Source organism: Mytilus edulis, chromosome 12 (assembly GCF_963676685.1).
Source record: "Mytilus edulis chromosome 12, xbMytEdul2.2, whole genome shotgun sequence".
NCBI classification, from domain to species: domain Eukaryota; kingdom Metazoa; phylum Mollusca; class Bivalvia; order Mytilida; family Mytilidae; genus Mytilus; species Mytilus edulis.
In genome coordinates this window covers 24085065-24157153 of record NC_092355.1, presented here as the reverse complement: position 1 = coordinate 24157153, position 72089 = coordinate 24085065, and the positions used below count along the sequence as shown (strand labels likewise).

Below are 72089 nucleotides of genomic sequence, written 5' to 3'. Positions count from 1 at the left end.
AAAAAAAGTATAATTGACCAAAAAATTATACAAAATTAATAAAATAAAACTGACTTGATGATAATGAAAATTGGTATAATATATTCACTGTACCGTTATTTCACATCAGAACGTACTTTGGATATACCATATCTGAGAAACAGTAAGGTGCGAGTTTTTTGCTCAGTGTTGAAGGCTACGTTGTGAATTTGAAGAAAACCGATATAAAATCTGTTCCTTGGCTTTTCTTGAGTTTTATTCTGTGTATGTTCTGATTTTGTGTCATTGACCGATACCCAATATTTTTTTGTTTTTCTATTGTAAAGGTCTGTAGATTATGAAAAAATTAACAATAAAAAGCTGGTTTATGCTTTATTGGATTTTAACATGTTTAATAACAATAAAGTAAATCATCAATAGAAAGTTTAGTGCAATAAAAACCACATGTCATTGATTTGTAGATTTCAATAGAAAGAATGTTTGATAATGTAAGAACATTTAAAAAAATGTCTTTTGTTTTACAAAAATGATTTCATATAATGTACTATATCATTTAATAATCTACAAATATAAATATACAGTTTATTCTCTTTATGTGATCGTTTTCGTTTCTTTATTTGGGTATTTGATCTAAGCAGATTATCTGGTAAGACTGGCACCCATTGAATGGGATCTCATACTGTTCAGTTAGTCTGTGTAGTCTTTTATTATGAACTGAAATCAGTTTAATGTAAGATAAGAGAGACATGTTAATTTTTGAAAAGATAACGACGAGAACGACGATGGACGCCAATAAATGAGAAGAGTTCACTTAGCTTTTTTGCCTTCTTTTACTTAAGGGGTCCCGACATTTTTTTATTCTACTTTCGGGATCCGGAAAATTTTGAATCACTTTCGGGTGCCATGTCCACAAAAGTGCTTTGCTGTCTTTTTATACTTTAGGGGTCCCACAACCTATATGTACAAGCCAATACTATTAACAAAAACTTTATACAACAGTATAAATATACATATTGTATCAGTATAGAGTACAGACATTATGTATAAGTATACAGGACAGACATTGTGTATAAGTATACAGTAAGGACATTATGTATCAGTATATGGGACAGACATTATCTATTAGTAATAAGGACGAACATTTTGTATCAGTATACAGGACAGACAGTATCAATCAGTAAACAGGACAGGCATTATTTTGATTATTTTCATATTAAGTTATGCATTATTTTATTTTAAAAGCTGATTCAGTTGTCTTTAATATTGCTTATTTGCTGTTGTGATAAAAAAATAAATGCCATAAACATTTGAATTCCAATAAAGTAGACGAAGAAGAGAAACTTAGCATATAGATAAAAAAAAAAGTTAAAGACTTCAGTTTGTAGCAAATCCATCAAAATACCCAAACAATGGCATCAATAATTATAATAAGTTTCTATGTGGAAAATAAAGGTGAATAGTTTAAGTTCGCAATAAGTTCTTTTTAATTATATTTCTTTTAAAAAAAATACAACAACAAAAAAATCAATCTCCAAGAAAAATTCTAAACGGAAAGTCCTAAAGCGAATGGCAAAAATAAAACCGCAAATTCATCAAATGAATGGATAATAACAGTTTAATGGATAAGCAACAAAAAAATCGGACAAAGATTATGGATCAAAATATAGACAGACATTTTGTATCAGTTTACAGGACAGGCATTATGTATCATAAGAAACGGAAAAAAATGCCCATCATAATCCAAACAAGATTTCATCTTTCTGACATGCAAAATAATTTTTAACTTTTATATAAACAGTATGTATCAGTATAAAGGACATACAGTATTTATCAGTATAGAGGACAGACCTAAAAAAAAATAAAAGGGTCATTCCAGATACCCAACCTACATACGCATTAGTAAATACGAGGGATGATAGTTTTTTCTGCATGTTCTAACAAAGTCATTCAAGATACCCAACCTCATTATGTATTAATAAATACGAAGGAAGATAGTTTCTTCTGTATGTTTTAACAAGGTCATTACAGATACCCAACCTTTATATATGTTAATGAATACGAGGGATGATAGTTTCTTCTGTAAGTTTTAACAAGGTCATTCCAGATACTCAACCTACATATATATATCAGTAAATGCGAGGGATGGTCGTTTCTTCTGCAAGTTCTAACAAAGTCATTCGTCTAAGCATGAAAATTCTCTTGTTTAAAAATTCATCCTTATGAAAAATAATCATTTTTAAGTTTTAAGCAGCATGCCCCTCTTTGTTTTTTCATTATGAACACATTTTTCGACTTTAATGTTCAATTTAAAATAATCAATAATTTGTAAAGAGAATTTAAACATATAAAGTTATAGCCTTGAAAAAAGAAACCAAGTTAACAAAATAATGCAAGGAGCACTGGTGGTAAGCGGATGGTCGTAACTAAAAGTTACGACCATCCGAAGATGGGAGACAACTCTAGGTATAAGTTTTTCTTTTCCGATTTTCGTGCACTAAAAGGTTCATTTGAACCAAACCGCTTGTCTCGTACATACTAGTCGGCAGTCCGGTGATATTAAAACCAAATTTGATGCCTTAAAACATTCCAATTTTCGTAAAATAGTCATTCAAAAATTCAAGCATGATGGTCGTAACTTTAAATGTGTGATGGTCGTAACTTCAAATATAACATTTTGGATGATGGTCGTAACCGACACAAGATGGTCGTAACTTTGAAAGATGACCGTAACTCGAGTATTTAGACAAACTTTTATTAATGTATTTTAATTGTAAAGGTAATAGACTCAGATGTAATATATGATTTGCTACAAACAATCTTATTTGTTACTCTGGTAATGATATGCAGAAATTAAGCGAGAGAATCACATTTCTGATGGATTTCAAACGCTCATCATTTAGGAGCAACAGTGAAAACTAATCAACTCGCATTAAGCCAAAAAGTATGTTAGGGTTGAGAATTATTTTTTTTTTCTCTGTACGTTAAGGCATGAAATTATTAAATGCACGTCTACTCCCTTATATTTGTTTTTAGTGTTTTTTTTATTTACGACTTTTTTTTTTATCTCCAATCATGTCGGCAGATAAAATAATTAAACGCACAATTCTGAACAATCATCTTTAAATCATCTATTGCAGCTCTTATAAGTCTTTGAGTCTTTGAGTTTTTTTTACTCCTTGACTTTAAATTGTTATTGTCTTATAAACTAATGGCCTTCAAATATTCGTTTTTTGATCGTTCATGAGGAAATAGAATCCACAAATGCACTTCTGAGTCAGGGTTGAGTTCAATATCGTAGCTGCTACGTAGTGCTACGTAGATTTTGACTTTTGAGCATGTAGCTATAGACTAGTTGTTAAATAGACATTGATAGCGGCTACGTAGCTGCTACGATTTCAGTTGAACTCAACCCAGGAATATTGTTGATATATACTTTACACTGCTACGTGCACTGAATTTAAGAGTAAAATAAAATACTAGTTTGTAGCCAGGCTTAAGCTTGTAGCCAGGATAATGTTACAAGGACTTAGGTCAAACTAAATGTACTGCGGCAACTATTACATACAAATCCTGGTATGCAGGTTGAAAATCATGTGTAAGTTATATGTTTACATGGTATGAATGGCTACAAGCTACTCATGGACTTCGTCATTGGACATTACTGTGCACCTGATTATCAGCTTGATTTCACCAACAACAATATGACGTCTAAGCATCCAGGCTAAAAATAAAGCGTATGTTCTTTAACTCAGGTACGGACCTGCAAATTCGCGGGTATGCTCTAGTCGCGATAACGACCTTCATAACCTATCAATATTTTAAGCTTATTTTGACTCCTTATTAATGCTCTTTCGACTTAATGTATCATTCTTAAATTGAAGATTTTAAAAAATCAACTAGTAGGTACATCCTCAACGTTTATATTTTCAATAGATGCGAATTCCAAACGAAAAAAACTTTCGTGCTTTTTATTTCTAACTAAGAATTACCATAACCAGAGCTGTGTTTCTTTTTTTAAAATGAATTCTCTACTTTTGAGAAATTTACATTGTGAATAAATTTAACCGTTTACATTAATTCAACTATTTGCCTCTTTGTTGATTTTATACATAATATTTTCAGAATATATGACTGTTCATTTCATTTTTTATTGTTTCGTTCGATTCGTTCCAATTTTTTTCTTTACAGGTATCCCTCTCTCCATTTAGTTTTTATTATTTGGTGAAAACAACTTCACAAATATATAATATGATATATGATATATTTATACAACAAAAGACACGTTTAGAACTCTTGAATGGTTCGGTACAAGACATTTGAAAAATTTGGAATTTCAAATCGAACTTTAATCAAAATTCCCCCAAAACTAATATTTGAAAACTTTTAAATTTTTTGATTTGATAAGTGTTACACGCATTGAAATTGCTTTATTTAGCATTGTATGTAAAAAAAGAAAAAAATTCTTCAGAAATACATCATATAAAATACTAGTATTCATATAGTAAAAGAAACGTTTAAAACTCTTGACTTGCCTTATTCGGTCTTATTTATCTTAGTTACGACCATCACAAATTTACGTTACGACCATCCTCAATATTTTTGTTTTTGTAGTTACGACCATCATGCTTGAATTTTTGAATGACTATTTTACGAAAATTGGAATGTTTTAAGGCATCAAATTTGGTTTTAATATCACCGGACTGCCGAATAGTATGTACGAGACAAGCGGTTTGGTTCAAATGAACCTTTTAGTGCACGAAAATCGGAAAAGAAAAACTTATCCCTAGAGTTGTCTCCCATCTCCGGATGGTCGTAACTTTTAGTTACGACCATCCGCTTACCACCAGTGAAGGAGGTATCACGTTGACAAATAAAGGCATCAACGAGCAAAGTATACATTATTTTTTATTTAATGTGGTTGTTATGTTTAGTGGTTGTTATAGGTTTTGTGCAGAAAGTATTGTGGGTCAATGTAACCTTTTTAAATGCAGTTGGAGCTTAAACTTAATCGTGGATTCAACATTTTACACGATATTGTACAGATATGTATTATCACTAAGGCCTGACATCGAGAATCGTCATTTATCAAAACTACATTTTCCGAGACTATGACTGAAATTGATAACCGGCCTTTAAGTGTGAAGTGGAAATTGTTTGTTTAACACGATGGGTGTGACACGTGATAACCCTTCCGCAGAACCTAAAGCCATCCTTGGGTTTGGAGGGGTTCGTGTTGCTTAGAATATATAGTTTTTATCATGTTTAGTATTCTATTGTTTGTCTTTTGGTTGTTTTTTCGTTTTTTGCTAACCTCAAGGCATTTTCAGTATTTGTCTACTAGTTTTAACTTATTTGATTTTAATATCACTGTGGATCAGCCATTTATTTCACAACTCTTTGAAACTCAGAAAAGAACCCTGCGTACGACTAGATACATCCGTCGCGAGTTTTGCCAAATCAATAATTTTCCATTAAAAACTTGAAAGCATGCTTACAGCTTCAATAAAGGAAACAGTAGATAATTATTGAATAACAATTGCTACAGTCGTATCATTTTTGTGTTGACATGTGTATTTTGTGAACAGATTTAGATTATGTCCATATTAGGTTAGGCATTATTTTAATTTGAAAGCTGATTCAGTTGTCTTTAATATTACCTATTTTCATTTATGATAAATTAAAAAAAAAACAATATTACCGTAAACATTTGAATTCATAGGAAGTAGAAGAAGAATAAACGCTAAGCATATCGATATTAAAAACAAGGTAAATACATTTTTTTATAAAATCCAATAGAAAATACCCAAACAATGGCATGGTAATTATATTTAGTTTCTACGTGAAAAATAAAGGTGAATAGTTTAAGTTTTTTTTAATTATATATCTGCAAAATGTACAATAACAAAAATATCAAACTCCTAGAAAAAATTCTAAACGTAAAGTCCTAAAGCGAATGGCAAAAATAAAACTTCAAACTCATCAAACAAATGGATGATAACAGTTTAATGGATAAGCAAACACAAAAAATTCGGTTAGAGATTATGGATCAAAATACATACACACATGTTGTATTAGTATTCAGGACAGACATGTTGTATGAGTATATAGGACAGGCATTGTGTATCATTAGACATTATGCATGAGTATACTGGACATACCGTATGTATCAGTATACAGGACAGACATTGTGTATAAGTATACAGGACATGCATTGTGTATCAATGGACATTATGTATGAGTATACTGCACAGACCTATGTATCAGTATACAGGACAGCCATTTGTTATCATTATACAGGACAGGCATTGTGTATCATAAGACCTTATGTATGAGTATACTCCACAGACGGTATGTATCACTATACATGTTTAGACATTGTGAATTTTTAAACATTAAGCATGAGTATATTGCACATACCGTATGTATCAGTATGCAGGATAGACAGTATGTATCAGTATACAAGACATACATTATCTATCGGTATATAGGACAGACACTATGTATCAGTATACAGGACAGACCTTATCTATCGGTATACAGGACAGACACTATGTATCAGTATACAGGACAGACCTTATCTATCGGTATACAGGACAGACAGTTTGTATCAGTATACAAGACGGATATTGTGTATCATTATACAGGACAGGCACTGTGTATCATAAGACATTATCCATGAGTATACTGCACATACCGGATGTATCAGTATACATGACATACAGTATATACCGGTATACTGAACATACAGTATTTATCAGTATAGAGGACGAATAATGTGTATCTGTATACAGGGCGGATATTATGTATCAGTATACAGGACGGTACATTAGTTTGTAGGATCCTTTACTATAGATAATTTAGCTGATCTGTAACAATAACATCTTCATGCCTTATATATCATGTACTGCAGTACGCCGCTAGATTAAAACTGACGTGGAAAGGTAACACACGGCCAGCGAAAGCTCTTTTTTTAAGAGCCCAGGTGGTCGTGTGGTCTAGCGGGACGGCTGCAGTGCAGGCGATTTGGTGTCACGATATGACAGTAGCATGGGTTCGAATCCCGGCGAGGGAAGAACCAAAAATTTGCGAAAGCAAATTTACAGATCTAACATTGTTGGGTTGATGTTTAGACGAGTTGTATATACATTATGTACACAGCCATGTATCACCATCATTGATGGGGATCCGATGGATACATCTGTTGTAGGGTTGTCACTGACTCAGACGTACTTATATATATATATATATATATATATATATATATATATACAACTCGTCTAAACATCAACCCAACAATGTTAGCTCTGTAAATTTGCTTTCGCAAATTTTTTGTTCTTCCCTCGTCGGGATTCGAACCCATGCTACTGTGATATCGTGACACCAAATCGCCTGCACTGCAGCAATCCCGCTAGACCACACGACCACCTGGGCTCTACAATAATAAAGCTTTCAGTAGCCGTGTGTTACCTTTCCTCGTCAGTTTTAATCTAGCGGCGTACTACAGTACATGATATATAAGGCATGGAGATGTTATTGTTACAGATCAGCAAAATTATTTATAGTACAGGATCCTACAAATTAATGTAAGATACAGCCACAGAAAATATTTATATTTATAAGTACGTCTGAGTCGGTGACAACTGTACAACAGATTTATATATATATACATTTATATCAATATTAAATGAGGGTCTGGATCGGTTATTGAGAGAATTGAACTGATATAACAGCAGTATAAAGTCAAAATAATAAAAAATAAAAAGAAATACGAAAAATTAATAAAGAATAGAGAATAATGAGGTGTTAAAACAAAAGTAAAATAAAGAATAATTGACCAAAACATGATACACAATTAAGAAAAAACAACCTTAAAAATAAAAAAATGCATAAATGAAGGAAGCATCTTTCCCCTTCTACACCTTAATAAATGTATAAAACTGACATACTTCATGATAATGAAAATTGGTATAAGATATTCAATATACCGTTATTTCACACCAAAACGTACTGGTTACCAGAACTCTGGCTATACCAAATTCATTACTTCTTATCTGACAAACAGTTAGGTGCGAGTTTTTTGCTCAGTGTTGAGGGTATCATTGTGAATTTGAGATGAAGAACACCGATATCAAATCTGTTCCGTGGCTTTTCGGGAGTTTTATGCTGTGCTTGTTCTGATTTTGTGTCATTGATGGATAACCATAGTCTTTGTTTTACTATTTTAAAGGTCCGTAGAACATAAAAAATTAACAATAAAAATATGGTTCATGCTTCATTGGATTTTAAGGTGGTACCCAACACTTTAACTAAAATTAATTTGGCTCGTTTAATTTTCTTAAAATTTTGACAAAGTATTTACTTTGACCTTTTTACAAAAATATAAAAAAAATCAAATGTTTTGAACCAACCGTTTTATCAGAAAAAATACACTGGTTATATAGCAGTTTGACAAACACTTATTTTGATCATTGACAAGCTTAATATTCCCTTAACAACACAACGTAATTAAAACGTTTAGCTGATTTTACAGAGTTATCTCCCTGTAGTGTTAGGTACCACCTTAATAATAATAAAGTAAATGATAAATAGAAAGTTAAGTGCAATAAAAATCATATGTCATTGATTTCTAGATTTCATTAGAAATAATGTTTCATATTGTACGAAAATTTTAAGAATTTTTTTATGTTCTGGATCATTTTATAATCTGCAAAGAAAAATGTACAGTTTATTCCCTTTTTTGTGATCGTTTTCGTTTCTTTATTTGCGTATTTGATTAAACAGATTATCTGATTAGACTGAACCCCATTGAATTGGATCTCATACGGTTCAATTGGTCTGTTTGGTCTTGTGAGATGAAATCAGTTTAATGTAGGATAGGAGACATGTTATTTGTTTTCAAAAGATAACGACGAGAACAACGACGGACGCCAATTAACTTGTACATCCTGCATAATCAAACGGACTATCTCCTATTTTGCAAAGGGTTTACTTCCAGTCGGAAGAAGACCTGTAGTCCCAATTTTTCTATTCTCCAGTCACTTTTTTGGGGTTAAACATAAGAAGAAGTGGTATGGTTGTTTATTCATTATTCACCACGAGAGGAACCGAAACACGTTGAAGTTAACAATTATACGTCATTGTAAGGCTTTCAACAATGAGCAAAACCCATACGGCCAGATTTATATACAAAACGATAAACGGAAAACCAATATGATATACAGTAACAAACGACAACTACTAAATTCCTTGCTCCCGACTAAGGACGTGCATATACAGAAGTTTGCGTAGTTTTACTGCTGGCAACACACATCATCCATTAGCCATGCTCATTGGTAAAACAAAGAAGATTATAGTTATCCGCTGTCAAGGCTTTATTCGACAGATCGATGAAAAAAAACATACTAATGATACTATAAACCCTGGACGAACATATCAATCAGTAAACTTATTGACTGTATTGGTTTTTTTTCTATTTTGGGGGAGGGGAGGGGTGTCTGTTTTGTAAGCATAAGCTTATGTATTTTTACTGATGGACTGTGATTAGGTGCAAGACCCATTCATAGTTCAGAACAATTTGAAATCCTACTTATCAACCACTAATTTATATTTTTTATATAGATATGAATCAAATTTGTAATTTGTATTTCATAGCATTGGAGTTATATAGGATAGCATTGATATTTGTCAAATAATAGATTCTTGTAGAGGGATTTTATCAATCACTTATCACAACACGACGATGATTATGAATTTGTGTTCTATGTCCAGTGGGAAATACTATACACATAACAGGAATAGAACATGTAAATAAGATACGAATATATACTCGGGTGTATACATGGCCGACAATTGGGTTGCCATTCTTCTTCCTCCGACCAAAGGGTAATTACTCATGAAAACTTTAAATTTGTGGTATTTCGAGTTATATCATTCATTTCTTTGAGATTTTTCAGATGTGTTGATGACCGATTTGCTATCTAATATGCTCTTTGTTTTGGGTTGTTGTCTCTTTGACACATTCCTCATTTCCATTGAAAGTACTACACACATAACAGGTATAGAGCATGCAAATACAAATATCTTGGCCGACAAACGAGTTACCATACGTTTTCATCTGATCAAAGAGAAATAACTCATTTAACTTTTAAGTTAGTTTTTGTTTTCTGAGTTATATCGTTTACTTGTTCGCGATTTTCATGAACTGGATATATGGAGTGATGATACAGATTGGATTCGTAACTTTTATTATAAAACTATGCTTAAAATCATTCTTAACTTCTTCCTTGTCAATTCTGCCGAATTTCAAAACATTTTAAAATGTTTCTATATGGCTAGTTTTAAGGGGCATTAGCTGTCAAGTTTGCGTTCACCGATTTGACTCTACTTCTAATTTGATTAATAACATGCCAAACTTCTATCCAAATTCAAACAATTAACAAATCGTGAACTCGAAAATATATAACATAAATTCGTATTTATTTTAATATACGCTTATGGTCCGATCGTACGCGTATGGTCGGGGTAATTAACACTCTGTTACCGTTTACTTTGAATACTTCTAAACTCTTCATATGGTATGACTGTTCCTTAAAAATACGCTATCATATAGGTTATTTTATTATTGATAATATAATAAAGATATTAACTGAATAAGAATAAGAAGTTTCACATAGCTAGTTTTACTATCTAGTCAAAACTATGATAACAAACACATTTTATACCGATGTCTATTAACGATTAGTTATTACGAGTGAATAGCAATATGTCGACTTGAAAAGATCACTTTCAAAAATTTCTCAATAAACTGTTACTCAGACGTCACTGGCAAGGAACATAGTCTATTTGGTCCGGCCCGTTAATAACCATTCAAGTATATACTCATATGGTCATGACCATACGCGTATGGTCCAAATACTCATATGGTCCGGAACATATACACCATCTAATAAACTATTAAGATGACATCCGAAGACTATCGACTGTCATATTACCCAATATAAACACGAACATTAATATTAAAAGATAGCGACCTCGTGGAATAGAATTAATCTAGGTCTCTTAAATTAAATGTTATAGGTTAAAAAAAAAACATAAGTTAATTGTTTTTTTTTACATGAATTAGAACTTTTTTTGTGGATCAAATCAGTCAATGAAATGGTTCACCTTCAATGTTGACATTTTTTCTTTTAATGTATGAACATGAATAAGTCATGAATTAACGATCTCTAGCTAAAGGGTTAAATTAAAGGCCACATAAAACATATTCAATGAGGGAAATTATTCATTTGCAAGTGAATAATTCAAGAGCGATGTTTCTTTGCTCGTTTTGACAAAATTGTACCAAATTGGTTACTTAAGGCGAATTATTATAACATTATTTAATTTCCATTAATAATTAAACTAATTAAACTCATTTTCTATTACCTTCTTCATATCTCGTAGTAAGGTACCCTTTAAAACGCAAGTCGAAAAAAAAAAATTGTTTTCTCGCAGTAACTTATCATTATCTGATTAGTTATTATAAATAAATGTATTTAATAAATTATGCAGAGTTATTTTGAAAACATAATAAGTGTGAAGCATTTTCTAACATCGAAATAATTTATTTTCCCATTTGACCAACTTTTCAACAATTGATTTATACAAATGCAGGCAGAGGTTTTTTCAATAACAATATTGTGTACTGTACCTGTGGTATATGTGTAGTTTATTTGGCCCGTTTAGATTAAGAATACCTGCTTTTATTATTAGCAGAGGTAAATAAGCTTACAGCGTTTGCAATCATTTTATCGTTTTGACTAATTTTTAGAAGTGATTCAATCCTTGAAGAAAGACGCACCTGTCATACGTAAACTGAGTATATTATTTTTGATCTTCCTAATAAAAAGTGTTGGGCACATGCACTATCTACTTTTATCTTCCTTTATATTTTTTTATTAGAGTGACAACGAACCCGTTAATGACCCTATAATTGGACTTGAAGCGTACATATTTTTTCGCGACTTCATTTAAATTAAAGATTTTTTTTTAAATTTAAGTTTGTTCAAATGTTTTGACATTGAAATAAAAGCTGGAAGTAAGATTATGTTGTGTTTTGATAAACGTTTCTGTTATTATATGTGTTTGTTTTGTGGTGATTACAGTCATTGGATGGTGTAAAATTCCCACTAAAACGTGTATGGTGAAATTGTGTATTGCATATGGTGCAATGGTGTAAGGTGTATGGTGCTATGGTGTTTGAGTAATGGTGTGATTGTGTAACGTGCAACCGAGAATGGTGTGAATGATGGTTTACGACATTTCATTTGTTGAATACGAAGTTCTTTTTATTTTATTTTTTCGAATTGTAAACATAAGCAATAATAATAATCTTAATATTTGAAATAAAATTGCATTATGGGTAATTTTGGATCGTGTAGATAGAATCGGGAATGGTGTATGGTGTAATGTGTAAGGTGTATGTTGCAAAGGTCTAACGTGTATGGTGTAATGGTACAAGGTGTATGGTGTCATGGTGTATGGTGTATGGTATAATGGTGTATGGTGTTAGTGGGAAGTTTACACCATCCAAGAACTGTAAGATAATAGCACAATGTTGACTGCTGTACCCCTATTATTGTTGACATTTATATATTTGTTCACACCTCGTTGTTAAAACAAAGGAATTTGATGCAACTGTCATACAAGTGAGAGGTTTATCTAGCATTGTGTGCATGCTAAAATGCATGCACCAAGTCAAGAATGTGACAGTTGTTATCTATTCGATTAATTGCTCAGTCCTTTAGTTAACTTTTGTTTTGTGAATCTGTTTTTGTGTTCATTTTTTTACAACAAATATGTTTAAAAATGTTGTACACTAATACATTAATGTTTAAAAATGCACACTATTGATTGTTATTATTAGCTTTTCTAGCTGCATCTTTTTTTATCAATATTTCATCGTGGTCGAATTTGTGAATTTAAGTGCAATGATAAAAATATTCCGCAGATACCTCATCTATTTTTTGTAAAATAATTGTATTTGATGCAATCCTTCTTTGGTCTGAAATCCAGTTGAATTAGAACAAAATAAATTGAACTCTTTATTAGAGCAGTTAAAAAAAGGTTAATTGGATAGATTGGGGTTGTTTACATCTGTTATTTTCTTTTTTGTCGGGTTGGGTGTCTTTGAACTATTCCCAATTTCCATTCTCAACTTTACTCAGTGGGGTTTTTGTTGTGTGCATTTTATAAGGATTTTCTTATTCCAGGCATAGATTACCTTAGCCGTATTTGGCACAACTTTTTTGGAATTTTGGATTCTCAATGCTCTTCAACTTTGTACTTGTTTGGCTTTATAAATATTTTGATATGAGCGTCACTGATGAGTTTAATGTAGACGAAACGCGCGTCGGCGTACTAAATTATAATCCTGGTACCTTTGATAACTATTATAGGACTTTTAGCATCTTCCATACATATTTTAATGTACATTATGGTATGACACTTCGAAATACTTGATCTGATCACCTGAGATCATCCCCAGTTTATGGTGGGGTTCGTGTTGCTTATTCTTTATTCTTGTGTTTGGTGTACTATATTTTATCTCTTTGTCTTTTTCTTTTGTTCGTTGTTAGTTTTTTTTTCGATTTATGAGTATCGTTTAAAATTAAAGACAAAGAACAGTCGATTGTTGTAGGTACAAATGTATGCTGATCTAATATGTGCATTGGCATGAATTGCACCGAAAAACATTCAGAGAAGATATAAAAAAAATCTTTATCAAGCAAAGACTTGTATATCTGCAACCGGCGACAGTAGTTTGTGAAGAATGATTAAAACCGACAAAAGTGTCATCGAAAAGAAAAATTCGAATACAAGTTTTTATGTAAAGACGTGTTTGGGTTGACTGTTTTGTCTTTAACATTAAAAAAAAACATATTTGATTTAACATCTCTCTTAAGATCTTATCAATTTTAAATATAAATATGACCTGATTGCCGTTTTTAATTTTCGTCATAAAAAAAAACTGTCGCCGGTTAAATAAAAGGGTTGACGTACTTGGGAGATACGTTTGACAAAGTAGAATCTGTTCTGCAGCTAAACTAAGTTTATATTTATTATTGATTTACTTTGTAGTCTTCATAATTGTCTTGCTCGTTTAAAATCAAGCTCCCTTTCGATTTAAAAGTATGGATTTCATTTTCCTCAATTATAGACCTTTTAACCGACAATTTTCTTCAGAATCATATACCACCTTCAAGCGTTATTCACTTTTATTGGTTTTTACAACAATTCGAATGCGTCGACGATAGCCGCGTCCTTTCGTGGTCTTTGGTGATCGTATATGTATCCCAATGCAATTTTAATATATTTAAACAAGATAGTGATGACACAATGATTTGTTTTTCAAAAAAGTCTGAATATATGTTTCAAACTTTGTGAAAATGAATATCTTACATCAGCTCCTGCAGGAGTTGACATTACGTCAAATTTATGAAAAGGTCAACATATTCAATAAACTAGTGTATAATTAAAAACTTTACTTTTATTGATTTTGTCATTATTCGTGTACATCTTAACAATCAAGCAAGATTTTAAAATGATGCCGATTTGTTTTTTGATATTAAATCAATACATTTACTATGACTTACAAACGGAAATCACTGTACTACAGGCTTAAGAGAGGCACATATAGAATGTGGCGGGGTTAAACCAGTTGCATTAAATCATGTACATGTATCTTTTGCCTATATTTATAAATTACTTCACACTGGTTCAAAGTAAAATCACAAAAATACTGAACTCAGAGGAAAATCTAATCGGAAAGTCCATAATCACTTCAACTATTATCAGTATAAATAGGGAAACGGTAAAGTTCGTGTAATGCGTAAAAATAAATAAGCGTGCTTTTGTTCTATTTTATTCTACATCAATACATGATGTTGGCCATTTTTATTAAAGACATAAAAACGCATATCTTTTGGGAGCATTCGCTCAATCTATTCTGATCCTTCCTATTCTTCCGATTCTTCTGATGATTCTGATTCCTCCGATTCTTCTGATTCTTCAGATTCTTCAGATTCTTCAGATTCTTCTGATTCTTCAGATTCTTCTGATTCTTCCGATTCATCTGATTCTTCTGATTCATCAGATTCTTCCGATTCATCTGATTCTTCTGATTCTTCTGATTCTTCCGATTCATCAGATTCTTCCGATTCATCAGATTCTTCCGATTCCTCCGATTCATCAGATTCTTCCGATTCATCTGATTCTTCCGATTCTTCTGAATTTTCACATTCTTCCTCGCCTGAAAGATAAGAAGACAAATCCGTTAGATGTATTGATTGATACTTTATTCTAGGAGAAAATGAATTATTTATAAGTTACAATTGTCTTTCAACAAGCTTTCAGTTACTGCAAATACTCTAATATCCGTGTTTTGTGTCTAATTATAATGCTAGTTGTGATGTGTTATTACTCTTTAAAGTAAGGTCAATTACAACTATTTTTTCTATGTTTTTTTTTATATTAAGCTATTTCATCACTGTCCCAGATAAGGAGAAGGTAACGCGCTCACAAACATATTCATTTTGGAGACTTTTATAGCTGACTATGCGGTATGGGCTTTGCTCATTGTCGAAGGCCGTACGGTGACCTATAGTTGTTAATTTCTTTGTCTTTTTTGTCTCTGGTGGAGAGTTGTCTCATTGGCAATCATACCACATCTTCTTTTTTTAATTCATTCTTCATCATTGTTAATTTGTCTTTCTCAAGTTGAGAACTTGTAGTTAATTCGTTGGACTGTTTCACACCTCTTGAACACCGGTATACTGCTGTTGCCTTTATTTGCCATCCATACTGTATCGGTTTACTGTATGGGTAAATGTGCATAAAATAGGGGGGTTGACAGTGGAATTCCAGTATTGGTTCCCAAATTTTCCACGGGAAACAGTGACAGAAGGGCAATGGTTAAAAAACGTGTGGAGTTTAATATTTGCAAAGTTTGAGGTGAATTGTAAAAGTTTCGAAACTAGACTTGAGAAGTTAGAGGTGAAAAGTAAAGTAATTAAACCGTAACTTGAGAACTTGGAGGTGAACAGTAAAGTATCGAAACCGGTACTTAAAAAATTGGTGATGAACAGTAAAATATTGTATAAAGAACTTAAGAAGTTTGTTGTGAACCGTAAAATAGCTCTTAAATAGTTAATTTGACACATGGCAGAACAAATAATAACGGTATAATTGCAAAAACGAAAAAATCAATATAGATTTGAAGTTAACAATTAAAGGTCGTCAGCATTCGATTAAACTGGTGGAGCAATGATATTGTATTACGGGAAACATATTTGTTTAACAGGTTTAATGCTGAACAGGTCTGTTACTAGTAGCCAGGAGTTAAATACGTAATTTACATCCCCCCAAAAAGCTGGTGTTTAAAGCAAAATTATTGAGACTAGAGACTAACATTCGGATTTCTATTTTATTTTATAATCTTAATGAGTTACATTTACGTTGGAACAGACAATATTAAAACAGAAACATGATGATTGAGTTTAAGGTATCAAATTAAAGCGTATTGCTTCTCAGAACAAAAGCATGAACATGGAGGAAAAAGACGAAACAAATTTAAAACTAACAATAAATTTCGGTTTATCATATGATCATAGAATAATTTTGTAATAAAGGACTTATTTAATCATGCAATAGACTACCTGGGCATACACCACTACAAATATTCTTAATTCTAAATACCATTACATCCTGATGAACCAGAATCTCCTTTTGGACCAGTGGGTCCCGGTGGCCCTGTTTGTCCAGATTCTCCACGAGGTCCACTGTTTCCTCGATCTCCTGTGCGACCAGCATCTCCTTGTGTTCCCTGTTGTCCTGTCGATCCAATTTCTCCTTTTGGTCCAGGAGGTCCAGTCGGACCAAATGGTCCAGATGGCCCAATGCCTCCAGAGGGTCCAGTTTCTCCAGCAGGTCCTCTTTCTCCTTTTTCTCCTTGGATACCATTATCACCTGGTGATCCCTGTTCTCCTTTCATTCCGTCAAAGCCAGGGATCCCATCAAATCCGTTTTCTCCAGTTGGTCCAGCAGGTCCTCTTTCACCAGTTTTACCAGTTTTCCCAGAATCTCCCATGTCACCTTTTGTTCCTGGAGACCCATTGGACCCTCGAGGTCCAGCATGTCCTGTTTTCCCAGGGTCTCCAGCTTGACCAGTATATCCTCTCTTTCCTACAAAAGGTGAAAAATGGAATGAAAACAGTAGCTAGGATTTAGGAAATACTTGTTGCCTGGATTACTTATTTTTTTGTCTTTATAGAAAAATATTTGAATACTTGTGTCCAGCCTTTGAAATTTTTAAGCAAAACTATTTGTAATACACCAACTATACATTCTGAAGTCTTTAAAACTAGAGATCTTCTTTGATTATTTTTCAAACGTGGGATAGCACGGATTCGAAAAGAATAATAAAAAATGTAACTTTCGATACAAAACATATATTTACAGTCTGTACATTCATTTCTAGTAATGTGGATTTTTGTTCTTTCATGGCAATCATTTTTATTGATTGAGGAATACTTTGTGGTTGTTTGATTCGTGGTTTTGCTTTAGTTCCTATGGAAAGAAATATTAGTAAATTCGTTTGACATTGTAGTTCCTGGTGATTATTCTCAATGAATCTTCAGTACGTCTTACCTTCAGCACCCTGTTTCCCAGGAGGACCAGGTACTCCAATTTCTGAAAATGCATAATTTAAGTTGTGTTTTTTTTTGTTCTATTATTCCTGATTGACGTTATCATTTTAATGCATGGAAATTTGTACCTTCCTGGAAAATTATCCATGTCATTTCATATTATCAGTGTTGATATAAAATTCAGTTCATTATATAAAGCTATGCTTTGTTGACTTGAAACTGACAGCAATTCTCTTTTCTATATTTTTTCCCTCTTTTCTCTATTATTTTGTCCATTTCGGACTTCAACCTTACTTTTTAATGATTATTCAGACATGTTAGAAAAGGAAGCAAAATAATTTCAAAGCTTTGGTTTGCATTATCGAAGATACAATCCATAACCGCCAGCATTTGAAGAGACCACAATAAAATAACCATAAAATTTAGAAATATAAATCTAATATTTCTCCTTGTTTTTCGTCTCCTATTAGTTGCCTTTGAAATATCTTTCAACATTTTGTTGAACACTTTTGACAATAGTACCAGTAAGTCATTAGATTTTAAAACGGCGAATCAATTGCTATGTTAGTACTGTATGTATGTTAACTACAAAGGTTTTAACTTACCAACGACTTCATAAGGTTCATCTGTAAAAATAAACAATAAAACAATACACTTTTATGTTCCTTACGTCGTAACTACAATCCCCTTCCCTTTCATGAATGTGACCTACCGAATTAGACTATTTACCGGATTTGTAATCACATAAGCAACACGATGGGTGCCACATGTGGAGCAGGATCTGCTTACCCTTCCGGAGCACCTGAGATCACCCCTAGTTTTTGGTGGGGTTCGTGTTGTTTATTCTTTAGTTTTCTATGTTGTGTCATGTGTACTATTGTTTTTCTGTTTGTCTTTTTCATTTTTAGCCATGGCGTTGTCAGTTTGTTTTAGATTTATGAGTTTGACTGTCCCTTTGGTATCTTTCGTTTCTCTTTTAATATTTCTTCATTTATCGCAGTCACTTTTTCATCATTTCTGTGTGATTTTAATGTTACTCAATTGAAATTGAAATGATCTACCGAATGAGTCATATCAACGAGTCTGAACTTACATGAACAATACGACAGATGTCATATTTGGAGCAGAATATCCGAACTCAGCAGCGGGTATCACCAACGTTTTTGATTGGGTATCTGTTGCACAATCTATTATTTTCTGCTTTGTGTTATGAATACTTTTGTTTTTATTTTTTATTTTCGTTTGTTCATGGGGTTGTCAGTTTTGTTAAATACTCATCAGTGTGAAATCCCTTTGTTATCTTTCCACTCTTTTTTATATATCTTTCACATTAGCTTTGCATAGAGAAAATATTTGTGGGTGCACTTATCTTTATTGGCAAATATATTGCTGCTGGAATATCTGTGAATCAATAAAAGAGGGACGAAAGACACAAGAAGGACAGTCAAACTCATAGATTGAAAACAAACTGACAACGCCAAGTCCAAAAAATAAAAAGACAAACAGACAAATGATTGTACAGACGACACAACACAGAAAACAAAAGACTAAGCAACACGAAACCCATCAAAAACTTGGGGTGATAAAAGGTGCTCCGGAAGAGTAATAACATGATTGTTTGTTGTTTTATTTATTTCAAATAGCAGGTATTTGCCTTAATAAACATTCAGCGGGATGAAAGATGTTGATTTTTGACTGTCATTGAAAATACTGGAAAACTTGAATAGGAAAATCGTTAAGACTTGTTAAAGGTCACCTACGGATCAATCAAGAAGCCGATGTCCTATCTACCCAATTCAACTTTCCTGTTGTGACCTGAGGTAGCTACGTATTTTTACAAACTGTACTATCAAACGGATGCCTGGCTTTGGAGAATGTGCTATTGCTGTTCAGACGATGACCAGAAGTTCACGATTTTCCTACCCTATTAGTTCTTTGTGTTGAATAACACGAATGATACTAAATGGACCGTTGTTGCTTATCTGATAATTAAATGCTACACCTTCATTATAATTGTAACATTTTTTATAACATGAACAGTAACAAAGTGCAAATTACTCATTCTGTATATGAGCATTAAACGCGTATGAAGTAGTTTGCAAATAAAAAGAAACAGACGTATATAGTTGTAAACAAAATGTTTTTTTCTGAATTAAGATTAAATTACAGGAAGCTGAAATGGTTACAGTTTACCTTCATCCACCATTTCAGGCTCCTCATTTATTTGGTATAGTCAATATAATATTAAGCAAAGTCTAATGAAAAATAACTATTATCATCGATTTTTTTTTAGCTAGAAAAAAAATAAGTACTAAAAACAGATTGAAAAAACTAAATTATCAAACACAGATAAACTTGATCTTTCTAATAGCTATTTATATTCCAAGAAAATATTAATGTACCTCCTACAAGAAGAAATGCAAAACAATAAATCAAACGTTAAAGGGTCACAATAGGAACTGGTAAATAGACTATTGTAAGAGAACGAACTTTTTTTCCCTTGTTCATGATCGACATATACATTGTGCGTCGTCTGCGAAGGAAATCACTCGTTACAATGGATCAAACGTGCAAGGGTCGCAATAGGAACTGGTAAATAGAATATAGTATGAGAAAGAAAATATTTACCTTGGCTTTGTCCTTGTCCATGATCGAAGTAGTCTGCGAAATCGTTAGTATATCTTTTCACACGATCTACAACCTGTTTTGGATGTAATATTAAATTTGTAAAGATATTTCATTATAAGTTTAAATGAATATTTTAAAACTTATATCATGAATATCCCGATTCAGAATCTACCGGACGCGAGGCATTTTCCCTGTTTGTACCAGAAATTAAAAACAATACCACGCCATTGGTTTATATAAAACGTTTAGGACGTTGTTATCGTATCAACGAATGCAATTATTCATTGCTTTCATTACATATTAGAGTTTCCTAACAGTAACATTGTATTGAAAAGTTTAGATAGAAAATAAAGGAATTGTTTGACAACAGATAATTCTACTCTATATGTTAGAAATTAAAATGATTAAGGTGGTACCTAACACATTGACTAATATTAATTTGGCTAGTTTAATTTTCATAAAATTTGAAAAAAATGTTTACTTTGACCCTTTGACAAAAATATAAAAATTTCAAAAAATTTGAACCAACAACTTTCTCAAAAAAATTTCGTTGGTTATATAACAGTTTGAAACACTAATTTTGATCATTGAGAAGCTTGATTTTTCCATAACAAAACAACTTGATTAAAACATTTAACTGATTTTTACAGAGTTATCTCCGTGTAGTGTTAGGTTCCACCTTAAATAAGTAAAAATTCATACCTCATCTTTATCTTGTTGTTCTGTAAGTTTGCCTACAAAAACATCAAAACTCTGAATATCAATATTTGTCTATGATGCTTTTTGAAAAACTTTAACTATGAATGATCTATAGTTAGAGATGCTAAATACAATAATTATTTCTAAGCACTCGAACTACATGTTGTTATTGTAGAATAATCTCGAGCAGGTACCAAGAAAATTGGAAAATATATCGCTCAACACACTAAGCAAATAAGTTTACAGTTTTAATAAGCTCAAATTGAAAAGATAAAGCCGTTTTAGGTAAACTTTAAATGAAGGATTGATGCTAAGGTTGAAGTCCAATTTAAAAAAAAAGTATAAATCCGTACAACAGCAAAACCAATGTATTTGAAGTTAGCAGCCGGTTGGATATGGAATATCGAATAACGAACCGCGGCTGATAACTTCACATCCATGCAAAACTATTGGTATTTTAAAAATATAAAATTGAGAATGGAAATGGGGTATAAAAAGCAGATATGAACCTTTTTGAAAATTTATTTTTATAACGTCAAAGTACGGCTAAAACACAGGATTTTCTGTGTCTATATTATGTTGTATTGAAAACATTTACAAAATACCCAATGATATCACAATGTGACAATTTGTTTTAGTTAAAGAGATTTTAACATAATATATTTAAACACTTCACTGCATACAATATAACATTTGATCACTTAGTGTTTATAACTATCTAATTCATGTGAGACACAAATAGCTCCAGTATCCATAACACAAATCATTGCATTGAGCGCACATTTATATGTGTAGTACATTTATGTATATAGGATCTGTTGTAGAGTTGTCACTTGTTTAGACGTTTTTATCAAAATAATAATTTTGGTGACTGTATCTTACGTTCCTTTACATTTATTAAGCTAATCTGCAATTACTTCCATCTTCATGCCTTATGACTGTGTTACAATTATAGATCCTACTGACGAGAAAAAGTAACACTATGCCAACGAAAGCTGAACTATTAGTTCAGTCTAGGTGGTCGATGGATCTAGAGCGTTGGACACAGTGCAAGCGATGTTGTCCCTATATCCCAATTGCACGAGTTCGAATCCCTGCGAGGGTAGAACAACATTTGGTTCCGCAAATTTGCAGATTTAACATTGCTGTGCAGATATTTGGAGTAATTATATAAATATATATATATGTATTCCGATTATACGATCGCATGGGTACAGTATTGAAACATGTTTTCATCATAAACAGTGATCTTAAAAATGTTCAAAATGAAGTTCTAAACATTTATATATTAAAATTAAAACATTTCAAAAATGTTAGAACTTTAAATGATAAATATTTGAGATGCTTTATCAATTAAGAAAACTGCAATTTGAAAAGTTTTTAAAGTTTCATGTTGATAGCTCTATCCGTATACAGTAATTCATTAAATTACAAAGATTAGTATGGCATTCCTCAAAGCTAATAAATGCATACAAACATTACTGAATATATAGTATGAATAGTGAAGAAACAAATCCTTTACAAATTACAAAAATGATATAACTCATGAAGGATTTCCTTTCTATTGACAGCATTTACGTTTAATATTTTAAAGGAACAATCAATGATTAAATTAAATTGAGAATAGAAATGGAGAATGTGTCAAAGAGACACAAACCCGACCTAAGAGCAGATTAAAGTATATTTGCAGACGACATAGATTTGCATGTACATAAGTCACATCAGATAGTCATATTTCAATTTTATATTTCTATTAACCTAATATACAGTTAAGATAAAATTCATCGAAACCACGAGGAAAATGATAAAAAGATATAAAATAAAATATCCAGTCTCGTTGGTAACACGCATCGGTTTCACCATAATAAAAGCTTTACCTTTTAATATTTTACCGTTTATAAGTCTTTAAGTTTCTATTGCTTAGTTTGGAATTAGACATCAAACTATCAGTCGTGATGTTTTACTAACTTATCAAACGTAAGTTATTGTTGTTTCCTTTTAAACAAATTTATCACAAATTTGGACTTGTCCTCAATAAATTTTCACATTTTTTCAACTCAGGCTTCATTTGTTGGAAATTTTGATAAATACGAATGTGCTACATTTGAACTGCTTTATAGAAAAATCGAATACGAACTGCTTTGCTCATTAAAACCAGAATAAAGTAGACAAAAAGCAAATTAAATGCCCCTGAAAATATTCATTTTCTTTGTATCATGTAGTGGAGTCATTTAATATTTCGTTAATAGTTTGTCATGTTTAGGCATTTCATAGCCGATTACACATCATTGTTTTTGGTCATTGTTAATGGCCTTCGTTGATATAAAGTTGTTGGTTAAATTCCATAATTCAAAGAGAGAACATCAACATAAAAAACAAAAGAAAAAAACGCAAAACAAAACGACCGAAAGAAACATCGGTCTACAAAACAATGCAACAGAAAACAACTAGATCACTTGAAACACGAACTTAACGTCCACATAGTATAATTTGGTATAAAAGTTTAAATTAATTTTTAAAAATTAGAACTTACCGAGTATCTTTTGTGTAGATCTAGCATCAGTCTGAAAAGCAACAAGCGCTGCTAGGCAATACCAAAGACACAAATACATTGACATCTTTCTGTGTGATTGAATACTATGAAGAATACTTTCAAAGTGATCCGTTTAAATACTTCTTCTAAGCATTAAAATTCTTTTGTTTAACCATGTATCCTTTTGAAAAATAATAATTTTCAAGTTTTAAGCAACATGCCCCTCTTTGTTTATTCATTATGAACACATTTTTCGACTTTAATTTTCATTTAAAAATATCAAAAAAATTGTAAAGAGAATTTAAACATATAAAGTTAAAGCCTTGAAAAAAACCCCAAGTAAACAAAATAATTCAAAGGTACCACGTTGTCAAATCAAAGGCATCAACGAGCAAAGTATACATTATGTTTTATTTTTAAAATGTGGTTGTATTGGTAAGTGGGTTTTATAGGTTTTGTAAAGAGAGTATTGTGGGTCAATATGACCTTTAAAATGCAGTTGGATAATCAATTAATCACGGATCCAACATTTTACCTTATTTTGTACAGATATGTATTATCAATAAGGCCTGAAATCGAGAATTGTAATTTATCAAAACAACATTGTCCAACATTTTGGCTTTGGATTGAAATTGACAACTGGCCCTTTACGAGTGTAGTGGAAATAGTTTGTTAAACACGACGGGTGTCACATGTGGAGATGGATATGATAACCTTTCGCAGAACCTAAAACCACCTTTGGGTTTGGAGGGGTTCATGTTGCTTAGTTTATATCGTGCTTATCATGTTTTGTGTTCGATTGTTTGTCTTTTGTGTTTTTTTCGTTTTTTTACCAAGGCTCAAGGAATTTTCAGTAATAGTCTACTAGTTTTGACTCATTTAATTTTTATATCCCCTTGGATCAGCCAATTATTTCACTACTCTTTGAATCTCAGAAAATAATCTAGATACACCCGTCGCGAGTTTTGCCAAATCAATAATTTTCCTTTGACAAGTTGAAAGAATCTAACAGCTTAAATTTAGGAAAAAGTAGATAACTATTAAATAACAATTGCCACAGTCGTATCATTTCTGTGTTGACATGTGTATTTTGTGAACAGATTTTCATTATTTGCATATTAAGTTATGCATTATGTTATTGAAAAAGCTGATTCAGTTGTCTTTAATATTGCTTATTTGCTGATGTAATAAAAAAATAAATGCCATAAACATTTGAATTCCAATAAAGTAGACGAAGAAGAGAAACTTAGCATATAGATAAAAAAAAAAGTTAAAGACTTCAGTTTTTAGCAAATCCATCAGAATACCTAAACGATGGCATCAATTATTATAATAAGTTTCTACGTGGAAAATAAAGATGAATAGTTTAAATTCGCAATAAGTTCTTTTTAATTATATTTCTTTAAAAAAATACAACAACAAAAATATCAATCTCCAAGAAAAATTCTAAACGGAAAGTCCTAAAGCGAATGGCAAAAATAAAATCGCAAATTCATCAAACGAATAGATAATAACAGTTTCATGGATAAGCAACAAAAAAATCGGACAAAGATTAAGGATCAAAATACAGACAGACATTTTGTCAGTATACAGGACAGGCATTATGTATCATAAGAAACGGAAAAAAATGCCCATCATAATCCAAACAAGATTTCATCTTTCTGACATGCAAAATAATTTTTAACTTTTATATAAACAGTATGTATCAGTATAAAGGACATACAGTATGTATCAGTATAGACATGATAGAGGACAGACCTAAAAAAAAATAAAAGGGTCATTCCAGATACCCAACCTACATACGCATTAGTAAATACGAGGGATGATAGTTTTTTTCTGCATGTTCTAACAAAGTCATTCAAGATACCCAACCTTATTATGTATTAATAAATACGAAGGAAGATAGTTTCTTCTGTATGTTTTAACAAGGTCATTACAGATACCCAACCTTTATATATGTTAATGAATACGAGGGATGATAGTTTCTTCTGTAAGTTTTAACAAGGTCATTCCAGATACTCAACCTACATATATATCAGTAAATGCGAGGGATGGTCGTTTCTTCTGCATGTTCTAACAAAGTCATTCGTCTAAGCATGAAAATTCTCTTGTTTAAAAATTCATCCTTTTGAAAAATAATCATTTTTAAGTTTTAAGCAGCATGACCCTCTTTGTTTTTTCATTATGAACACATTTTTCGACTTTAATGTTCAATTTAAAATAATCAATAATTTGTAAAAAGAATTTAAACATATAAAGTTATAGCCTTGAAAAAAGAAACCAAGTTAACAAAATAATGCAAGGAGGTATCACGTTGACAAATAAAGGCATCAACGAGCAAAGTATACATTATTTTTTATTTAATGTGGTTGTTATGTTTAATGGGTGTTATAGGTTTTGTGCAGAAAGTATTGTGGGTCAATGTAACCTTTTTAAATGCAGTTGGAGCTTAAACTTAATCATGGATTCAACATTTTACACTATATTGTACAGATATGTATTATCACTAAGGTCTGACATCGAGAATCGTCATTTATCAAAACTACATTTTCCGATACTATGACTGAAATTGATGACCGGCCCTTTAAGTGTGAAGTGGAAATTGTTTGTTAAACACGATGGGTGTGACACGTGATAACCCGTCCGCAGAACCTAAATCCATCCTTGGGTTTGGAGGGGTTCGTGTTGCTTAGTATATATAGTTTTCATTATGTTTTGTATTCTATTGTTTGTCTTTTGGTTGTTTTTTCGTTTTTTGCTAAGCCCCAAAGCATTTCAGTATTTGTCTACTAGTTTTAACTTAATATTTGATTTCAATATCCCTGTGGATCAGCCATTTAATTCACAACTCTGTTAAACTCAGAAAAGAACCCTGCGTACGACTAGATACACCCGTCGCGAGTTTTGCCAAATCAATAATTTTCCATTAAAAACTTGAAAGCATCTTACCGTGCTTACAGCTTCAAAAAAGGAAACAGTAGATAATTATTGAATATTCTAATATGACGTGCTTCTATAGCTTTGTAAAGAAACCATACTATTATCCAATAAAACTAGTTTGCACATGCGTATATTGACTACGGCAGAAAAATGAACTTCGTCAAATTGGTATGCATTTAATGTTTTTCCTTAAATTAAAACACTTTCAAACACTAAAACGATACACATTTTGTTACTAATACTTTTACAATGGCAACAATGTGTTACAATTCGTAATTGACATATTTGACCTAGATACCACAACGTTCATGTTGGCTGTTCTAATTTCAAAACCCCTCCCTCTGAAAAACACGTTTCATCTCTCCCGTTAAAAAGGCATGTCATTGTATATAATAATTTCATTGAAACATATGTTCCGACGATAAAATATAAAATAAAGTATAGGTTATTATTACTGTTGTACTGAAATGACAAAATTGTTTCATATTTCTGATAAAATGGATTGACCCTAGCAGGGAATCGAACCCCATTCTCCTATAAAAAAAAATAGGCGTAATTACCAATATACCACCAAGGTTTCCAATCCATTTTACAAATGCAACAAGATTGTCACACAGTATTAATTTTAATCATCATGTAATACAGCATTTGAAATCGTCAGATCTTTGGCTTTGGTCAACTTTACAAGGTGTAGCCACCGCAAGTATAAATGGATCTCTGTCAAAGGGCCCCTCCTGCCAAGTCTCGAATGTCAGCACAACTTTATCAAGGAATCCTCTATCAGATATGAAAATATTTACCAATGCTACAATATTAACCGGTGGAATATTTACGATTAATTTAGTAAAAAAAGACCAACCCGATTCTCCTTGTGCGTCCACCGCCATTGACAATTGACTTGAAAATGTGTGTGTCAGAAATTGACCTCAGAGGAAAAGACTGTTGTAATATAACTTTTCTGTTATATTGTGACACAAATATTGTTTTAGTTAATACATTAATTTGTTAATTTCTGTTTCAATTTTGAATTTTAGAAATACAACTTTGCGAAATTAAACTGGTTTGAAATAGTTGGATAAAAACGACAGGAAGGTTGATGGAAGAGCCTACACAAATACGGTACACTTATGTACACAGCGAACATAGAAATTACCGTAATTGTCCTAATCAGAATCGAAATAATTGATGCCAGCTATACTTTATTGTAGTTTTAACATGGGTAGGCATTATATTCGTGTTATGTTAGCCCTCGCTATCGCTCTGGCAAAAATAATCACGAATATAATGCCTACCCATGTTAAAACTACTATAAAGTATAGCTGGCATCAATTATTTCTTAAACAATTGCTACAGTCGTATCATTTTTGTGTTGACATGTGTATTTTGTGAACAGATTTTGATTATGTCCATATTAGGTTATGCATTATTTTATTTTAAAAGCTGATTCAGGTGTCTTTGATATTACCTATTTGCTTTTATAATAAATTAAAAAAAAAACAATAACACCGTAAACATTTGAATTTCATAGGAAGTAGAGAAGAATACACACTAAGCATATCGATATTAAAAACAAGGTAAAGACATTTTTTTTTTAAATTCCAATAGAAAATACCCAGACAATGGCATTATAATTATATTTAGTTTCTACGTGAAAAAATAAGGTAAATAGTTTAATTTTTTTTAAATTATATTTCTTTAAAATGTACAATAACAAAAATATCAAACTCCTAGAAAAAATTCTAAACGTAAAGTCCCAAAGCGAATGGCAAAAATAAAACTGCAAACTCATCAAACGAATGGATGATAACAGTTTAATGGATAAGCAAACACAAAAAATTCAGTTAGAGATTATGAATCAAAATACAGACACACATTTTGTATTAGTATTCAGGACAGACATGTTGTATAAGTATATAGGACAGGCATTGTGTATCATTAGACATTATGCATGAGTATACTGCACATACCGTATGTATCAGTATACAGGACAGACATTGTGTATCAGTATACAGGACAGGCATTGTGTATCAATAGACATTATGTATGAGTATACTGCACATACCGTATGTATCAGTATACAGCACAGACATTGTGTATCAGTATACAGGACAGGCATTGTGTATCAATAGACATTATGTATGAGTATACTGCACAGACCGTATGTATCAGTATACAGGACAGCCATTTTCTGCCTGTTCTACATACGACTCAAAGGTCACGTTCAAGTCAGAATAATAAAAAACTAATATCCATACAAACGTTTAACAGCATTCTTAACAATTGGTTTTTTAGAAATGGTCCAAATCCATATTAACGCAGTCAGGATATATATATATTATGATATCTCTGACTCTAAGATCACATTTCTTGACACTACAACGCAAGTGAGGGATGGAAACATATTTACAGATCTGTATTGCAAGCCCACAGACAAGCATCAATATCTGTCTCCTTCAAGTTGTCACCCTAAACATTGCACCAAGAGCATTCCCAGGCCATACGAATAAAGAGGATTTGCTCCACCAACGATGTTGCCAAAAAACGACAACAAGAACTTCGCGGTCACCTAAAACATCGAGGCTACAAAAGGAAAGACATTGATAAAGGTTTTTCTCGTGCTAGCAACATCAGCCGAGATGAACTTTTACAATATAAAGTCAAAAAGGTCAACAGGAGGGTGCCTTTTGTGTTGACTTACAATCCAAAATTTGACAACTTGTCTCACCTTATCCGCGAAAGTTGGAAAGATATCGAAAAACATCCTTAACTATCCAAGATCTTTCCCGAGCCACCTGTACTGGCTTTCCGCAGGCCCAAAAACCTTAAAGACTTGCTGATGAGAGCTGAGTTATCCTCTCAAGCAGGCTCTTCATCAGTGGGCTCTTGTAAGGGTTGTGGAAACAAACGATGTCTGACTTGCAAACAAATACTGGATACCCAGACTTTTAACAGTCACTCCACTGGTACAGAATACACCATATTTTGCAATGTTAATTGCAAGACTACAAATGTTGTGTATCTCCCAGATCTCAATCGACTGACCATTACTATCATTGACCACAACTCTGCTTGGTCTAGGGAGGATAGACTTACTCGGGAAAGATTTTGGATTAGAAAATTAACAACTTTGGCACCAAATGGGATAAATGAAAAGAAGTAGTTCGACACCATGCAGTGCTTCACATCTGGGTTATATTACTTATTATTACAGTCTCCGTTTCTATTTCTTTACCTTACTCATCTCTAAAATTAAATCTGTTGAATATAACAATTTAAATTGCTTAATTTTTTGAGGGATGTATAAGTACCAAGCCACGTCCAACTATTTTACTTTAGTCAAAATTTGTTATTATGTTTTAACGGCCGTTTGTTTTAAACATCGCAGACTCTAATGTAACTACACTACAGTTGTCAAATCTGAAATATTTAGAAATTTAGACCGTTCAGTGCTGTTTATTTTGGAATTCTTATTGACGCAATCTTTCTTGTAACATCATAATATCGACACCGTTAAAGCTTTAAAATTGTGCTAGTTCACATAGCACATTATTATTTTTATTTAAAGCATATATGTGAACTCTCTGATGTAATTAGTCATATAACCTATGTCATATTCAACAAATATTTATAATGGTGCAAGCGTCTTAACTGATGTTCGGTTTGCCTTTTTTATTGTATAAATTTCAAGATTTAGTAAAAGTTTAATCTAAGAAGACTTAAAGATGATTCATTTAACATCAGAATCTGACTGACGAAGGATATCTGTTATCCGAAATATTTATAAATAATTACATTTATAGTTCCTTTTTATATCAGTGGTGTTGTTATGTACACTTTTTAGGCGTTTACATATTTATTTTATTGTGTACATGTATCGTTACTTGTAACGATTCAGCTCCCACGTGGGAAAAATCGTTGACTATTATTCAGACGTTTGATATATATATAGTGTCTAAAAATAGCAACAATCAACATTCAATCTATCTAGGTGTGGATCAGTTTGTAAATAAACTGATGCAGTTACTAAATTAAATTATATAAGTGTCTAAGAATGTAACTTTATATAGATATAGGAAGATGTGGTGTGAGTGCCAATGAGACAACTCTCCATACAAATAACAATTTAAAAAGTAAACAATTATAGGTTAAAGTACGGCCTCCAACACGGAGCCTTAGCTCACACCGAACAACAAGCTATAAAGGGCCCCAAAATTACTAGTGTAAAACCATTCAAACGGGAAAACCAACGGTCTAATCTATATAAACAAAACGAGAAACGAGAAACACGTATATATTACATAAACAAACGACAACTACTGTACATCAGATTCCTGACTTAGGACAGGTGCAAACATTTGCAGCGGGATTACAAACACTAATGAGTGTTATAAAATTAGTTGTTATATTTTATATATTATTCACGCAATATTTCGCTAAACAAATTAGCTTCATCGGGAGTGTGCATCTATCTAGGTGAAATCGGATGCATGACAAAAAAATATCTTTGTAGCTTGACGTTTTTGTGTAAAAGTTTAAAATATTGATTGATGGGGTATATACAAGATATTTTTGCCGTTTATTGTACAAAATAATTTTTAAATCTAAACAAATAGTTGTTTTAGTTAAATAGAATGAAATTCATGATTTATTCCTTTGGTTTTGGGTAGAACTGTTTTTCATCCCTCTCATTAAGTCCATCAGGTTCAATAGTACGTAGCTGATGCATCCAGAACCTTTCTCTCTGTTTTCTCCTTTCGGAGTCCCAATTTTGATTTACCTCCATTATTTGACAGGTGATATTATCAAAAGTATGTCCTGTTCTTAAGAGGTGTCTCTTCCTTTTGTATAGAACGACCGGTGATTGTTAAGTCTGATGTTGAATGTAGTTTCTGTTTCACCAACATACTGCAGCTTGCAAGTTCCACAATTAAGAATATAAATACTATTTTCCGTTTTGCAATTAGATGTAACATAGATGTTGTATCGCTGCTTTCTTACTGTGCTGCTAAAAGAGTGGTCAGTGTTGGCGGCTTTACAGCACTTACAATTGCTTCTACCGCATTGTTTGTAACACCCAAATTTAGAAGTTTCTTGTTTCTTTACTTTTGATGTCACAAGTATGTCTTTGAGATTTTTGGGTCTGCGATAGGCAATAACAGGAGGTGATGGAAAAATTTCTGTTAAGGAAGAGTCATTTTCGATAAGACGCCAGTGCTTTCGGATAGTAGATGAAATATTTGTCAAATCGGGATGGAAGGTTACAACAAACGGAATTCTATCTGCACGGGTCGTCTTATCTTTGTATTCCATGAGGCTAGCTCGATCTTTTTCTTGGGCTTTATCAAAAGCGTCTGTGATGTTTTTGGTTTTATATCCTCTTGATTTCAGCTGTGTTTTTAGTTGTCCCAAACGATAGTTAAGTTTGGATTCCGAGGAGCAAATTCGCTTTAGTCTGATGGCTTGACTGTAAGGTATACTCCTGGAGCAGTGTTTCGGGTGACAACTTTTTGGAGAAAGGAACTGGTGTTTATCAGTTTTCTTTGTGTGGAGATCAGTTGTCATGATCCCGTTTTTTACAAATGTGGTGGTGTCGAGAAAAGCAATTTTCTCGCTTGAAAATTCAGATGTAAATTTAATTGAGTGATGGAACTGATTACAATGATCTAAGAAATCTTGCAAATGTTCTGCAGTATCGTTCCATTTCATGTCAATATCATCAATAAAACGGAGCCATGACAAGGGTTTGTATGGCACACTTAAAAGGATGCGTTCTTCGAGATCCCCCATACAAATGTTGGCAAAAGAAGGTGCCATTTTTGTTCCCATATTAGTTCCGTCAATCTGTAAAAAGTGCTTGTCGTTGAAAATAACAACGCGTCGGCGTACTAAATTATAATCCTGGTACCTTTGATAACTATTATAGGACTTTTAGCATCTTCTATACATATTTTATGTACATTATGGTATGACACTTGATCTGATCACCTGAGATCATCCCCAGTTTATGGTGGGATTCGTGTTGCTTATTCTTTATTCTTGTGTTTTGTGCACTATATTTTATCTCTTTGTCTTTTTCTTTTGTTCGTTGTTAGTTTTTTTTTTTTTTTTCGATTTATGAGTATCGTTTAAAATTAAAGACAAAGAACAGTCGATTGTTGTAGGTACAAATGTATGCTGATCTAATATGTGCATTGGCATGAATTGCACCGAAAAACATTCAGAGAAGATATAAAAAAAAAATTTATCAAGCAAAGACTTGTATATCTCCAACCGGCGACAGTATTTTGTGAAGAATAATTAAAAACCGACAAAAGTGTCATCGAAAAAAGAAATTCGAATACAAGTTTTTATGTAAAGACGTGTTTGGGTTGACTGTTTTGTCTTAAACATTCAAAAAAACATATTTGATTTATCATCTCTCTTAAGATCTTATTAATTTTAAATATAAATATGACCTGATTGCCGTTTTTAATTTTCTTCATAAAAAAAACTGTCGCCGGTTAAATAAAAGGGTTGACGTACTTGGGAGATACGTTTGACAAAGTAGAATCTGTTCTGCAGCTAAACTAAGTTTATATTTATTATTGATTTACTTTGTAGTCTTCATATTTGTCTTGCTCGTTTAAAATCAAGCTCCCTTTCGATTTAAAAGTATGGATTTCATTTTCCTCAGTTATAGACCTTTTAACCGACAATTTTCTTCAGAATCATATACCACCTTCTAGCGTTATTCACTTTTATTGGTTTTTGCAACAATTCGAATGCGTCGACGATAGCCGCGTCCTTTCGTGGTCTTTGGTGATCGTATATGTATCCCAATGCAATTTTAATATTTAAACAAGATAGTGATGACACAATGATTTGTTTTTTCAAAAAAGTCTAAATATATGTTTCAAACTTTGTGAAAATGAATATCTTACATCAGCTCCTGCAGGAGTTGACATCACGTCAAATTTATGAAAAGGTCAACATATTCAATAAACTAGTGTATAATTAAAAACTTTACTTTTATTGATTTTGTCATTATTCGTGTACATCTTAACAATCAAGCAAGATTTTAAAATGATGCCGATTTGTTTTTTGATATTAAATCAATACATTTACTATGACTTACAAACGGAAATTACTGTACTACAGGCTTAAGACAGGCACATATAGAATGTGGCGGGGTTAAACCAGTTGCATTAAATTATTTCATGTATCTTTTGCCTATATTTATAAATTACTTCACACTGGTTCAAAGTAAAATCACAAAAATACTGAACTCAGAGGAAAATCTAATCGGTCCATAATCACTTCAACTATTATCAGTATAAATAGGGAAACGGTAAAGTTCGTGTAATGCGTAAAAATAAATAAGCGTGCTTTTGTTCTATTTTATTCTACATCAATACATGATATTGGCCATTTTCATTAAAGACATAAAAACGCATATCTTTCGGGAGCATTCGCTCAATCTATTCTGATCCTTCCTATTCTTCCAATTCTTCTGATGATTCTGATTCCTCCGATTCTTCTGATTCTTCAGATTCTTCCGATTCTTCTGATTCTTCCGATTCTTCTGATTCTTCCGATTCATCAGATTCTTCTGATTCATCAGATTCTTCCGATTCATCTGATTCTTCTGATTCTTCTGATTCTTCCGATTCATCAGATTCTTCCGATTCATCAGATTCTTCCGATTCCTCCGATACATCAGATTCTTCCGATTCTTCCGATTCATCTGATTCTTCCGATCCTTCTGAATTTTCACATTCTTCCTCGCCTGAAAGATAAAAAAACAAATCCGTTAGATGTATTGATTGATACTTTATTCTAAAAGAATATGAATTATTTATAAGTTACAATTGTCTTTCAACAAGCTTTCAGTTACTGCAAATACTCTAATATCCGTGTTTTGTGTCTAATTATAATGCTAGTTGTGATGTGTCATTTCTCTTTAAAGTAAGGCCAATTACAACTATTTTTTTCTATGTTTTTTTTTATTTTAAGCTATTTCATCACTGTCCCAGATAAGGAGAGGATAACGCGCTCACAAACATATTCATTTTGGAGCCTTTTATAGCTGACTATGCGGTATGGGCTTTGATCATTGTAGAAGGCCGTACGGTGACCTATAGTTGTTAATTTCTTTGTCTTTTTGGTCTCTGATGGAGAGTTGTCTCATTGGCAATCATACCACATCTTCTTTTTTTAATTCATTCTTCATCATTGTTAATTTGTCTTTCTCAAGTTGAGAACTTGTAGTTAATTCGTTGGACTGTTTCACACCTCTTGAACACCGGTATACTGCTGTTGCCTTTATTTGCCATCCATACTGTATAGGTTTACTGTATGGGTAAATGTGCATAAAATAGGGGGGTTGACAGTGGAATTCCAGTATTGGTTCCCAAATTTTCCACGGGAAACAGTGACAGAAGGGCAATGGTTAAAAAACGTGTGGAGTTTAATATTTGCAAAGTTTGAGGTGAATTGTAAAAGTTTCGAAACTAGACTTGAGAAGTTAAAGGTGAAAAGTAAAGTAATTAAACCGTAACTTGAGAACTTGGAGGTAAACAGTAAAGTATCGAAACCGGTACTTAAAAAATTGGTGATGAACAGTAAAATAATGTATAAAGAACTTAAGAAGTTTGTTGTGAACCGTAAAATAGCTCTTTAAATAGTTGGTTTAAACATATTTATTTAAATAAATTTTAAATAGTTAATTTGACACATGGCAAAACAAGTAATAACGGTATAATCATGATAATTGCAAAAACGAAAAAATCAATATAGATTTGAAGTTAACAATTAAAGGTCGTCAGCATTCGATTAAACTGGTTGAGCAATGCTATTGTATTACGGGAAACATATTTGTTTAACAGGTTTAATGCTGAACAGGTCTGTTACTAGAAGCCAGAAGCTAATTACGTAATTTACACCCCAAAAAAAAGCTGGTGTTTAAAGCAAAATTATTAAGACTAGAGACTAACATTCGGACTTCTATTTTATTTTATAATCTTAATGAGTTACATTTATGTTGGAACAGACAATATTAAAACAGAAACATGATGATTGAGTTTAAGGTATCAAATTAAAAGTGTATTGCTTCTCAGAACAAAAGCATGAACATGGAGGAAAAAGACGAAACAAATTTAAAACTAACATAAAATTCGGTATATCATATGATCATAGAATAATTTTGTAATAAAGGACTTATTTAATCATGCAATTGACTACAAGGGCATACACCACTACAAATATTCTTAAATCTAACTACCATTACATCCTGATGAACCAGAATCTCCTTTTGGACCAGTAGGTCCCGGTGGCCCTGTTTGTCCAGATTCTCCACGAGGTCCACTGTTTCCTCGATCTCCTGTGCGACCAGCATCTCCTTGTGTTCCCTGTTGTCCTGTCGATCCAATTTCTCCTTTTGGTCCAGGAGGTCCAGTCGGACCAAATGGTCCAGATGGCCCAATGCCTCCAGAGGGTCCAGTTTTTCCAGCAGGTCCACTTTCTCCTTGTTCTCCTTGGATACCATTAACACCTGGTGATCCCTGTTCTCCTTTCGTTCCGTCAATGCCAGGGATCCCATCAAATCCGTTTTCTCCAGTTGGTCCAGCAGGTCCTCTTTCACCAGTTTTACCAGTTTTCCCAGAATCTCCCATGTCACCTTTTGTTCCTGGAGACCCATTGGACCCTCGAGGTCCAGCATGTCCTGTTTTCCCAGGGTCTCCAGCTCGACCAGTATATCCTCTCTTTCCTACAAAAGGTGAAAAATGGAATGAAAACAGTAGCTAGGATTTAGGAAATACTTGTTGCCTGGATTACTTATTTTTTTGTCTTTATTGAAAAATATTTGAATACTTGTGTCCAGCCTTTGAAATTTTTAAGCAAAAATATTTGTAATACACGAACTAACTATACATTCTGAAGTCTTTAAAACTAGAGATCTTCTTTGATTATTTTTCAAACGTGGGATAGCACGGATTCGAAAAGAATAATAAAAAATGTAACTTTCGATACAAAACATATATTTACAGTCTGTACATTCATTTCTAGTAATGTGGATTTTTGTTCTTTCATGGCAATCATTTTTATTGATTGAGGAATACTTTGTGGTTGTTTGATTCGTGGTTTTGCTTTAGTTCCTATAGAAAGAAATATTAGTAAATTCATTTGACATTGTGGTTCCTGGTGATTATTCTCAATGAATCTTCAGTACGTCTTACCTTCAGCACCCTGTTTCCCAGGAGGACCAGGTACTCCAATTTCTGAAAATGTATAATTTAAGTCTTTTTTGTTCTATTATTCCTGATTGGCGTTATCATTTTTAATGCATGGAAATTTGTACCTTCCTGGAAAATTATCCATGTCATTTCATATTATTTCATATTATCAGTGTTGATATAAAATTCAGTTCATTATATAAAGCTATGCTTTGTTGACTTGAAACTGACAGCAATTCTCTTTTCTATATTTTTTCCCTCTTTTCTCTATTATTTTGTCCATTTCGGACTTCAACCTTACTTTTTAATGATTATTCAGACATGTTAGAAAAGGAAGCAAAATAATTTCAAAGCTTTGGCTTGCATTATCGAAGATACAATCCATAACCGCCAGCATTTGAAGAGACCACAATAAAATAACCAGAAAATTTAGAAATATAAATCTAATATTTCTCCTTGTTTTTCGTCTCCTATTAGTTGCCTTTGAAATATCTTTCAACATTTTGTTGAACACTTTTGACAATAGTACCAGTAAGTCATTAGATTTTAAAACAGCGAATCAATTGCTATGTTAGTACTGTATGTATGTTAACTACAAAGGTTTTAACTTACCAACGACTTCATAAGGTTCATCTGTAAAAATAAACAATAAAACAATACACTTTTATGTTCCTTACGTCGTAACTACAATCCCCTTCCCTTTCATGAATGTGACCTACCGAATTAGACTATTTACCGGATTTGTAATCACATAAGCAACACGATGGGTGCCACATGTGGAGCAGGATCTGCTTACCCTTCCGGAGCACCTGAGATCACCCCTATTTTTTGGTGGGGTTCGTGTTGTTCATTCTTTAGTTTTCTATGTTGTGTCATGTGTACTATTGTTTTTCTGTTTGTCTTTTTCATTTTTAGCCATGGCGTTGTCAGTTTGTTTTAGATTTATGAGTTTGACTGTCCCTTTGGTATCTTTCGTCCCTCTTTTAATATTTCTTCATTTATCGCAGTCACTTTTTCATCATTTCTGTGTGATTTTAATGTTACTCAATTGAAATTGAAATGATCTACCGAATGAGTCATATCAACGAGTCTGAACTTACATGAACAATACGACAGATGTCATATTTGGAGCAGAATATCCGAACTCAGCAGCGGGTATCACCAACGTTTTTGATTGGGTATCTGTTGCACAATCTATTATTTTCTGCTTTGTGTTATGAATACTTTTGTTTTTATTTTTTATTTTCGTTTGTTCATGGGGTTGTCAGTTTTGTTAAATACTCATCAGTGTGAAATCTCTTTGTTATCTTTCCACTCTTTTTTTATATATTCTGTCATATTAGCTTTTCATAGAGAGAATATTGGTGGGTGCACTTATCTTTATTGGCAAATATATTGCTGCTGGAATATCTGTGAATCAATAAAAGAGGGACGAAAGACACAAGAGGGACAGTCAAACTCGTAGATTGAAAACAAACTGACAATGCCATGTCCAAAAATAAACAGACAAACAGACAAATAATTGTACAGAAGACACAACACAGAAAACAAAAGACTAAGCAACACGAACCCCATCAAAAACTTGGGGTGATAACAGGTGCCCCGGAAGAGTAATAACATGATTGTTTGTTGTTTTATTTATTTCAAATAGCAGATATTGGCCTTAATAAACATTAAGCGGGATGAAAGGTGTTGATTTTGGACTTTCATTGAAAAATACTGGAAAACTTGTATAGGAAAATCGTTAAGACTTGTAACAGGTCACCTACGGATCAATCAAGAAGCATGGTGTCCTATCTAAGTGCAAATTACTCATTTTGTATACGAGCATTAAACGCGTATAAGGTTGTTTGCAAATAAAAAGAAACAGACGTATATAGTTGTAAACAAAATGTTTTTTCTGAATTAAGAATAATTAAATTACAGGAAGCTGAAATGGTTACAATATACCTTCATCCACCATTTCAGGCTCGTGATTTATTTGGTATATTCAATATAATATTAAGCAAAGTCTAATGAAAAATAACTATTATCATCGATTTTTTTTTTTTACTAGAAATAAAGAAATAAGTGCTAAAAACAGATTGAAAAAACTAAATTATCACACACAGATCAACTTGATCTTTCTAATAGCTATTTATATTCCAAGAAAATATTAATGTTCCTCCTACAGGAAGAAACGCAAAACAATAAATCAAACGTTAAAGGGTCACAATAGGAACTGGTAAATAGACTATTGTAAGAGAACGAAAATATTTTCCCTTGTCCATGACCGACATATACATTGTGCGTAGTCTGCGAAGGAAATCACTCGTTACAATGGATCAAACGTGCAAGGGTCGCAATAGGAACTGGTAAATAGACTATTGTATGAGAAAGAAAATATTTACCTTGGCTTTGTCCTTGTCCATGATCAAAGTAGTCTTCGAAATCGTTAGTATATCTTTTCACACGATCTACAACCTGTTTTGGATGTAATATTAAATTTGTAAAGATAGTTCATTATAAGTATAAATGAATATTTTAAAACTTCTATCATGAATATCGCGATTCAGAATCTACCGGACGCGAGGCAATTTCCCCGTTTGTACCAGAAATAAAAATAATACCACGCCATTGGTTGATATAAAACGTTAAGGATGTTGTTATCGTATCAACGAATGCAATTATTCATTACTTTCATTACATATTAGAGTTTCCTAACAGTAACATTGTAGTTAAAAGTTTAGATAGAAAATAAAGGAATTGTTTGACAACAGATAATTCTACTCTATATGTTAGAAATTAAAATGATTAAGGTGGTACCTAACACAATGACTAATATTAATTTGGCTAGTTTAATTTTCATAAAATTTTACAAAATGTTTACTTTGACCCTTTGACAAAAATATAAAAATTTCAAAAAATTTGAACCAACAACTTTCTAAAAAAAATTTCGTTGGTTATATATAGTTATCAAAAGTACCAGGATTATAATTTTATACGCCAGACGCGCGTTTCGTCTACATAAGACTCATCAGTGACGCTCAGATCAAAATATCTAGCAGTTTGAAACTCTAATTTTGATCATTGAGAAGCTTGATATTTCCATTACAAAACAACTTGATTAAAACATTTAACTGATTTTTACAGAGTTATCTCCCTGTAGTGTTAGGTTCCACCTTAAATAAGTAAAAATTCATACCTCATCTTTATCTTGTTGTTCTGTAAGTTTGCCTACAAAAACATCAAAACTCTGAATATCAATATTTGTCTATGATGCTATTTGAAAAACTTTAACTATGAATGATCTTATAGTTAGAGATGCTAAATACAATAATTATTTGTAAGCACTCGAACTACATGTTGTTATTGTAGGATAATCTCGACCAGGTACCAAGAAAATTGGATAATATATCGCTTAACACACTAAGCAAATAAGTTTACAGTATTAATAAGGCTCAAATTGAAAAGATAAAGCCGTTTTAGGTCTACTTTAAATGAAAGATTGATGCTAAGGTTGAAGTCCAATTTAAAACAAAAGTATAAATCCGTACAACAGCAAAACCAATGTATGTGAAGTTAGCAGCCGGTTGGGTATGGAATATCGAATAACGAACCGCGGCTGCTAACTTCACATCCATGCAAAACTATTGGTATTTTAAAAAAACAAAATTGAGAATGGAAATGGGGTATAAAAAGCAGATATGAACCTTTTTTTATAACGTCAAAGCACGGCTAAAACACAGGATTTTCTGTGTCTATATTCTATTGTATTGAAAACATTTACAAAATGCCCAATGTTATCACAATGTGACAATTTGTTTTAGTTAAAAAGATTTAAACATAATATATTTAAACACTTCACTGCATAAAATATAACATTTGATCACTTAGTGTTTATGACTATTTAATTCATGTGAGACGCAAATAGCTCCAGTATCCATAACACAAACCATTGCATTGAGTGCACATTTATATGTGTAGTACATTTATGTATATAGGATCTGTTGTAGAGTTGTCACTTGTTTAGTCGTTTTTATCAAAATAATTATTTTGGTGACTGTATCTTACGTTTCTTTACATTTATTAAGCTAATCTGCAATTAATTCCATCTTCATGCCTTAGGACTGTGTTACAATTATAGATCCTACTGACGAGAAAAAGTAACATTATGCCACCGAAAGCTGAACTATTAGTTCAGTCTAGGTGGTCAATGGATCTAGAGCGTTGGACATAGTGAAAGCGATGTTGTCTCTATATCCCAATAGCACGAGTTCGAATTCCTGCGAGGGTAGAACAACATTTGGTTCCGCAAATTTGCAGATTTAACATTTCTGTGCATATATTTGGAGTAATTATATAAATATATATATAAATATATGTATTCCGATTATACGATCGCATGGGTACAGTATTGAAACATGTTTTCATCATAAACAGTGATCTTAAAAATGTTCAAAATGGAGTTCTAAACATTTATATATTAAAACTTAAACATTTCAAAAATGTTAGAACTTTAAATGATAAATATTTTAGATGCTTCAATTAAGAAAACTGCAATTTGAAAAGTTTTCAAAATGTCATGTTGATAGCTCTATCCGTATACAGTAATTCATTAGATTACACAGATTAGTATGGCATTATTTAAAGCTAATAAATGCATACAAACATTACTAAATATATAGTATGAATAGTGAAGAAACAAATCCTTTACAAATTACAAAAATGATATAACTCATGAAGGATTTCCTTTCTATTGACAGCATTTACGTTTAATATTTTAAAGGAAAAATCAATGATTAAATTAAATTGAGAATAGAAATGGAGAATGTGTCAAAGAGACACCAACCCGACCTAAGAGCAGATTAAAGTATATTTGCAGACGACATAGATTTGCATGTACATAAGTCACATCAGATAGTCATATTTCAATTTTATATTTCTATTAACCTAATATACAGTTAAGATAAAATTCATCAAAACCATGAGGAAAATGATAAAAAGATATAAAATAAAATATCCGGTCTCTTTGGTAACACGCATCGATTTCACCATAACAAAAGCTTTACCTTTTAATATTTTACCGTTTATAAGTCTTGAAGTTTCTATTGCTTAGTTTGGAATTAGACATCGAACTATCAGTCGTGATGTTTTACTAACTTATCAAACGTAAGTTATTGTTGTTTCCCTTTAAACAAATTTATCACAAATTTGGACTTGTCCTCAATTAATTTTCACATTATTTAAAACTCTTTCAACTCAGGCTTCATTTGTTGGAAATTTTGATAAATACAAATGTGCTACATATGAACTGCTTTATAGAAAAATCGAATACGAAATGCTTTGCTTATTACAACCAGAATAAAGTAGATAAAAGGCAAATTAAATGCCCCTGAAAATATTCATTTTCTTTGTTTCATGTAGTGGAGTCATTTAATATTTCGTTAATAGTAAGTCATGTTTAGGCCTTTTATAGCCGATTACACAGCATTGATTTTGGTCATTGTTAATGGAGTTCGTTGATATAAAGTTGTTGGTTAAATTCCATAATCCAAAGAGAGACCATCAACATAAAGGCAAACGAAAAAGACACAAAACAAAACAACCGAAAGAAACAACGGTCTACAAAACAATGCAACAGAAAACTAGATCACTTGAAACACGAACTCAACGGTCACATAGTATACTTTGGTATAAAAGTTTAAATTAATTTTCAAAAATTAGAACTTACCGAGTATCTTTTGTGTAGATCTAGCATCAGTCTGAAAAACAACAAGCGCTGCTAGGCAATACCAAAGACACAAATACATTGACATCTTTCTGTGTGATTGAATACTATGAAGAATACTTGCAAAGTGATCCGTTTAAATACTTCTTCTAAGCATTAAAATTCTTTTGTTTAACCATCTATCCTTTTGAAAAATAATAATTTTCAAGTTTTAAGCAACATGTCCCTCTTTGTTTATTCATTATGAACACATTTTTCGACTTAAATTTTCATTTAAAAATATCAAAAAAATTGTAAAGAGAATTTAAACATATAAAGTTAAAGCCTTGAAAAAAACCCAAAGTAAACAAAATAATTCAAAGGTACCACGTTGTCAAATTAAAGGCATCAACGAGCAAAGTATACATTAAGTTTTATTTTTAAAATGTGGTTGTATTGGTAAGTGGGTTTTATAGGTTTTGTACAGAGAGTATTGTGGGTCAATATGACCTTCAAAATGCAGTTGGATCATCAATTAATCGCGAATCCAACATTTTACACTATTTTGTACAGATATGTATTATCACTAAGGCCTGAAATCGAGAATTGTAATTTATTAAAACAACATTGTCCAACATTTTGGCTTAGGATTGAAATTGATAACTGGCCCTTTAAGAGTGTAGTGGAAATAGTTTGTTGAACACGACGGGCGTCACGTGTGGAGATGGATATGATAACCTTTCGCAGAATCTAAAATCACCCTTGGGTTTGGAGGGGTTTGTGTTGCTTAGTTTATATCGTGCTTATCATGTTTTGTGTTCGATTGTTTGTCTTTCGTGGGTTTTTTTTTCGTTTTTTTGCCAAGGCTCAGTAATAGTCTACTAGTTTTGACTTATTTGATTTTTATATCCCCTTGGATCAGCCAATTATTTCACTACTCTTTGAAACTCAGAAAATAATCTAGATACACCCGTCGCGAGTTTTGCCACATCAATAATTTTCCTTTGAGACGTTGAAAGAATCTAACAGCTTAAATTTAGGAAAAGGTAGATAACTATTTTATCTTAAAATAACAATTGCCACAGTCGTATCATTTCTGTGTTGACATGTGTATTTTGTGAACAGATTTTCATTATTTGCATATTAAGTTATGCATTATTTTATTGCAAAAGCTGATTCAGTTATCTTTAATATTGCGTATTTGCTGTAGTGATGGAAAAAAAACAACGTAAACATTTGAATTCCAAGGAATTAGAAGAAGAACAGAAACTTAGCATATAGATTAAAATTATGGATGAAAATCCAGACAAACATTTTGCATCAGTATACAGGACAGGCATTGTGTATCATTAGACATTATGCAAGATTATACTACACAGACCGTATGAATCAGTATCCAGGACAGTCATTATGCTTCAGTATACAGTACAGTCAATATCTATCGGGAAACAGGACAAACATTATGTATCAGTATACAGGACAGAAAGTATGTATCAGAAAGCAGGACAAACATTATCTATCGGTATACAGGACAGATATTATGTTTCAGTATACAGGACAGAAATTATGTATCAGTATATATGACATCCCATGGTGACTATGTGGAACGCATCTATCCCGTCGAGCTAGAGATAAAGGATGCTACAGATACAGTTAAGTCGGCCTCATATCTTGACTTACATCTAGAAATTGACAATGAAGGTCGGTTGAAAACAAAACTTTACGACAAAAGAGATGATTTCAGCTTTCCAATTGTGAACCTTCCATTTCTAAGTAGCAATATTCCAGCAGCACCCGCATACGGGATATATATCTCCCAATTGATACGATTTTCCCGTGCTTGCATTTCCTATCATGATTTTCTTGATAAAGGGTTGCTGCTCACAAGGAAGCTATTAAACCAAGAGTTCCAAATGGTGAAGTTGAAATCATCCCTTCGTAAATTTTACGGATGCCATCACGAGTTGGTTGACCGTTATGGAATAACCGTTTCACAAATGATATCGGGTATGTTCCTTACGTCGTAACTACAATCCCCTTCCCTTTCATGAATATGACCTACCGAATTAGACTATTTACTGGATTTGTTATCACATAAGCAACACGACGGGTGCCACATGTGGAGCAGGATATGCTTACCCTTCCTAGTTTTTTGGTCGGGTTCGTGTTGTTTATTCTTTAGTTTTCTATGTTGTGTCATGTGTGCTGTTGTTTGTTTGTTTTTTTTTTTTCATTTTTAGCCATGGCGTTGTCAGTTTGTTTTAGATTTATGAGTTTGACTGTCCCTTTGGTATCTTTCGTCCCTCTTTTATTATGTATCAGTATACAGTACAGTCATTATGTATCAGTATACAGTACAGTCATTATGTATCAGTATACAGGACAGTCATTATGTATCAGTATACAGGACAGTCATTATGTATCAGTATACAGGACAGTCATTATGTATCAGTATACAGGACAGTCATTATGTATCAGTATACAGGACAGTCATTATGTATCAGTATACAGGACAGTCATTATGTATCAGTATACAGGACAGTCATTATGTATCAGTATACAGGACAGACAATATGCATCAGTATACAGGACAGGCAGTATACATCAGTATACAGGACAGGCAGTATGTATCAGTATACAGGACAGACAGTATGTATCAGTATACAGGACAGACAGTATGTGTCAGTATACAGGACAGACAGTATGTATCAGTATACAGGACAGACGGTATATATCAGTATACAGGACAGGCAGTATGCATCAGTATACAGGACAGGCAGTATGAATCAGTTTATAGAATAGGCAGTATTAATCAGTATGCAATACATACATTATATATTGTTATACAGGACAGACAGTATTTATCATTATCAATTAACTACACTGTTATTGGACTTAATATGATGAAAGCTGCCTATGCAATATAAGGTGTAAACTCGGCCAATACAGAATAACTCGGCCAAGACAGATTTTTTTCTATATTGGCCGAGTTATTCTATATTGGCCGAGTTGACACAAATACAGGATTTCGGAACGTCTCTAGATTTTACATCGCAAGTCACGTTAAACACAAACTGAAAGTAAACAGTTGTTTAAAAGACGGAGTTTTTATTTAGTAATCATAAACATGATAAAAAGTTCAGTATAGCATATATTTCAGGCTTAAGACGATCACATTCATTCAAAAAGCATTTTTAAACCAGACTATGGATTTATTTCAGGATTGGGGAACGAGTAGATTATCACAATGTTCATTTCTTGACGACCTCATTTAGGCTCATAATTTCACGATGCCAGTACAAATCGATTAACTGTTTACTTTCGCTTTTTTTGTAAACTGTCATTTATTTTTAAACCCGAACCAGGCATATACATTCTGTAATTATGCAAATCTTCGTTCTTTGATCATTTGGATTATGGATATTTTTATCATTTTCAACTCCTACATTATTTTTTTGTAAATTATTCAACAAGTTTCTGCATAACCGATAATACATGCAATGGCAGTACCTTTCCAATTACTATTTATGTGTTGCGTCTAAATTTAAATTGTAACACTTTATAGTGACTGGAAAGGGTAGAAAAATTATACCAATTGTTTCTTTATACAGGACAGACATTATGTATCAGCATACAGGACAAACTGTAGGTATCAGTATACAGGACAGACTGTTTGTATCAGTATACAGGACAGATAGTATGTATCAGTATACAGGATAGATAGCATGTATCAGTTTACAGAATAGACAGTGTGTGTCAGTATACAGGACAGACAGTATGTATCAGTAAACAGGACATACAGTATGTATCAGTATACAGAACAGACAGTATGTATCAGTATAAATAACAGCAGTATGTATCAGTATACAGGATAGAGAGCATGTATCAGTATACAGAACAGACAGTATGTATCAGTATACAGAACAGACAGTATGTATCAGTATACAGGACATACAGTATGTATCAGTATACAGGACAGACAGTATGTATCAGTATACAGGACAGACTGTATGTATCAGTATACAGGACAGACAGTTTGTATCAGCATACAGGACAGACTGTATGTATCAGTATACAGGATTGACATTATTTATTTCTATAGAGAACAGACAGTATATGTAAGTATACAGGACAGACAGTGTGTGTCAGTTATGAGGACGAACATTTTGTATCAGTATACCGGAGAGACATTATCAATTACTATAGAGAACAGACAGTATATATCAGTATACAAGACGGACAGTATTTATCAGTTATCAGGACGAACATGTTGTATAAGTATACAGGACAGGCATGATGTATCAATATACAAAACAAAACGTATATATCAGTTATAAGGACGAACATTTTGTATCAGTATATAGGAGAGACATTATCAATTACTATAGAGAACAGACAGTATATATCAGAATACAGGACAGACATGTTTCATTATACGCGACGGAGATCGGAGAGATATTATGTATCAATTAAAGACAGAAATTTTGCATCAGTGTACAATGCACCCATTTCCTGTATGGTAAGATTTAAATGGTACATGTTTTAACAAAATCATTCCAGATACCCAACCTACATGTATTAGTAAATAAAAGGGATGATTGTTTCTTCTAACAAGGTCATTACAGATACCCAACCTACATATGTATTAGTAAATAAAAAAAAATTGATGACCGTTTCTTTTGCATGTTTTAACAGTCATTCCAGTTACCCAACCTACATATGTATTAGTAAATACGAGGGATGACCGTTTCTTTTCCATGTTTAAACAAAGTCATTCCAGTTACCCAACCTACATATTTATTAGTTAATACGAGGGATGACCATTTCTTTTGCATGTTTAAACAAATTCATTCCAGTTACTCAACCTACATATGTATTAGTAAATACGAGGGATGATTGTTTCTTCTGAATGTTTTAACAAGGTCATTATACATGTTACAGATACCCAACCTTCATATGTGTTAGTAAATAAAAAGGATTATTGTTTCTACTTCACGTTTTAACAAGGTCATTCCAGATACCCAACCTACACATTCATGTATTAGTAAATATGAGGAATGATTCTTTCTTCTCCATGTTCTAACAAGGACATTCAGATACCAAACCTACATATGTATTAGTAAATACGAGGGATGATAGTTTCTTCTGCATGTTTTAACACAGTCATTCCAGATACCCAACCTACATATGTATTTGTAAATTCGAGGTATGATTGTTTATTTTGCATGTTTTAACAAGGTCTTTCTTTTAGGCATTAAAATTGTTTGGTTTGAAAATTTATCCTTTTGAAAAATAATCATTTTTAAGTTTAAGCAACATGCCTCTCTTTGTTTTTTCATTATAAACATATTGTTCCACTTTTAATTTTCATTTTAAAATATTCATTTAATTGTAAAGAGAATTTAAACATATAACGTTATAGCCTTGAAAAATATCTCTAAGTAAACAAAATAAATCAAAGGAGGTACCACGTTTACAAATTAAAGGCATCAACGAGCAAAGTATACATTATGTTTTATTTAATGTCGTTGTGTTGTTTAGTGGGTGTTATAGGTTTGTGCGGGAGGTATTATGGGTCAATGTAACCTTTTTTAATGCAGTTGGATCTTCACTTAATCGCGGATCCAACATTTTACACTATTGTGTACAAATATGTATTATCACTAAGGCCTTACATCGAAGATCGTAATTTATTACAACTACATTGTCCGAATCTATGACTGATATTGATAATCGGCCCTTTAAGATCGAAGTGGAAATTGTTTTTTAAACACGACTGGTGTTACACGTGGAGTATAATATAATAACCCTTCCGGAGAACCTAAAATCACTCTTGGGTTCGGTGGCGTTAGTGTTGCTTAGTATGTATAGATTTTATCATGTTTTGTATTCGATTGTTGGTCTTTTGGTTGTTTTTTTCGGGTTTTTTTCAAGGCCGAAGGCATTTACAGTATTTGTCTACTAGTCTTAACTTATTTGATTTGAATATCCCTTTGGTATTTCTCGCTTCTAGTTTACAATGGCATTTCGTTAAAACATCTGCAAATTATTTCACAACTTTTTGAAACTCAGAAAAGAATCCTGCGCATGACTAGATATAGCTGTCGCGAGTTTTGCCAAATCAGTTATTTTCCTTTTAGAACTTGAAAGCATCTGACAGCTTAAATAAAGGAAACAGTAGATAAGTTACACTTGCCACAGTCGTTTCATTTTTGTGTTGACATGTGTATTTTTTTTTTTTGGATTATTTTCATATTGGGTTATGCATTATTTATTAATTATCTTAAATATTGCTTATTTATGATAATAAAAAAAAAAGAACACCGTAAATATCTGAATTTCTAGGAAGTAGAAGAAGAAGGGAAACTTAGCATATAGATAAAATAAAAAAGTTAAAAACTTCATTTTTTTTTTTTACCAAATCCATCAAAATAATCCCCAAACATGGCAACAATAATTAAAATAAGTTTCTAAGTGAAAAATAAAGGTGAATAGTTTTAGTTTGCAATAAGTTCTTTTAAACTATATTTCTTTAAAAAGTACAATAGCAAAAATATCAAACTCCAAGAGAAATTCTAAACGGAAAGTCCTAAAGCGAATGGCAAAAAAAATACCCAAACGCAAACTCATTAAACGAATGGATAATAACAGTTCAATGGATAAGCATACAGCGAAAATTCGGACTAGACAGACATTTTGTATCAGTATACAGGACAGGCATTGTGTATCATTAGACGTTAAGCTTGAGTATACTGCATATACTGTATTTATCAGTATACAGTGCAGGTATTATGTATCATTAGACATTACGCATGATTATACTCCACAGACCGTATGCAACAGTATACAGGTCAGGCATGGTGTATCATTAGACATTATGCATGAGTATACTGTATATAACGTATGTATCAGTTTGGATGATGGATATTATGTATCAGTATACAGGACGGATATTATGTACCAGTATACAGGACAGCCATTATGTATCAGTATACAGGACAGACAGTATTTATCAGTATACAGGACAGCCATTATGTATCAGTATACAGGACAGACAGTATTTATCAGTATACAAGACATACATTATCTATCGGTATACAGGACAGCAATTATGTATCAGTATACAGGTCAGACAGTATTTATCAGTATACAGGACAGCCATTATGTATCAGTATACAGGACAGACAGTATTTATAAGTATTCAAGAAGTATAATGTATATCAGTATACGAGGGATGATCGTTGCTTCTGTATGCATACTCAAGCAAGGTCATTACAAATACCAAGCATATAAGTAAATACGATGGACGTTCGTGCTCTACATACGACTCAAAGGTGGCGTTCAAGTCAAAACAATAAGACACTAAAATCAATATAAACGTTTAACAGCATTCATAACATTTGGTTCTTTATACAGGACAGACAGTATGTATCAGTCTACAGGACAGACTGCATGTACCAATATACAAGACAGACAGTGTGTATCAGTATATTTACACGGGATGATTGTTCCCTCTGCATGTTCTAATAACGTCGTTCCAGATACCCAGCCTACATTTGTGTTAGTAATTACGAGGGACGTTTGTTTCTACTGAATATTCTACTTACGACTCAAAGGTCACGTTCTAGTCAGAACAATAAGAAACTAAAATCAATACAAATGTTCGACATCATTCATAACAATTTGTTCATTAGAAATGGTGAAAATCCATTTTAAGGCAGTCAGGATGGGTTATAGAGAGTATTGAACTGATATACCAGCATTAAATAGTCAAATTGGTTACCAGAACTCTGGATATAACAAATTCATAACACTGAGAAAGAGCGAGTATTTTGCTCAGTGTTAGGGCAGCATTGTTAATTTTAGATAAAGAACACGGATATAAAATCTGTTCCACGACTTTTCGTGAGTTTTATGTTGTGCATGTTCTGATTTTGTTTCATTGATGGATACCCCATATTCTTTAGAAAATGAAAAAAAATATCAATAAAAATCTGGGTCATGCTTTATTGGATTTTATTAACCATCAAGTAAATCATAAAAAGAAAATTAACTGCGATAAAAAAAAACATGTCATTGATTTCAAGATTTTATTAGAAAGAATGTTTCAAAATGTAACATCATTTTAAGATATAAAATTTCTTTCGTTTAACGAAAATGACTTTATTTCTTATAATGTTCTGGGTCATTTAACATCTTTAATAATTTTCTATGATGAATATACAGTTTATTCTATTTTTTATGATAGTTTTAGTTATTTTATTTTCGTATTTGATCTAAAGAAATTATCTGATTAGACTGAAACCCATTGAATCGGATCTCATACTGTTCAGTCGGTGTGTTTAGTCTTATGAAGTGAAATCAGTTTAATGTAAGATAAGGAACCCGTTTTTTAGTAAAAGTTAACGACGCGAACGACGACAGTGGTATCATCTATGTATGATGCTTTAAAATCCGCTAAACGTTTTAATCACGTTGTCATGTAAAGGAAATGTTAAGATTCTTAATAATCAAATTGGTCAAATTAAATATTTTGTCAAAATTTTATGAAAATTAAAAGAGCCAAATAAATTTTAGTCAAGGTGTTGGATACCACCTTAAATCAGTTTTCATATCAATAAATGTACGAAATACAGACAATATTTTGTTGTATGGTTAACATGATGTGCACCACTTGGTACTTGAAATTACTATGACAAAAACTTGTTTTATTCTTAATAACAAAGTTAATGAAATGAATTAAAACATTGATATCAGAACTTAAAGATGGCTGCCTCCATGTCATACACGAGAGGTAGCCTCTGCGAATAAAAAGATAAAAAGATGGTCTGAAAATGGTCATTGAAGAGTGCGAGTTAATAATAAGTCAATTGTTCATATATTACAAAGCAAACAGGCATTAAATAGTAGTCAATCTAACCCTCGGCTATAAACAATAAAATCATGGCTAATAGTTCAAAAAGGGGGGGGGGGGGGGGACTCGCCCCATAAAGACGGACACATAAATTTTTCAAAGTCTTCAAACCAAGCGTCGTTTAAATTAAATAAGGACAGTGTGTTTGTCTGGAGGAGAGCATTATTAACTAGATGTTTTATAGATCTAGGGAAAGAAACAAAAGCAGATGTCAAGTTGTCAGACCACGATGAACAATCGAGGATAGTAATGATCAACGACGAGACACGTATGTATGAATGGAAAACGCAAAAAGATCTATTCAAATCGGTTACTCATGTAACAATAAATTAAAAAAAAAACATGTTATTACTTTATTTTATACAACAAATACCACCGTAGTACAGGGTCAATTAAAAGCTAATTGGCTAGAATTTAAATTCCCAAATTTATAGATGCTTTAGTGTGTACAAAGGGAGATAAGTCAGTCAATACACTTGAGGGTGTACTAAGGTAAAAAAAAAAAAAAAAGGGAATTGCAGGAAAAAGAAATAAAAACACTTAAATCAGCATTCTTAGTGATGAAAAAATAAATGATTTAACAATTATGTGTGAAAAAAAGCATAATCAACTTGGAAGATATAGACCAAATAAAATCAGAAGTACACAAGATTAACTAATCAATTGAAAAGCTACATTTCGTTTCGACAAATGAACACTTCAAGGAAAATAAAGCTCAAAATTTTATAAATAATTCACAATTAGCTGAAAAATTACCAAGAAATACAAAAAGTCAAGGTTCAAGGTAGTGAAATATGCAAGAAAGTAGATAGTTTGAATATAAAAACAGCACAAATGGAAAAGAAAGTGCACGAGATAAAAGAAGAAATAAACCCTCAATTAAAGGAAATGTATGAGAACATACATGAAGAAAACAGTGGGTTCAAACAATTAGAAAATTCAACAAAGGAAATGAAGGAAAAAATCCTGTAAGAAATGAATAGACATTTTATGGATTTTGAGGATAGGTGTTAGCACAAATTTTAAGACATAAGAGAGAATACAAGAGGTAAACAAGACATGTTCTGAAATGAAAGATCAGTTTGAAGCAAGATGTACACAAAGTGTTACACAATATGTTAAGATACACAAAGTATGATAGAAAAAGAGTCTTGAAATAGCATTGAACAATCCAAAAACACAAGCATTTAACAAGTGGTTTGATGGGTTATAGGATCATCTAATGTGAAAGACCTTGATGGTAAAAAGAAGTACAAATCACAACTTTGAGAGATCGATAAGACTGTAGAGGGAGCAACGAAATTTGTGAAATTGGGAACAGTACATGCTAAAAATGTTTTGCTACAACTTGGATCAAATGATTTGGAACAAAAACACCAGACAATGTTCTACAGGAGGATGAATTACTTGTTCAAGAGCTTAAATCTACTCTACCAGAATCTACAGTTGTGATCGTGGAACTTATACCCAAATATTATACTGGTGACCGAAACAAATCTGAGGCGTATAATGAAAACTTTGGTCTATACAATGTTTTACTTAGAGATTATTGTATTGATACTGGGTTACACTATGTACAACTTGAAAATATGATTCATTCGGATTTCTATTATGGTATTGATCCAAATTTCAAAGGTGTAAGGCTTCATGTCAGATGTGTTAAGTAATTTTTTTAATCCACTGTTACCAGTAAGATATGATAAATAATATTCAGGGTCCTACAACAATGGCTATTCAGTGAGGTCAAATTATGACCAGAATAGAAGTAGGTACAATAAAAGGGATACCAGGGTTACAGACAGGACAAGCACAACTCTTATAATATTATTATTACATTAACTGCTTGATAAACGAATTTGGTATTGACAATTCACTTGGAAACTCAACATATACCCTCACGACAATAACCAAAGAGGAAATCCTCGATAATCATAGGTCTGCTCTATTTTCCTTTGGAATTTCAACCAAAGATAAAGAACTTGATCTTCCAGCACTGTATTGGATACTTAAACTACATAAGTGTCCTTATAAAAACGGTATATTACTGGGTCTTCCAAGTGTTCCACGAAACCTCTTTTTAAATTATTAACATCTATTTTTTCAGCAATCAAAGCCGGGCTTCAAAGTTATTGTGAAACTACCTATTCTAGAGGGGACATGAATCAGATGTGGTACTTAAAATTCCAAAGATCTTTTAAAGTACATACAATCTAACTCTTCTGACATCAGACTCGGACTTCTCTTGAACTGAATTTTAATGTGCGTATTGTTATGCTTTTACTTTTCTACACTGGTTAGAGGTATAGGGGGATGGTTGAGATCTTACAAACATGTTTAACCCCGCCGCATTTTTTGCGCCTGTCCCAAGTCAGGAGCCTCTGGCCTTTGTTAGTCTTGTATTATTTACATTTTAGTTTCTTGTGTACAATTTGGAAATTAGTATGGCGTTCATTATCACTGAACTAGTATATATTTGTTTAGGGGCCAGCTGAAAGACGCCTCCGGGTGCGGGAATTTCTCGCTACATTGAAGACCTGTTGGTGACCTTCTGCTGTTGTGTTTTTTTATTTTGGTCGGGTTGTTGTCTCTTTGACACATTCCCCATTTCCATTCTCAATTTTAATCTAACTCTCTTTCATCTTGTAAAAGCAAACAATTTGACTTTTCTACCCTTACACAAGTATTCCACATACCAAACTAAAAGACAAATTGAAAGTGTTGGTAGTACTTTGTTTTATAAAAAAAGAATGGCCAACGTAGATACAAGTATCTTGTCTTAGGGAGGGATAAATCCTACTTTTTAAAGGATCACTCTGATTCAAACAAAAAAATCTCTGAAACTGACATTATCAAGATGCTTGATTTCTTGATTGACAACATATTTGTTACGATTTCAAATATGACGTCACTTGGCGTTGAGTTTTTGACTTATTCGGATGTGTCTATTTTTTGTGTTGCATTTTGTGGGATTATGTAATGTATTTCGGTTGTTTCCTGTAATTAGTTAATATTTTAGTTTTATCAGGTATATCTTTTGTAAGTCATTTTATAAAATTTACGGTTTGCAAAAGTATAAATTATTCTAAATAATCGGGATGTTCTGATACCTAACAGAAAACCCTGACCGTTTTTGGCACAACTTTTTTGAACTTTTGGTCCTCGATGCTGTTCAACTTTGAACTTGTTTCGGCTTTTAACCTTTTGTATCTGGGCGTCACTAGTAATTCTTGTGTGGACAAAATGCACTTCTGGCGTATTAAAATTTTAAACTTGTTGCCTTTTGTTAGCTATTATTCGTTTGTTTCTTTGACAATTGTGTTTTCCTATTTATTTATATTGTAGTCCTGTAATGTTGTGTTTCACATGTCCATAAAAGAGGGAGGTTTGGCATGCCAGAAAACCAGGTTCAACCCACCAATTTTTCCTTTAAAAAAGTCCTGTACCAAGTCAGGAATATGGCCATTGTTATATTATAGTTCGTTTCTGTGTGTGTTACATTTTAACGTTGTGTTCCCGTTTTGTCGTTTGTTTTCTCTTATTTTCTAATGTGAATTCACATTACTATAAGACGTGTCACGGTATTTATTTATCCCAAATTCATGTATTTGGTTTTGATGTTTTATCTGTTATTCTCATAGGATTTTGTCTAATGCCTAGTCCGTTTCTGCGTGTGTTACATTTTAATGTTGTGTCGTTGTTTTTCTCTAATATTTAATGCCTTTTCCTCAGTTTTAGTTTGTTACCCCGATTTTGTTTTTTTTCCATGGATTTAGGAGTTTTGAACAGCGTTGCCCTTATTTACGTTCGGAGGACATGTTTTTCAATAGACTGTCGGCATTCCAATGGGAACAAATTGTGTCCCTCTTCTTGCCGATTTGTTTCTGTATTATTATGAGGCTGACTTCATACAGGAACTTCTTAGGAAGAAAGATAAAAAAATTAGCGATATCCTTTAACTCTTCTTTCCGCTATATAGATGATGTTCTGTCAATAAATAATTCAAAATTTGGTGACTATTTCGAACGCATCTATCCCATCGAACTAGACATAGAGGATACTACAGATACAGTTAAGTCGGCCTCATATCTTGACTTACATCTAAAAATTAACAATGACTTTACGACAAAAGAGATGATTTCAGCTTTCCTATTGTGCACTTCCATTTCTAAGTAGCAACATTCAAGCAGCACCTGCATACGGGGTATATTTCTCTTAATTGATACAATATTCCCATGCTTGAATTTCCAATCACGATTATCTTGATAGAGGGTTGCTGCTAACAAAGAAGCTATTAAACCAAGAGTTCCAAATGGTAAAGTTAAAATCATCCCATCGTAGACTTTACGGACGCCATCACGAGTTGGTTGACCGTTATGGAATAACCGTTTCACAAATGATATCGTATATGTTCCTTACCACGTAACTACCACCCCCTTCCCTTTCGTGAATGTGACCTACCGAATTAGACTTTTTATAGGATTTATTATCACATAAGCAACACGACGGGTGCCACATGTGGAGCAGGATCTGCTTACCCTTCCGGAGCACCTGAGATCACCCCCAGTTTTTGGTTGGATTTGTGTTGCTTATTCTTAAGTTTTCTTTGTTGTGTCTACTGTACTATTGTTTGTCTTTTTGTCTTTTTCATTTTTAGCCATGGCGTTGTCAGTTTATTTTCGATTTATGAGTTTGGCTGTCCCTCTGGTATCTTTCTTTCCTCTTTTATAATAGATATACAGAGAGAATACAATCAACAGACATACAGGTAATATAAATAATAGATATACAGATCATACAACTACTAGTCACTTGAACATGATCAATGATCGGGACAACATGTATAAAATGTTTGAATATATGCTGGGTGGAATGAGAGATGGACATAATTAAGTATTGATAAGAAATAAAAAGAAAATTTTTAAGTCTTTGATTTTCGGTTTAAATAGGCAAAATAGATAAGCCTAAGAATGTTTGTATGATATTGAGTTTTTTACATTTATCATATTGATCATGTAGATGTATTGAAGACATTTTTTAATCACATTGTTTTGAAGTAAATATTATTCTGCACCATTTAAAAAAGTCCCAAAGTCATTATCACGTCACAACTGGGAGTAATTTGATGATGAATTGATGTAACAAAAGCACATGGTAATTAATTTCAATGTATAGACATTTAGGAGGGGCTAATATGTCAATCATCGGTTGATACCAGTGTCCAGCTGTTAATCCCTGACCACAATATATATAGTGTGGTCTTATCTCATTGTATCATGTGTATTGTAACAAAAGTAAAAAGTAAAATCACAAAAATACTGAACTTAGAGGAAAATCAATTCGGAAAGTCCATAATCACATGGCAAAATCAAATAACAAAACGCATCAAAAACTAATGGACAAGAACTGTCATATTCCTGACTTGGTACAGGCATTTTCAAATGTAGAAAATGGTGGATTAAACTATTTATATACATGGAAGTTAACAGAGAAAAGGGAATGATATGAAAAGGAGAAAATCTAAAGGAAAAAAATCTAACCAAAAATGAACAAAACTATATATATGGATAAGAGTGTGAAAGTATCTTTGAAACCGGCGGACAAACTTTTAATTTTCTTAGTACAAACAAGAAGAATATGTCTCTGAATCATCTGTTAGGATTTCGGGCATTTTAACCAATTTTAAGTTTATGTGAAATTTATTGATTCCATAAAACTCAAAAATCATGTGAAACAGTCTATTTTCAGGAAGGGTATGGTCTTGATTTTTTTTTTCTGAACATGTCTTTTATTGCATAATCTTAATGTTCTAACTATTTCATAGTATAGTTCGTTTTCAAATACAAATGAAAATCTCTCTTTATAGTGATAATATTGATGTTAAATATTGAGTATATGCAGCTGGTCATTCTTGTTATTATCTTATCTTAGATTGTCTGGACAAAGGTGGAGCTTTGTCTATATTTATTCACTACATCACAGATGTTGGTCAAATCTGTGAAGTCAAACTCCCGCAAAATGTCAAGTTGGTGTTGATCATTTTATGCATAATGCAAAATTTACAGTATTTGAGCACCAAAAGACACAAAGTGTGTGGTTCTATTGATAAAATAAAGGTGTCAGAACACTCCTGGCGTGTTTTAAGTCGAATTTTTGTATTCATGTAGGTTCCTAAGGGGTAAATTCGGTTTTAAGGTTATTTCTCAAAACAATTTTTCATTAGAATTGTAAGCAAAAAATAGAATAGAAACTTTATGGGTACCCCTTTTAGTTTTACTTTGATATATGTAATTAAAGGGAGCATTATCTACAATACTGTGTCTCAGATTTTGGATAATTTGTTTCTTCATGAATTTATAGCGTCTGGCGTTAATATAAAATTTTAATCCTGATATCTATGATAAATTTGTTTATAGGTGTCAAAGATGAAAGGTGAAATTAGGTTTAGCACCCAGCAGTAAAATCAATATATATTCTTACTGGAGGCATATATCAAAAATCTGAGACACGGTTTCGTAGTTTGTGAATGGTTGATTAAAGTGATCAAAACAATTTTTTACTACCATTTGACCTGAATGTGCCATTTTCATCCAAGTTGGAAGACCACTTTTTTTGGCAATGAATGAGCTATATTTTGAGATTAATCATACCAAAATTAAATGTATCTATAGATTAAGAAGGAGTAATATTTCAACTTTGAAATGAGTTAAAGATTTTAAAAATCCATTGAGGAGTTTTAGAGAAATTAATCTTTAAAGACTGTTGGTTGGAGTCAGAAAAATCTGACTGTAGTGCTACCTTAGAAGAAATATTATAGTTTTATTACATGTATATATATATATATAATGTACTTGGGAAATAAATATAACCAGGTTTGCAAAATTGGATAATTGAGATCAAACTGAGAAATGAGAAGCTTAAAAGTTGTTATTTTTTTACCACAAATCAGAAAAAGTTTAAAAAAATTAAACAATATCTTTTGTAAGGCAGTTAAAGATTTGCCATACTTAATATAAAAAAATCAAATCATTATCAATCATTTTAAAATTTTGAGTTCAACATGATCAATATATTTAGAGTGTAAAGAAATAATTTTAAAACAGAAAATAGAAAAAATATAATCCTTGCTTATTCAACAATTTAGAGTTATCTTTCTTTGCCCTCAAATATTATTTAAATGATGACATAGTGGTTATTGCTTGGTATTTTTTTATATGTACAAATGTATGGTAAATGTTTTGAATATATCATATATACCAATGAAGAGTTTTATATTTCAAAGATAAACCAAACTTTTCTTCTTAAGTCAATAATTAGCAGTAGAAAAACTCATATGAAATCTATAAAAATGAAACTTATAAGGATTTATTTTCAGACCATTTATTCATTTATTTTACAAAAACATATATTTTACAAAAAACAAGAAAAAAATGGGAACACATGAGAATAAACGCTATTTAATCAATTCGTCTTGGAACGGGCGTGGCCTTGGGGAAAAAATCCAAGACGATTTTTTATAGATAAAATTCAATGTGACATACATATTTTACTTGAAACCTGGAAAGGGGAGTGTAAAGATTATAAAATATCAAATTATAATACTTTCGCAAAAAAACGCAAAAAGAAGCACGTCGACATAGTGGATGAATTTTTGTTTATTACAAAAAAAAAATAGTAAACGGTATAACAAATATAAATAGGACAAAATCACAAAATAGATTATGACTGAACCTTGAAAAGCAGTTCTTTGGTTTGAAAAAAAAGATTTATATTGTATGCGCAATATACATTCGACCATACAATTCAAACTATTTTTTAAATGATTATAGCTTATAAGAAAATGAGGTCAGTACTTTTGCAAGACAGGGGACATCCTTTTAATGGGGAATATGAATGCAAGGACTGGAAAATGTCCTGATTTTAATACAGGAGATTCTTGTCAAATAAATAATTTTGATGCTGAAAATCTAATACCAAATTATTATGAAGTTGACACTGTAATCTCTAGAATCAATCAAGATAATGCTACAAATTTACAAGGTATGAGTATTGTGTATTGCCTCAAAGTTCCGCATATTAAATAGCAGATTTATAGCAAAGTCTAAGCTACTATACCTATATGTCAATAAATAGATACAGAGGTGTAGATTATGCATTATTAAGCAGAAGTCTCTTGTCTCAGTTTTATACTTTAATTTTTACTCCAAATACTAAATACCACCAATTAAAAAATTCTCTCCAAAATCGTTTTATTTCTGTACATTCAAAAAATGTATGCTCTATAGTTTTTATTTCTTTACAACTGGCACATTCATTGGTTAATGAAAGTTTATATTTTTCAACAAGATAATTATGTGAGACTATTCTGTGTAACAATTTATATTGGAAAGCTTGTAGTTTGCTTTCTATAGTACATTTAAAAGCTAGTGAATAAATATTTTTCCACTTTTCGTCACTGATTTCTATATTAAAACTTTCTTCCCACCTTTTTTGTGAAATAGGATAAACACTTCCCCGATCGATAAAAAGTGAATATACATCTTTAGCGAATAATTTACTGATAGGCATTTTGTTATTCTCATGCTCAAAAACGAAACCAAATGAGTTGGTGTTAGGCGACATGTGTTGTTGTAATAACACATCTTTCCAGTCACGTGGTATAGCAAGTTTAATAGATAGAATGTCTACAAAAGTAACATCCAGGTTATATTTTTTATTAATAGCATCATGAGACAAAAATTCGCCTTTATCATCTACAATATCATTGATGAACCGTATGCCTTCCATGTACCAAATCTGTAAAAAATACTCGTTCTGTCAGCTTTGATAAACGGATTGAACCAAATAAATTCTTTTCTAACATGAAATGTATTTAACGGGATGAATGTACCCTTGAAACATTTCCAGGCAGATAACACTTCTATATAAAAAAAGAGGTGCTTTTAAATTTAAAAACTCAAATTGACATCTGCTCATAAATAAATCCTCTAAATCAAAAAGGGAGAAAAATGCTTTGGAAACATGTTTCCATTTGGAGTCATGTTCTGACAAAATAAAATTGAGAAAGGAAATGGTGAATATGTCAAAGCGACAACCACCCGACCATAGAGCAAATAACAGCCGAAGGCAACCAATGGGTCTTCAATGTAGCGAGAATTCCCGCACCCGTAGGTGTCCTTCAGCTGGCCCCTAAAATATGCATAATAGTACAGTGATAATGGACGTCATACTAAACTCCGAATTATACACAAGAAACTAAAAATTAAAATCATACAAGACTAACAAAGGCCAGAGGCTCCTGACTTGGGACAGGCGCAAAATTGCGGCGGGGTTAAACATGTTTATGAGATCTCAACCCTCCCCCTATACCTCTAGCCAATGTAGAAAAGTAAAAGAATAACAATACGCACATTAAAATTCAGTTCAAGAGAAGTCCGAGTCTGATGTCAAAAGATGTAATAAAAGAAAATAAATAAAATGACAATAATACATAAATAACAACAGACTACCAGCAGTTAACTGACATGCCAGCTCCAGACCTCAATTAAACTGATTGAAAGATTATGTCTTCATCATATGAATATCAGGTACAATCCCTCCCGTTAGGGGTTTAGTATCATACTATCATAAAATATATGAGAAGAACATAACCCGTGTCATGCCAACAACTGTTTTTTTAGAAATAAATGTGTTTAGTTCCGATGCAAAGACCCTATCAGTGAATCAATGTTAAAGCCAAAATATGCAATCTTTAATGACCTGACAACAGTATCGTAACTATATCCCCTTTTAATAAGTCTATTTAAAGGTTTTGTTAGTTTCTGAGGAGAATACTGACATTTTTGTGCTTTATAAAGAATATTTCCATAAAATTTTGGATGTGAAATACCTGAACGTATAAGATGTCTGCATGTTGAGTTATATTTACGAATTATTTCCTTATACCGGTGATAAAATTTAGTAAATGTTTTGACCAGTTTGTGATATCGAAAACCCTGGTGTAATAATTTTTCAGTAATACATAAATTTCTCTCGCTAAAATCTAATACATTGTTACATACACGAGCGAATCGTACAAGTTGAGATATATAAACACCATAAGATGGTGACAAGGGAACGTCACCATCTAAAAATGGATAATTAACAATAGGAAATGAAAAATCATCTCTTTTATCATAAATTTTTGTATTAAGCTTCCCGTTTATGATATAGATATCAAGATCGAGGAAAGGGCAGTAGTCATTGTTATCATTAGCTTTATTTAAAGTAAGTTCTACAGGATAAATTTCTTTAGTATACATACTGAAGTCGTCATTATTTAGAGCCAATATATCATCCAAATATCTAAAAGTATTGTTAAATTTTTGTATCAAATGTTGTTTTGATGGGTCTTTGCTAATTTTAGTCATAAATTGTAACTCATAACAATACAAAAACAGGTCCGCAATAAGTGGTGCACAGTTAGTCCCCATTGGAATTCCAATAACTTGACGATATACGGAATCTCCAAAGCGAACAAAAATGTTATCAAGTAACAATTCAAGTGCATAAATAGTATCAAAGCATGTCCAATTGACATAGTTCTTTTGTTTATTGCTACTAAAAAATGATCTAAAAGAGTTTGAACATATGTACTCGCATTCCGACTTTTTAAATGCCCAGTTAATTAGGGATGTGAATTTTTTCTTAATAAGAATATGAGGCAAAGTGGTATATAGGGTAGAAAAATCAAAACTTTGAACAGATTCAAAATCACCAATATATGCATGCAATTTATCAAGTACTTCCAACGAGTTTTTGACACTCCAAAAGTAATTAATTCCACTATTTTCAAAGGCCTTATTTGAACAATTTATTATCAGGTTTTTTATTGTACCAAGTGTACTAGTAAGTAAAACAGACAATTTAGTAGTTGAACAATGGCTGGAAGATGAAATAAATCTATATTTGTAAGGTTTTTTGTGCAGCTTCGGAAGCCAGTACATAGTTGGGACTTTCATTGTGTTTGGTTCTGCTTGTAAAGAAGTATTTAAAAGTTTATGTTTGTTACAGATGTCGTTTTCTGAAAATGAAGTCAGTTGGAATGTTGGTGAATTCGTGATTTCCTTTTGCAGAACCTCTATATAAAATTTACGTCAAACAATAATGATATTATTAGCAGCTTTATCAGCCGGGACAAAAACAAATTCCTTGGCTAGTTCTGTTAGTTTATTTTTGATACGCGAAATAGGGTTTTTATAGTTTTTGTTGAGGGTAAAATGTTCTTTAAAATGTTGTATTCGAATATCAACTATCTTCATTACTGAATTAAAAAAAGAGTCCAAAGATTTTTTGTCAGCTTTTTCCCGTTTTACCCATTTCAAACAGTAGGCGCGGAGTGAGTCGTTGATGATATTACGACACTCATTCCAGTTAATAGTTGACGGGGGACGATATTTAGGTCCTTTACTGAGGAATGATTTTTTTACCCACATAATACGAAATGATAACAGCTGTACTTCAAAATTTGGGGCTTTCAGTCCCCCCTCGCTAGGAGACTTTTGAATGACTTCCGATTTAACTTTCGGAGTACCACCATTCCATAAAAAAACTATTAATGTCACGTTGTATTTTAATTACATAAGCTCTTGGTACATGTGTAGATGAAATGACATAAATAAGCTTCGATATTGCAAGTGATTTAAGTATTACTATTTTACCGATCAAGCAAAGGTTTCTGATCCTCCACATTTTAATTATTAATTCCATTTTGTCTATGCATGTATCTAAATAAGAACAAACCATTTCTTCAAAAGCGTTAAATTTTAAACCTAAAGTTTTAAAACCATCTGTCCATTTAATAGGAAGGGAACCTTCTTTGTTAAATTTATTCCTTCCAATCCATGTTGCTTCGGTTTTAGAAAAATTGACTTTAACCCTGAACACTTCTCAAAATCATTAAACGAATCTAATAAAATTTGCGCAGAAAATACATCTTTCAAAAAACAAGTGGTATCATCAGCCAACTGTGAAATTTTTATTTCAGAATCCCCAATTTTAATACCAGATATCTGATTGTTTTTACGAATACTTATTGCCAGCAGTTCAACGGCCAAAATAAATTAAAAAAAAGGAGACAAAGGACACCCTTGTCAAACACCTCTCTCAATTTTGAATGGACTAGAACTAAATCCATTATTTACGACAAGACTAGATATATTTGAGTATAAATTTGAGACCCATTTCCGGAACTTGCTACCAAAATTAAAACAAACCAATGCTTTTTGGATAAATTTCCATTCTAGCGTATCAAACGCCTTCTCGAAATCGACTAGTAATATAAGCCCTGGATAATTCTTTAAAGCAGTAAACAATATAATATCAGCAATGAGTCGTAGATTTTCACCAATGTATCTACCAGCCACATATCCCGTCTGGTCCGGATCTATAAGTTTCGGAAGAAATAATTTCATTCTTTCCGCAATAACTTTGGCTAATAATTTGTAATCAAAATTCAAGAGAGAAAGAGGACGCCAGTTCGACAAGAGTGTTCTATCTTTATCTTTCTTTGGAATAAGAGTCAGTATACCCCGTCTTTGGTCTATTGAGAGGGTTCCGGTCTCGAAGGAATATTCATAGCTTTCTAAAACATATTTTTTTATATCAATCCAGAAAAATTTGTAAAATTCAGCAGTAAGCCCGTCTGTACCAGGGCTTTTATTATTTTTAAATGTTTTTAAAACTTAGATTCTGAAATATCTGCATCGCATATATCCTTATCTAGATCTGTAAGCTTAGGAATAAAATTTAAATCGAAAAAGTTAGAATCACCTGAATATTTATCAGGGTCTTCTTTTGATGAGTACAGCTTTTCGTAGAAATTTCTCTCTTCGTATAGAATTTTTTCAACTAATTTGTTAATACATTTATTTTTATAATTGCATTTTTCTAATGATAAGAAATATTTTGAATTTCTTTCATTGCCTTCGCAGTGCTCGGCGTGTGATCGTATAATAGCCCCCCTTGTTTGATTGTTTACTATTTGCTCTAAATCGTCTTTAACAATATCTAATTCAATAAAAAGTGTATTTATATCTTTATCTAAATATGTACGAGAGAGATTTTTATGAATTTCGTCTTGTCGTTTTTTTAAATTGGACTCTCTTTCCCGCAATTTCATGTTTTTATATTTGGAATATTTGACGGTTGCACCTCTTATTTTACTTTTCATGGTATCCCCTTTCAAATTTTTATTTTCTAAGTTGTGATATTTTTTATCACAATCTGATAAAGTATTTTTGACTATATCTACATAATCCTTGTCTGTCAATAAACCCGAGTTGAATTTCCAGAAACCGGGACCTCTCTCACTGAAGTTTTCGCCTGACAGTGTCAATTTGATAAGACTATGCTCAGATTTTATAGACGGGACAATGGATGTTTTGGTAACACTGCTTGACAAAAAATTCGATATCAACCAAAAATCTAAGCGACATTGTATAAGCGGGGTTCTTTGACGCCAAGTATATAATCTAGAATCAACATTTTTTGTCCTCCAAATATCACATAACTCAAATTCTTCTATAAACTCTTCTAATTTACTCGTATATTTGACAGGTGTGTTATATTTTGAACCACCCATTTTGTCTAAAGATGGATTCAGTATCGTATTAAAATCTCCACCCAAAACAAGATTTTGATCTAACTTTTCATTTAATAAAATCTTTAATTTTCCAATATATTCAATTTGATCATTTTCAAAAATTTTGGTCGGCGCATAATAATTTACAAAAACAAAATCTGTGTTATCAATTTCAAAAGTTAGAATCAGATACCTTCCGTTTTCATCTGCAATTTTTTCCTTTCATATATAATCTGGTGAGCTGTTAAACAAAATAGCAACACCTTTAGAATTCGTTTCCCCGTGCGAAAAATAAATATCTCCACCCCATTCCCTTTTCCAGTTTCATATGATTCAATACTGTGTGTTTCTTGCAAGAAAATGATGTCGCTTTGAAATTTTTTCAACCTAAAAAACATGGATTTGCGTTTAAAATCATTTCCAAAGCCATTTACATTAAGAGAAGTTAAATTGATACAATAATTAGCCATTATCTAGTTATGGCTTTACAGTCTTATCAATTTCATATGTGATACACTTAACGTAGTTGAACATTATATAACTAAGTAGAAAAAAAATCCAGAAAAACATATCAAATATACAATACAATACAAAAAGAGAGAATTCTCTCTGTTCGGTCTGCCTGACCTAAACCATATAATTAATGTTAATGTTTGTAATATTCATTGTTCATTCTCAATAAAACACATGTAACTTTCAGTCATTAATAACAACAATACACTATAGGTATACAGTTACGGTTTAAAGTACATGTAACAAAAAAAAAAGTGGGATTTTTTTTCCCCGGGATTATAGTATAATACACAGGGACGATGGTTACTTTCGTGATGTCTGAGTGCCGGTACCGTGAGTAAATTATGTTATATAAAATCACAATATACGCTGCATGTATTTTATTGACTTATTTTAATTCATGGTGAAATTATTTCGGATAAAGTTGTATGTAAATTTAAAATTCATAAAATGTAGTTTTATCTACAAATGACCTAAGTATTTCATTTGAAATTTGCTTATTTATAACTCGCTTGTATAATGAATTATATTCAAATAAAATAGAGAATGGAAACTCTTAAGATACTTTGAAAATAGTTAACATATAGGATTTGGAAAGAGAATACATGAAACTAAATATATATTATCTAACTGATTGTAAACATGATAGAAAAAAAAGTGACAAGATGAGTTCAAACAACAGTAAATTGGTTTAAAGTTTTATTTTATACATTTTGCGGAGAACCGACTTTACTCCCTCCAAGGTAATATTGTTTTTTCTTGAACCTATCTTTGCTGTACCAGATGGAGGTGTACGTGAGGAAATAATAGTAATGTTATGTGCATCTATTTCTTTTAAGTAGTCAAGTATCCTTGATCCAATTCCGTAGTCTCTGTCGTCATCGTACCCGTCGTGTGTATGTCCGTCTTTGTCTGTAAACCTATATACCAACGTGTTGTACGTGCATGCTGATACTGGGCCCTGCATTATTTGTCGGGCAGCTTCACGAACTTCTGCGTATGTTGTGGTGACAGCAGCTGTGACACAATAAGTATGACCATTGTCAACTTCATTGGAACTAGTTTGTTCAAATGTACCAAATTTAGACTTGTTACTGGCATCAAAAATTGCTAATGCTTTTGGTGTTGACTCTTTTTCCACATATTTAGATCCACTTTTAATAAAGAATAAACTGTTTCCTTTAATTTTAGTGTCTACATCTACTTCTTTGTACTCCTTTTGTTTTTGTACCAGTCTTTTTCTGTTTTCATGCATATCGTCTGGAAACTGTGGAGTTATGTATATGCCATTTAGTAAGTCTTTATTTTGTTTGCTTATTGTTCGTGCAGTGTTTATGACATGCTCCCGGTCATTGTAGTCATGGAATTTTACAACTATAGGACGGGTGCTGTTTTGATTTGTCTGGGTCCCTATTCTGTGAGCTCGGTCAATTTTAATATTTTCAGTTATTTTCAAAACATTTTTGAAAATCAATTTTAATTCCGCTTTTACGTTTTCGTCTTTTCGTTCATGAACCCCTATTACTATAGCAATTTCCCTCATGCTTCGTTCAACCAGGTTTGCTATTTGACTTTGTTGACAATCAAGTCTAGTTTCTAAATGTACCACGTATGATTTCATTAGATTTAATTCAGTAGTAAGTTTTGTATTTTGATTTCTGACCTCGGCTATCATAGTTGTTTGGTCTTCAGTTTCTGTAGCCACAGCTTGAAGTCTGTCTTCAATGCCATCTTTGGCGTATATGTCATTTTTAATACCATGTATTTCTTCATTTTGGTTTTCAAATTTTATTATAAGACTGTTTAATGTTTGTTGTATGCCTACTATGCCACTTAGAAGTTTGTTGTTAAATGTTTGATCCTCAGAGTATTCACCGAGGTTTTGTTCGAGTGAGCTCTCTGACTCCGTCATGTCAGTATCCGCCATTTTTATACCTGTATTTTGTTTACAATTAAAAGTTTCTGTCTCTATTTCTCTTTCACGCTTACGAGTATTTTGTTTTTCACTCATTACCTCTATTCATTACTATCAAAGTAAGTTTATCATATGTTGATTCCGGAAAAATTCACTGTTTCACCATGTTTAAGTTGAAATTATCAGGCAGGTCGAGCAGAGAGAAAAAAAAACTCAACCATTCATTTCCAAAGTTGTTTAATGCTGTATTAAATAAAATATTGATTAAACTAATGGATAATACTATCAGTAGTACTCAATTTGGTTTTGGGAAAAACCACAGAAATTCTGATAGTATAGTTGTGCTTAAGTCTTTAATAAACAAATACTCACACAAAAATAAAAATAAAATATATGCCTGCGTTGTAGAATTTCTGTTTGAAGAAAAGCCTTACTTTATAAACTGTATAATGCAGGAGCAGGGACAAAATATTTATGATTATAAAAGGACAGTATGAGAAAACAAAACCTACTTTTAAGCATCAAGAGTGGCATTCAGAATATTTTGAGGTCACACAACGGGTTAAATAAGGGAATTCATTACGTCCTACTTTATTTGATTTATTTATAAATGATTTAAATGTAGATTTTCAAATGAAAATAACTGTCCATTGGAACTGTTTGACATTAAAGTAGGATCTTTACAATTATCTGATGATCTTTAAATATTATCTGAAAGTAAAGAATGCCTACAAAATAGTCTGACCAACTTAGAAAAGCATTGTGAAAAGTGGTTATAATAACCACGTTTTACAATACTTTTCTAAGATTTTATATTTTATAAAAGATGTCTCGTTTTTACTATTTTGCTGCAGAATCATTGTTTCAGTTTTATTAGTTTTATAAGTTATTGAATTTATATATTAATAAAACTAAAACATTATCAAATATTAAAATTATTCCTTTCTTGGAATCCTTGTAAAATCAAATGGAAACTTATTGCATAGCTCTGAAGAGCTGTAAATTAAGCAAGGAAAGTGATGTTTGCCATTAAAACTTAAACTGGTTCTTTGAATAATCTACCAGTTAAAGTAGCTTGCAGTCTTTGTGACTCTAAATTTAAACCAATAACCACTTATAAATCAGGAATTACTTATAGGGATACTTATGTTTCAAAATTTAGAGCAGAAAAACGTGCAAATATCTCTAAAACAAATATAGAGCCCCCTTAATTTTACTCATGAATCATGTTTAGTACAATTGCATATGTCTTTCTATAAGTATATCCTCGGACCTAGAAAATATTAATCAAACAAAAACTCAGAGTATAATTTACTTATCAAGATTACTCAATTCTGAAATTAATCCATTACTATTTGGTAAAAATTTAGATGATTCAGGTTGCTATACCTGGTTTACATGTTAGAAATATATATATAAATTGAAAAAAATAGATCGCAAAAGTAATTTGTATTTATATAAAAGTCTAAAGCAAAATTTAGAAATGGAATATTACTTAAACTGTAAATCTTTTGAAAAGAGAAGTAACAAAAATAAGAATTAACGACCATAATTTAATGATAAAAAAAAGGAAGACATTTTAAAACACCTAGACAAAAAGAATATGCACATCCTGTTATACGTGCGAGTATAAAGCCCGTTTATTTTATACTGTACAAAACATCTAAACTAAGAGATAACTTTATACGAAATGTATTTAAACATATGCCAGATTTTATGAAAATTGAATATCTTCTTTGCACATCAACCTCAAAATAATTAGAAAGCTTATGGTCCTTTTTTAAAAATGCGTTAGAACTGAGGACAGGGGACTCTTGATTTATTCATATACATATAGTTGTATATCATATAGATGTATTGTTTTGTTTTTATATTTTATGATTAATGTTTTCATATAGATTTGTTTGTGAAATTCATTTTGTGTATGTTTCTATTATTTGTCACAAACTTATTGTTCAGAGTTTATATGACAATAAATATTTGAATTTGAATTTTTTATTGAAATGCAAATGTATAGAAATAAGATTTACTGTTGGTTAACGTAACATCCCGACTATGGACGTGCACATTCAGAATTTGGCGTAGTTTAACTGCTGGCACCAAACACCATCACATAGCTATGATCATTGGTAGAACAAAGAAAAAATCATACTAATATGCTGTCAAGGCTTAACTCAACAGATATTTTTACTGGTGGACTGTGATTAGGTGCATGACCCATTAAAGGTTCAGTAAAAATTTAAAATCCTGCTTATCAACCACTTATTTATATTTGTAATATAGATATAAATTAAATTTGTAATTTGTATTTTATGGCATCGGAGTTTTGTAGGATAGCTTGGATATTTATCAAAGAATAGATTCTTGTAGAGGCATTTTATCAAGCATTTATCACAACACGATGATGGTGATTGGTGTTCGATGTCCAGTTAGAAATACTATACACATAACAGGAATAGAACATGCTTAGATATGAATATATAACCTGATTAACACTGTGCCATCAAACGGGTTGCCATTCTTCTCAATCCGATCAAAGGAAAATAACTCATTAAACTTTTAAATTTGTGGTTGTCTAAGTTGTTACGTATCATTTAAATGCTTTTTTCTGGATTTTCTAGATGTGTTGATGACCCATTTACTATCTAAATATGCTCCTTGTTTGGTTTGATGTCTCTTTGACACATTCCCCATTTTCATTCTCAATATTTTTAATTACAATACACTCGATTTATATAGATATGTATAGGAAAATGTGGACTGAGTGCCAACAAGATAACTCTCAATCAAAGTCACAATTTATAAAGATAACCCATTATAGGTCAAGAAACAGTCTTCAACACGGAGCCTATGCCCATACCAAACAGCAAGCTATAAAGGGCCCAAAAATTTCCTGGGGTAAAACTATTCACACGGAGGAAACAACGGTCCAAATTATATTCTATGTCTTTAATACAAGCCAATAAGTTCAAAAACGATTTACAATCGATAAAGACTGTACTGTTGATACAAGTATAAATTATGTTTGTTACAGTATGCTCAGTAGTCAGTACTTCGGCACTGACATGATTTATAACAAAACTTTTTTAAATTGTTCCTTTACGAATTTTATATATTAAAGACATTTAGGTTTCAAATCCCTCAGGTAAAGTTGACCTTATATGGATTAATGTATATTTTAGGTATTTTTTGTTATATAGTTCTTCAACTGTTTCTTTTTGCTTGCATTCCCGACTTTACCTATTTGGCTTTGAGCTTTCCTGTTAAAGGTTAATCCAGAAAAACGCTTCGGACGCATGCAATCATTTGCTTCTGTTTGCTGTCTATCAGTTGTCAAATGTTTTATGAGTCTTGCTGTTAGTACTTCAGTACCGACATGATATACTAGTATTACAAACCTCGGTATTGGCTTTTCTCATTGTTGAAGGCCGTACGGTGACCTATCGTTGTTAATGTCTGTTTCATTTTGGTCTTTTGTGGATAGTTGTCTCATTGGCAATCATACCACATCTTCTTTTTTATACTATCTAAAATTGTCCGTTTTCTTAAATTTTGAAATTTAAAAACAAATAAGGCAAATGACTTCAAAGTAAACATTTAAATATACGAAAGTGAAAATCAACGAAAACATAAACAAAAGCCCTCCTTTCTTTACATAACTTCTTACAAATGAGCAAGGGTGACTTAAATAACTACAGTATTTTAGTTAATGACAGTTCAATTTTCATGAGATGTTCAAAATGGTACCAGTACCTTTCAATAAGACAAGTTCAGTCTGTAAAAATATAATATAAAACCAGGTTTAATCCACCATTTTCTACATTTGAAAATCCCTGTACCAAGTCAGGAATGACAGTTCTTGTTCATTCGTTTTTGATGCGTTTTGTTATTTGATTTTGCCATGTGATTATGGACTTTCCGAATTGATTTTCCTCTAAGTTCAGTATTTTTGTGATTTTACTTTATACATGTACAGCTTTATCTATCTCGGGGTTAGTGATGATATATAGGTATTGTGATAGGTATTTTAGTATTTCATTATATTTAAAAAGAGATCTCCTTTTATATTTTATATAACTAAACGTTTCTTTATATAACTGTATCTGTCGATGTGTTTCTGTTTAATTGATAGGAACCAATCATCTAAACTCATTTTGTAACAGACATATTAAATAAAATTGAGATATAATGGAAAAGGGAATGTGGCAAAGTTAATAAACTACATAGCTTGAACAATTCAGCACTATCTCAAGTGTTTAACCAACTTAATACTGATATAAGTAAACAAATAAAATAAGGTTTTATTACTGACATAAATATTTTGGTGTTATAGAATTAAGTAGACAATCGTGATTTGAGGTGACATTACTTACCTTTAACTTTTGACATTCATCAAATTATTTAATAATTTAAAGATTCGTTTTATAGTTTGATTGGGGTGTAAAAACGTTGACCGAAATGACGATCAACTCTTTTACAACCGTATAATATTACAAAAAGGAGCATTAAATTTTTTCAATGACATGTTTATGCTACAAAGTTATTTTTAGCTTTTCATTGATTTTCCTGAGACATTGTCGTTGGAAGCAATCACTTTCACGATTTGTTCATTCTATTAGGAAAAAGTTCTATTTTTTTTAATGCCATTGTTTTTTGCCTAACAAAATACGGCTTTTTGTGAAACATTCATACTTTTTAAACATTGTCACTTGGATGGAGTTGTCTTATTTGCACTCATACCACATCGTCTTACATGTCTAACGTTG

The 72089-nt window shown here is 32.0% G+C and overlaps 3 protein-coding genes and 1 long non-coding RNA gene across 4 annotated transcripts; all 4 read right to left on the bottom strand.

Moving 5' to 3' along the window:
- Nucleotides 1-14975: 14975 nt before the first annotated feature.
- Nucleotides 14976-15818, bottom strand: LOC139497523 (serine/threonine-protein phosphatase 4 regulatory subunit 2-like). Its single transcript, XM_071285750.1, has 2 exons — nt 15812-15818; nt 14976-15268 (listed from the first exon to the last, which is right to left on the bottom strand). Exons 1-2 carry the CDS (start codon nt 15816-15818, stop codon nt 14976-14978), a joined length of 300 nt encoding a protein of 99 aa, XP_071141851.1.
- An 887-nt stretch (nt 15819-16705) lies between these two features.
- LOC139497522 (collagen alpha-1(I) chain-like) lies at nt 16706-42472 on the bottom strand. Its single transcript, XM_071285749.1, has 11 exons — nt 42388-42472; nt 39859-39890; nt 39065-39137; nt 37287-37307; nt 36678-36719; nt 35729-36208; nt 34158-34228; nt 31509-32304; nt 18269-18289; nt 17665-17706; nt 16706-17199 (listed from the first exon to the last, which is right to left on the bottom strand). Exons 1-11 carry the CDS (start codon nt 42470-42472, stop codon nt 16706-16708), a joined length of 2157 nt encoding a protein of 718 aa, XP_071141850.1.
- LOC139498084 (uncharacterized) lies at nt 20299-23625 on the bottom strand. The gene is made up of 3 exons (XR_011657805.1): nt 23524-23625; nt 20994-21025; nt 20299-20364 (listed from the first exon to the last, which is right to left on the bottom strand). It is a non-coding gene; the product is annotated as an uncharacterized lncRNA (long non-coding RNA).
- A 23627-nt stretch (nt 42473-66099) lies between the features above and the next one.
- On the bottom strand, nt 66100-67335 carry LOC139497521 (uncharacterized). The gene has a single exon (XM_071285748.1). The coding sequence runs from the start codon at nt 67333-67335 to the stop codon at nt 66100-66102; it is 1236 nt and encodes a 411-aa protein (XP_071141849.1).
- Nucleotides 67336-72089: the final 4754 nt, after the last annotated feature.

Coding starts and splice junctions, on each gene's coding strand:
- LOC139497522 (XM_071285749.1), bottom strand. CDS start 42,472: ATGTCAATGTATTTGTGTCTTTGGTATTGCCTAGCAGCGCTTGTTGTT. Junction 39,891..42,387: donor ATCTACACAAAAGATACTCG/GTAAGTTCTAAT, acceptor ATGTTTTTGTAG/GCAAACTTACAGAACAACAA. Junction 37,308..39,064: donor TGGACAAGGACAAAGCCAAG/GTAAATATTTTC, acceptor TTATTTTTACAG/ATGAACCTTATGAAGTCGTT.
- LOC139497521 (XM_071285748.1), bottom strand. CDS start 67,335: ATGGCGGATACTGACATGACGGAGTCAGAGAGCTCACTCGAACAAAAC.